General features: G+C 43.7%; 1 long non-coding RNA gene across 2 annotated transcripts; it reads right to left on the bottom strand.

Moving 5' to 3' along the window:
• Window positions 1-27,460: 27,460 nt before the first annotated feature.
• On the bottom strand, window positions 27,461-54,869 carry LOC144761461 (uncharacterized). 2 transcript variants are annotated; one of them, XR_013595730.1, is made up of 4 exons: window positions 54,835-54,869; window positions 28,940-29,034; window positions 28,774-28,843; window positions 27,461-28,366 (listed from the first exon to the last, which is right to left on the bottom strand). It is a non-coding gene; the product is annotated as an uncharacterized LOC144761461 (long non-coding RNA). The 2 variants fall into 2 exon arrangements; XR_013595731.1 differs by lacking the exon at window positions 54,835-54,869 and adding an exon at window positions 54,070-54,135.
• Window positions 54,870-72,089: the final 17,220 nt, after the last annotated feature.

Here is a 72,089-nt window from a genome sequence, read left to right on the forward strand (position 1 = left end):
CGTGGCCAGAGAGCATAAATAAAGGGACCGGGGTCGCTCTGGACTTCCGGCCGATACGACCCACGACTGTTATCTGTGTCTGTGTACTGCACTACAGCGTCCCCAGCGCCCATATAGCTGAGGTCCTGCTGGACCGTCACACTGGCGACAGGGGTCGGATCACCTACTTCCCCTCTGCAAAAGGAAATAAATCGTGCCTGTAAGTGCCCAGCGGTAAAGTAACCAGGCGGTGCATACAGAGCGGCACTGCTGCGAACAGAAGGAGCGTCGTGGGAACAAAGCAGCAAGAGGAGCGGCAGAAGGAAAGAACTCACTAGAGGTGAGCAGTGGGCAGGCAAAGTCGGCAGCCGCCAGCGCCCAAGATCGCCGTCAGCTGTGTGAGGTGTGCCCCCGAAGGAGCCGCCAACAGGCCTCTATCCGCGCGCATGCGCAGAAGCATCCTGCTGCCACCGGCACCTCCCAAGAAGTGGGAGTAAGGGCGCGAAGACACAGTGATCGCCACGATGCCCCCCAAACCTCCAGAAGCAACGCTCGGCACCAGCGCTCCTACTAAAACGGCTGCTAGCTGAGGTCAAACAATCCACAAACATTGGCAAAACCAACTCAACATGCCCACATAAACAGTAGCAGAAAGGCAACAAGTGGGAGAAACAAAGCAAGACCCAACAAGCACTGGCACAATCAAGTTCCCCCAGCACCTGTAACAAGAAACCACAGACAACAAGCATTGGCAAAATCAACACCAGACCTAGCAACAAAAGAACGAAGCCGGCAGGCATGAAGGATCAGCTTGCCACGTACGTAGAGTCTTGATGAAGATGAGGTGCGAAGCGAAACACACAATGGTGGATCAAGCTGCACCTGCAGCCCAACGACCTGTAGCCCCAGCGGTGCCTCCACATCCAGTGCATTCCCAGATCAACGCACTCCCTCCTTTCAGAGAACTTATCGATCCCTCCACCGCGTCACCCAGACGGAACGTGTGTATTGGCCGACTAGACAACTACTTTATAGCCACGAGGGAAACAGACAGAGCGGTAAAAAGGTCTTTGCTTCTACATTTTGCAGGAGACGAAATATATAAGCTGTTTGCCCATCTACCGAACACAGGAGCACCAACGGACTACGACACCGCGTTCAGGGCGTTGAACGCCCATTTTGACCCACAACTCAATCCTGATTATGAACGTTTCAAACTCAGGCAAGCACGCCAGAGGGAAGGAGAATACATGGTTGCATTCCATGCACGCCTCAGAGAGTTGGCGAGCATGTGTACCGAAGATGATCAGGCCAAAGAAGTGAGAGCACAAGCCATCCAAGGGTGCCGCAACAAAACCTTGAGAACACTTATCCTCCGACAGCCTCGCATCTCATTGGATGACATACTAATACTGGGGCACTCGCACAAACTGTCAGACATCAGGGCGACTGTAATGGAAGCAGAACTCAACCAACCAGCAGACCAAACAGTCACAGTCAAAACAGAGCGGGCGGATGCTATTTGCACGACGAACCGTGGTGGGCGAGGAAGGTGGCCCACTAGGAACTCACGACGACAGCAGTGTGGGTACTGCGGGAAAGAAGAGCACCCCCAAGACAACTGCCCAGTGAAAGGAAAGACCTGTAAAAGGTGTGGCATTCCCAATCATTTCGTGAGTGTATGCAGAGGAAGTGGGCGAAGCAGAGGAAACTCAGGACGAAGAATGCCCACAAGGACAGTGAGACACCTTACATTGGAAGAACCCGCAACATCAAGATCGGCAAGCACTGCGACACATTGCAACCAGCGCCTAGAAGACTCATCAACAGAGGAAGAGTGCTACCTTGTGTCTTTCACAAGTGACCTCATGCCAAGGCGCCGGCCGCAGCCCAAATGCGCCATTGAGATTGCCGGATCGCCGGTGACAGCTTCTATTGACACCGGAACTACAATAAATGTTATGTGGTTCCAACACTACAAGAAGGTAAACCCGAGGCCGGCACTCACCCCATCTAAGATAAGGATCCTTACATATGGAAGCCAAAAAACACTTCCTTTACAGGGTAAGATGTCCGTACAGGTCAAGTCGGAGGGCCACGAAATCACGACAACATTCAATGCAGTCGACAGAGAAGCAGATTTATTAGTTGGGAGTCACACAGCAGAGGACCTGAACCTAGTGGCGTTCGCAAATGCAGTTAAGCTACTCCAGACAGAAGATATCCTAGATTTGTTCCCACAGCTGTTCAAATGTTTATGAAGCATGAAACGACCACCTGTGAAATTACACATAAATACAGCGGTGCAACCTGTCGCCCTACGACATCGAAGCAATACGTTTCACCTACTGGTGGAACAGGAACTCCTGAAGCTAGAACAGGGGGTGATAGAGAAAGTAACGGGGCAGACCCCCTGGGTGTCCCCCATGGTCATCGCCGAAAAACCGAAGCAACCAGGTAAAATTAGGATCTGCCTAGACATGAGGGTGCCCATCCAAGCAATACAGTGGGAAAGACATCTAACACCGACAGTAGACGACATTCTAGCAGACCTCCATGGCTCTCAATGGTTTTCAAAACCAGACTTAAATGCTGGATACCACCAGCTGAAATTAGCCGAGGAAAGTAGGAACATCACTACATTTTCAACACACCTGGGACTTGGGTGGTACAAACTACTAATCTTCGGAATATCCTCCGCAGCTGAAATATTCCAGAATGCGGTAAGAGAAGTCCTGTCGGTATTCAAGGTGTTATCAACGTCAGTGCTGACATCCTCATCAACTCAGCTACCCTCGAAGAACATCACCGCCGACTCAGAGCTACCCTCCAATGCCTGGCAGAACATCGAGTGACCCTTCACAAAGAAAAATGCAAGTTCCTTCAGAAGACAAATGATTTCTTTGGTTACTTATTCAGCCAGGAGGGGGTCAAGGTCGACCCCAGAAAATCCCAAGCAATTCAACTCACCTCTGCACCGACCTCTGCGTCAGAAGTAAGCCGCTTCTTGGACATTGCAACATACTGCGGAAGGTTTATTCCGAACCTTGCCACCGTCGCAGAACCACTGCGAACCCTGACTAAAAAGGACACCACATGGCGGTGGGGCCAGGAGGAAGAAAGAGCATTCCACCAAATCAAGTCAGCCCTCCTAGAAAGCACGACCATGGCATACTTCAACACGACTCGGTGCACAGAACTGATAGTTGATGCCAGCCCAGTAGGCTTAGGGCCACTGCTCATGCAAGAAACAGAACCTGGAGTATGGGTCCTACTGGCCTTTGCGAGCAAAGCACTAACCGCAACCGAAACTCGCTACTCACAAATAGAACAAGAGGCCCTAGCCATCAAGTGGGCGTGCAACCACTTTCATCTCTACGTCAGCAGACAGCCCTTCAAGGTGGTAACAGATCATCAGCCACTCCTCCCACTATTCAAGGGGACTGCGCCTCATCCACCGTCACGGATTGAACGATGGGCAATCCTACTCCAACATTACCAGATGGAGCTGGTATACAGGCCAGGGGCAAAGAACCCCGCTGACTTCCTGTCACGTCATCCAGCATGTCCCTCCGAGGTGGATTCGGTCAAGAGGTGAAGACTGAAGAATTCATCAACATGGTCTCCCAATGGTCATGCCCACGAGCGCTGTCCATAGAAGAAATCAAAACACATATGGACGCTGATATGATTCCCCAATGAGTGACCGATGCCTTAAAGAAAGGGTCCTGGGAAAGTTGTCTCAGACACAACCACGGCTTGGGTGAACCCGATAGAACCCGGCTAGGTAAATTCTGGAAGGTCAGGGACGAGCTCAGCGCTGCTGAAAATGGCGTAACACTACGAGGATCACGCATCATCATTCCACAAAGTCTCCAAGAACGGGCAACAATCCTAGCACATGAAGGTCATCAAGGCATAGGGAGAATGAAGTCGAGAATGAGGGAGAATGAAGTCGAGAATGAGAGAGAAGGTATGGTTCCCTGGCTTCGAAGAGAACGTCGAATCCGTTGTACGCAACTGCAGAGCCTGCCAACTCACTGGCAACCCCGAAGTCCTGGCTCCAATAATAACTGAGGGTCCTGCTCCATCACCATGGTCATGGGTGAGCATTGATTTCGGAAGTTTCCCGGATGGGAGAGTGACAGCGGTCCTGATATTTAGGTACACCAAGTGTCCTATCATTGAAGTCCTTCCATCCACTGCATTTACACATCTACAGCCTGTCCTGGAGAAATCATTTGGGCTATTCGGCCTGCCACATATCCTTACAACAGACAATGGCCCGCCGTTCCAGGGCAGTGAGTTCAAAGACTTCCTAACAAGGCTAGGGATCAAACATCAATGCATTACCCCACAGTGGCCGCAAGCCAATGGCGAGGCAGAACGATTCATGCAGACTGTCTATAGGATCTTACGAATTGCCGTGGCTGAACAGACTGACCCGGAGGTTGCGTTACATCATTTCCTGAGGGAATACCGCAGTACGCCCCACTGCACAACACAAATATCCCCATGGTCACTGATGCTGACAGGAGCTCGGCGCGACACGCTTCCCATGACCGACAACTGGGAGCAAGATACATATGACCCAATGAGCACCCAAGTGAGGAGACAGTCGACCAATGACAAGGTGAGTCACCGACGAAGGGCTCGATCCCGGATACTAGTGCCAGGATGCAACATCCTCGTATGAAATCGGTGGGGCGGAGGGAAGTTCCGAACCCCTTATGTGCCAGGGCTATAGACTGTAAAGTCAACCCGGGGAACAGCCATCACTGTGGAGAAAAACAGAGAAGTAATCACATGAAACATCTCCTGGTTCAAGAGAGCCCCGGCGTCGGGCGCGGACAACTTAGCACAAGAGTTGGAGCATTCAGGAAGTGGAGGAGAACCCGTGGCTGAGATAGGAGAGCCCGAATCAGTTGATGACGCATCCCAGAGTCCTATGACGTCAGTGTCATCTAATGGCATCAGCCCAACTACCCCCGTCAGGAGTCAAGAACCTACTGACTCTGCAAGACACCAAGATATGCACCAACACCGGTACAACCTTAGACCTAATCCCAGGCCTAGCCAGAGGCTTGCCAACTTTGCATGTTGACTTGTGATTCCATCATTCCGGTTAATGAACTGACTTGGGATGGGATGTAGCGGTCTAGTTTATATTCCCTCAAGACAGTGAATATGACACCACAGAAGCACACACACACAATGTATCACTCGCTGTCCAGGCGTGGCCAGAGAGCTTGAATAAAGGGGCCTGGGTCGCTCGGGACTTCCGCCCGATATGACCCACAACTGGTGTCTGTGTGTGTGTACTGCGCTACAGCGTCGCCAGCGCACATCTAGCTGAGGTCCTGCTGGACTGTCACAGCTGCCACTACGCATCAGTAGGCCGAGCCAGTAAATGTGTCAGCAGCGCAGAACACTGATCACGTGACCGCTGTGGCGCCCAAAGCACAGAGAGTTGCGCCGAGGGAGAGAGACTTGCTGGAGTAAAGACCGGGTGTATCGGAAGAGGAGCCCAGGAGCGAGGAGCCCGAGAGGAAGACCCAGGAGAAGGAGGCAGACTGCAGATATCAGCCCAGAGACAACATCTACCAGTCCAACCATCCCAAGAGAGAGGAGGATGTCTGGACTCCTTCTGCCACGACCCAGGACAGCCGTGGTCAGAGGCAAGTACCACTTTATGGCTATTTTGCGATTGGGAAGTGGTGGGAGATATAAAGCAGCACCAGAGCATGCATGTTCTGAAGCACCTGTAAAGCACACAGCTACTTGGGTGATTGGGTGGAGGTCTATACTAGAGCCCGCCAGCCCTTCCCTTAACCCTACATTGTTTTTCTTTTGTGTTTTCATTGAGGGAAAAGAGAGCATACTGCCAAGACCCCGCAACAGCCCATTGGGAGCGAGAGAGAAAGAACCTAGCCTTGTTGTACCCTGACCAAGCGAGAGAAAGGAACTTTTACAGAGGAAGACTACTTGCCTTGTCTTCGGCCTCTTCTGTAAACACCTTTTATTTTTTGTTTCCTTTACTCTGAGGAGGATAACTCACCAATAAAGAACACTAGCGTGACAGAGGTCCCTATTTTTTGGGGGAATGAGGGTCCTGTTTCATGGTCACTGAGTGATTAGAGTTTGTTTATTATTTGGGTTAGTAGGATGTGGTTTCACTTTGGTGGGTGAACTAGAGCACATTTTCTTTGTTAATATAACATAACATGTGTATTTGTAAAGCATGTGTTCACCCGGAAGGGTACCATGGCGCTGAATAACAGATCTTTTTAGCTTCTCAACTCAATTGTACTAATGGTTAATTTGGTGCATGTTTCTTTGTTGTTAATCTTTTGGTGGATTATATTACTAAGAATTCAACATTGGCTGCGACTGGGAGCGCTTATCCCAAATGGCTGGTAAATAGCATATGTGTCTGTGATGGCACACATTTCCTTCTTGGGTGGCAACCTTGAGCACTTTTTAAAATAATTGCTGAGAATGTAATTCCAATACCCTGTTGAAAACATATATATAGATGTATTCTGAAAATTGTCAATCACTGCACAAAAAAAGAATTAGCACAAGGAGGATAATACAAGTCCCAAATATCTTATGAATGAGGAACTTAGCCAGGAATCATTTTGATCTACAAAAAGACACAGACATGTTTAGTCCAGTGGTAATCCCAGGTCAAATTATTAAAACAGATGCTTAGCTATAAGGACATTTGAATTTAAAGTCTGCCTTCAAGTCATCATAAACACAACTAGTTGATTGTGAAATATGGGACTCCAACACAAAACTTATAACCCTAAACATTCATTGTATCAAGGACATACAGTATGTGAATGTATATGACCGTCACGTATATCAGCTGTGATTTACAAAATAACACTTGTTTCAGATTTTTCACCAATAACCACATCAATCACGTACCCAAATAAACAGAATTACACCATTATCACCATGCCTTCCATAAGTGTTGAAGTAATGCACGTGTCTACAAAGCAAAAATTGTGATAATTCATAAAAAGCGTGGAATCATCCAAATGGCCCGCAGCAGGACTCATGTAGCACACCATCATCACTACTGCAGCACATATTTCAAGGGACAATTCATACATTGGTGGTGTCCATAACAAATGTACCCACTTGCCACACAGCCGCAGCCCATGCAGATAAGTGCGGAGGGGCCATGTGGTGGAGGATTTCGACAGGCGAAGATGAGGGGAAATTAATTATTTATTTAATTTTCCCTCATGTTCGTCTGTCGAAACCCTTCCCAACCCACCCCCACCACTCGTACCTGCATGGGCAGTGGCGGTCACCACACTCCACACTTACTTGCCAAAATATCAGTGGAATTTAATGTCACAAAGACTCTGATCACTACAAACACAAAAGTGAGGAATATAGAAAGGTCTTTGACATGGCTAACGACACAATTAAGTGAGGTGGTATTGTTTACCTTCATAGGTAATAACAGATACAGTTGTGAATATCCTGCTATGTGTTGTAGAATATGGAACTATATTAGGTCACATATAATCACTTTAACCTGGAGATCCATCCAAACCCACCTCAGAGCGGTGGAAAGGCTCATTGGGAATTGTGTGGACATGAACAACCAATTGGTAAACTTAATTTTCATCTGAATCCCCACTGTTGAAGGTCTATCAAAGTAAACTGGTAATGTTACATCAGTGAGCATATTTATCTGGAGAAATTTAGCCATCAAGCTTGCCCTAAGACATCACTATCTGCATGTTGTGGTACACCTTCACAGGGAATTTAGATAACAAATGAGCAAGTCAAATGAGCAGACTTTACCCCTAATCTAGATAACAATGTGCAAACACTTTTGGTTTTCTAAAATGCATGTCCCCTAACAATGTTATTTCAAATTTGTTTAGAAATAGAGGCCTATTCTCTTGTACAGCATGCAAGAGTCCTGTAAAACGTGGGTGTAATATTCTGAGTCGGACAGTACATAAAGGTTCTCGGTTAATATAATTGCGTCCTCCCTCTATCCATATCCATACTCCATACTAATATTATAAAGAGAGAGCCCAAACCTTTGAGGCGGGTAATCTCAGTAACCACAACACCAATCACAACACCTAATACAGCGTTGGAAAGGGAAGTTGCAGCAGAAGGACATAGGCTATGCAGACGGCCACCATATCTTTTTTTTTTTTTTGCAGTGTTTTATATAGCGCGAACTTGAACCGAACTGAATCAGGTATCAGAGCGCTTTACATGGCACCAGTTACGTTACATGAGGACACACATTCATTTTTGTTAGGCACGGGGAAATTAAGTGATTTGCCCAGAATCACAGGATGTGTGGCGTCGTTACCAAGACTCGAACCCAGATCCCCAGGTCCGAAGTCAAGCGCCTTAGCCGTTAGGTAAAGGTAAAAGAACTGTGCCAACAAAGTAGTCCCTTGTGGGTGTGTCTGCATTGTGCTGTGGGCTGGGGGCGTGACTAACGCTGGGGGCGTGTGGTACAGCCATCACATCGTGGGCTGTGGGGTTGTGCTGGGGGCGTGACAAACACTGGGGGCGTGAGAAACGCTGGGGGCGTGTGCCTGGCCTTCATGCCATGTGAACGCAATTACACCACATCAAGAGGCACGCTGGGGGCGTGAGAAACGCTGGGGGCGTGTGCTACGTTCCGCCATTCATACCATGTGGGTCGTACATTAATCAGAAGATCGTCTGCTGTGGCCGTGTGCTGGGGGCGTGACAAACGTGTTCACCTGGAGGCCTGGTGAGTAACGTTACTGCAGCCTCTCCTGCGCGCTGTTACTGAACTCTCTCAGTAAACTAAATTACACGCGCCTGCTACCATGAACCAGGGCTCTAGCCGGGCTCAGGCGCCGGATCAGCACACTAATTACACGCGCCTGATAACATCAACCAGGGCTGCAGCTGTGCCTCAAGCGGGGGAACACGCGTCTGCTAACATCAAACAGGCCTGCATCTGAGCCTCAAGGGGGGGAACACGCAAATAAGTGTGTCTGCGGGGACAATTACTGCAGCCTCTCCTACTCGCTGTCACTCAACTCTCTCATTAAACGGATTTACCCGCGGCTGATAACTCTCTCATTCAACGACATTACACGCGCCTGCTAACATCAACCAGGGCTGTAGCCGGGATCGGGCGGCGGATCACTACAGCAATTACACACGCCTGCTAACATCAACCAGGGCTGCAGCTGGGCCTTCTTCGTCCCTATTCTAATGAAACAAAAAATTTTGTCTACCGCGAGATTTTAAAATAAATTGCCCTTGCCAAATGCACACATTACACACATTCTATTTCATACCCGGACAACGTCGGGACGGGCTGCTAGTTGATGCATAAACCGTGTTTCTTTTTTTTACGGAGTTTTATATAGCACAAACTTGACCCGAACGTATCTGGAATCAGAGCACTTTACATAACACTAATTGCGTTACATGAGGACAACATCATTTTTGTTAGGCGGGGGCATTAAATGATTTGCCCCAAATCACAGGATGTTCAGCAGCATTGACGAGACTCGAACACGGTTTCCCAGATTCAAGGTCAACCGCCCTAGCCGTTAGGCCAACTCCTCTCCCAGAGGATGCTAGTTATCATTTTAGCATAAACGCGCCAGGACTGATTTGCAATGGTAACTTACACTTTTGAGTGTCTTTACTACATAATGGCACTTCTAAAAATCCGAGCGTAATTCTACTCCAAAAGTGAAATTTACAAGTCTCCACCAGATTGAAGGGCTATACAATTTTGAGTAATTTACACTTTTGGGGAAGTCTAGTACTTTTTGGCTATTTAATTACTCAAAAGTGTATAACCTCTTAGGCCCTTCCATTTAGTGGAAACATGCAAGTTACACTTTAGCAGTATATTTACACCAGGATTTTGTGAATAGTCAAAAAGCATTAATTACCTTTGTGAACTGTTGCATGGTGCATGTGACCTGCATGTGACCTGGACCTATGTGCAACCATGAGTGTCCATTGTTTCACTTTCATAATGTTACACCTCCTAAACATGCATGTACAGAGTGTGCCATTAAAAAAAGCACATCTAACTGGAAATTAACATGCAAAACATACAAATGCCATTCCCTTTCCCCACTGGAAGCTGACAGTAGCACCCATTTTACGTTTGTGCAACCTTCTCACTTACCAAATATGGCTAAAGAGTGCACTGAGAGGGCTACTTTGTGGTGGTGAGTTAAAAATATTTGGAGAAAGAGTCCTTCTCCAAATGCTCTCACCTGTATGGCGGTCAGATCAGCTGGGCAATAAGGTAAAAACGGAACTCAGAGAGAAGATCACAAAAATGATTCTGTGCTGGAAAGTTTCACAAGGAAGGTCTCAGATATTCATAGATGTCAGGATGCACGGTGAGCACTTCTGCCTTTAATCCAAACTGAATATATACATTTTGAGGAGGATAATCTAGCTAACAGGGAGGTATGTTGCCAGTTAATCACACTGCTGAGGAGGATTTTCGTGATTATCTACCCTGACCTACAGGCCCTGCACATAAACAGCAGCAAGGTTGTGATTGCAATCACTTCAATGTAGCCCAAAGTCTACATCATGCCTTGTACATCTTTAGCAAGCTGGCATTGGATTGACACTTATATACATCTAAATTCCAAATGTCTTGGGACTACAGATGATCAATATAAACTATGGTGGCATATCAGGACCAATGTTGTTGTGCCTGTACTGCTCCTTACTGATGACTCTTCTCATTCCTATACCTCTCTTTGTAGACCACTGAGAAACTAGAAATATAAATATGAAGACTCTCATAATGTTAATAATCCCCAATGCAAACATGCACTTTACATGATGGATATTGTGGTGATATTACATACTGACAAACTTCATTGAAAGTGCAACTCATACTAGAGATGAATGTTTCATAGGAAACGGACACTGAGCACAATCTGCTGCTATCAGCATACAACATTTTCATTTCTGGCTAAGCCTACATAAATATTAAAGATGTCGAAATAATTTGCATATGCAACCATATAGGACATACCTAAATGGTGGATGTCAACGTATATAACTGATCAAAGAAACCTATGACCCACACGCTCACTCTGCTGTGACCACACTGACCTTCTGGCCCCTTTGATTGCGTAAGATAATTATCAAACTCTACCTTAAATCTCTCAATTACGAGTCTCATGCCTACCTTATTGTACCAGCAAACATTGTGATATTTCTAATGCATTATTACTTGCCTTTCAAAATGACCTTGGTGACATGCTGGTGTGTTACGAGTCAAAAAAATAAACAAACGACTAGCTGTAGAATGAGTGTCTAGCATGCCAGCTTGTCCTTAATGCATTTTGGCTTCATCCATGCTATCCAAACTGTCTTTGTCTCCATTCATACATGCCCAAGTGGGTGTGCCTCCATCCATGTCATGTCCTTAGTAAATTTCGTATAATGTTGCTTCTTTGCTAACAATACATGACCTACGTGCAATGTGATGCAGAATAAAAACCTCTCATCACATTCCTGAACAAAGGTCTCTTGCCCTCATCCTGTGCCCAAAGAGATGGATGGGATCATCCTATCTGTGGGTGAGAATGACCAAGAACTTTGGACGTTCACATGTAGCCTTGCATAAGCTCAGTTGATTTTTTTTTATTACTTAAACTATTTCATAATTCCTATATTTTGGTTACTTGTATTTTGCACACTTGTTACTCTAGCTGGTTTCACACAAGCTTTACCAACAGAAGAAAAACATCTTTGGGGAATTCTGCAAATTATGTGTTCCATACTGAGAGGCATCTTATTCTTGAATCAGTCTCCTTGATTGTTATGTTATGAAGATTTGTAGAGTGCACTTTCCCCCAGGAGAGTATCCTGGCACCAGTGGGCCAAAATGCCAGCTATTCAGTTTCTTGCACAATTCAAGAAGTGGGGAAGAAACTCTTAAGTGTAGCAGTAGGCCGTTCTACACTTTAGGAGCGATATAAAAGAAGGGTCGACCAATTTATCTTGTTTTCCATAAGTGTGGGATGTGAGAAAGTAGGAGTCTGGATGAGCAGAGGTGTTTGGACGTTTTGTGAAAACAGATGCAATTGTCCAGGTATGCTGGGCCAGTGTTATGCAGTATGGGTGCAGAGTTTGAATTGTGTTAGTTTGCGTATTGGGAGCTAGTACAGTTCCTTCTGGTCTGGTGTGATGTGAGTTTACAGTGGAAGGTTTAAAGTGACTTTAACCACCGAGTTCCCATAGTCTGGCTTGCTAGTGACAAGAGTGTGCTTGACGATATTTCAGGTGCTATTTGGGAGACATTGGAAACATTTCCTCCGTATCTTCAGGGTATTAAAGCATGAGGTGGTGACTTAGGTGGTCATGTGGAATTTGCTGTTGATGACAATCCTGAGGTTCTTGGCATTAGTGATGACAGTGGATGTCCGTCCTTGCCCTGTTGGCCACCAAACTGAGTCCCATGGAGAAGTACTTTTCCTGAAGATCACAATTTTGGTCTTGTTGGTGCTGAGCTTTCAACAGTTGGGGGGCCATTATGATGTCGGGTGGATTGCCTCCGCCAGGCTGGCGGTAGCCACCGCCGACCTGGCGGAGGTAATCCGCCCGGCACCTATGCCCGGATTCCCCCCGCCGTATTAGGATGGGGGAGAGCGCGGCGGACGGAAAGACCATCCGCCGCTTTACCGCCACGGTCGCCTTGCGACCGCGGTGGTAATGGAATAATATGGTGGCGGTGTCCAATGGACACCGCCAGCCATATTACAATGGCCACATATAGGTGCCTTTCCGTGGCGGCATTGGCAGGCGGTGTTTGCTGCGGCAGCCACCTGCGGGGCCCCCAGGTGATGCTGGTTTAGGGGAAGGACACATTTGCACATTTGCATATGCAAAGCGTCAGGCACCGCGCGGTGGCTGACGCTTTGCACATGCAAATGCGTTCACAAGTGTTTTGCATTGTGGCGGGTGGTGCAGAGTGCACCGCCCGCCACAATGCAAAACATGGAGGACGTGCACGGCACAGTGGCGGGCACATCCTAATTCCCCCTACGGGACCCCCACCCTTATGGCGGGCGGTCCCGTTCTCCGTTAGGGTGGCGGGTGGACAAAGTCCGCCCACCATGCTAATGAGCCCCTTGGTCTTTATCCTGTTGGCAATTTTGGTAATGCAGGCTTTGCACTTCATCTGAATGCTGGGTGTCTTGTCTGTGAAGGAGATAATGAGTTGTGTGTCATTGGCATAGGAGAGGAGATTGAAGTAATGAGAGCAGATGATCCTGGCTAAAGGGATGTGTTCATTAAACAGGGTCAGGCTCAGGGAGGATCCCTGCAAACGCTCCACATTTCAATTGTGGGCGACTTAAATGTACGATATCAGGTAGACTTACTGAGTCCTTCAAGTCAGGAAGGAGAAAATCCATTGGAGTGCTTGTCCTTGAATTCCAATGTTATGTAGGCATTGGATGAGAATGCAGTGAGAGACCATGTCAATTGCTGTGGAGAGGTCCAGGAGAGGGAGGGCCGACATGTCTTCTCTGTCCAGAGTCATGCGGATGTCATTTGTGGTAGTGATAAAGGCAGTTTCTGTGCTGTGGTTGGGTCTGCAAACCAGACTGAGTGGTGTAGAGGAATTGGTGGTTGGTGAGATATTCAGTAAGGCCCTGTTCATGATTTAAAAGCATGGCCTGTAGTGGTAGCAGGGAAGATGGGTCGGTAGATAATGTGCATTGAAGGACCTGGAGAGGACTTCTTCAGCAATGGGAGAACAGATGTATACTTCCAAGCATCTGGGAAGGTCAGGGAGAAGGTGGAGGCATTCATAATAGGTGTGAGTGTTGTACTGATGATTTTCAGTCATCTGGAGTAGGTGTGGTAGGGGCATGGGTTTGATGAGGCCTCTTAGTGGATGGACTTCATGGAGGTGGCCGTTTCTTCAGGGGTGATGATGGTCTATTTATTGGTTCTTTTGATAAGATTGGGAGGTGTTTTGGCAACGTCAGTTGGGTCCAGTTGTGCGTGAAAGTTGGTGTAAATGTCAATGACTTTGTTGCTGAAGAATTGAGACAGATTGTTGCAGAGGTCCTGTGAGCGGGTGATCAGGTTGCAGGCAGCCGCTGGTGAGGTGAAATCCTTCACAATTGCCAGGGTGGATTTGAATGTACTCCTGTGTGCATTCTTCTGGTTCATTCTCCATTTGCATTCCACCTGTTTGCAGTGGCGTTCCACCAGTCTGAGCTCATCCATGTGGTGAAGAGTCACAATATTGAATTTTTTATATCGAATTGGCAAAGTATCTAGTTTTAAATATCGAGTGGACATAATATCGAGTCACAAAAATATAGTGGTGCAGAATATCAACATTCAGGTAAGAAATATCGATTTTCAATATATCTAAGTTATTATTATCGACAATCATAATATAGTTGTTAAATATATTATTTTTTTTATAATGTTTTAAGTGTTAGTATATGTGTTAAAGTAACCCTGGGCGTAGTGAGCGTAGTGGGGCTTCGCGAAGCTACGCAAAGTGGGCGAGAAACTACGCCCACCTGCGCACTTCGCATAGCCCCACTACGCACCACCCGCCTCCCTCCCGCCCTCAGTAAATACCCCCTTCAATGTTTAAATAAGTTTAAAACCACTTACCTGGTCCGCGCGCGTCCCGGGTCTCCCTCGTCTCTTTCAGTGCCCGCGTCTTGAACCCTAATGCGCATGCATGGCCGCCCGCGCATGCGCATTTCTAGCGAGAAATGCGCATGCGCGGGCAGCCACGCATGCGCATTAGGGTTCAAGACGCGCACTGAAAAAGACGAGGGAGCCCCGGGACGCGCGCGGACCAGGTAAGTGGTTTTAAACTTATTTAAACATTGAAGGGGGTATTTACTGAGGGCGAGAGGGAGGCGGGTGGCGGGCCAGCTACGCTCGTCCACGGAGCATGCGTAGTGCCGGCTACTACGCCCGCACCGCAAAATGCGTAGCAGACGGCACTACGCATGCTCCGTGGACGGAGCGTAGCTGCCCGCCCACCCCTAGTTAAAAGTATGTATTATTTTTGTAATGTATGTTTGCATTGTTTTAAGGTAATACATTTTATGTTATTTAATTTTGGCGTAAATAATTTCTGTAGTGCATTGTGCGTTTATAGGGGCATAGGGTGGAATGTAATTTAATTATAGTAAATTAAATATGGATTTTTAGTAATTATTAATTGTTTTTAATTTATTTAGGGTTTTAGTTCTGTAGCGGGTTGTGGGTTTATAAAGGAATAGGGTGGGAAGTGATTTAGTTATAATTAAGTAGTTATTTAATTTTATTTATTGGCATTGATAAATAATGTATTGTTAATTCATTATTAATTGGTAATTCATCTTTATTAATTGGAAATTACTTTTGATTAATTGATTAATTTATAATTATATTAATTGTATTCATTTATTATTTGGAGCGGTAGTGGTTTCATAGGGGAATAGGGTGGGAAGTAATGTAATTGTAATTAGGTCATTATTTATTTTTATTTATTGGTATTGATAATTAATGTATTGTTAATTAATTATTAATTTGTAATTACTTTTTATTAATTGGTAATTAATTTGTATTAATTGATTATTTGATAATTATATTAAATGTATTAATTTATTATTCGGAGTGGGTTGTGGGTTTGTAGGGAATAGGGTGGGAAGTAATTTAATTGTAATTAAGTAATTATTGAAAAGATTTTTTGTATTGATAATTAATTTACTGTTAATTAATTATTAATTGGTAAAAAAGCTTATTACTTATTGATTTTTGGTATTGAAAATTAATGTGTTAATTAATTATTAATAGGTAATTAATTTTTAATAATTATTATTTGTTGGTATTTATACTTAATTATTATTAAAGAATTTGTAATTGGTAATTAGTTTTTGATACATTTGTATTGGTATTGATAATTAATTTATATATATTTTATCATTAAATCATTAGTTTTCCTACTGTTGCACTCACTGGAGGAGGAATAGAATTTTTACACCTACGTTATCCAGCACTTTCCCTACTGTTGCACTCACTGGAGGAGGAATATTAATTTTTACCCCCACGCTATCCAACACTTTCCCTACTGTTGCACTCACTGGAGTGGGAATAGTAATTTTTACCCCTACACTATTCAACACTTTCCCTACTGTTGCACTCACTGGAGTGGGAATAGTAATTTTTACCCCTACACTATCCAACACTTTCTCTACTGTTGCACTCACTGGAGTGGGAACAGAACTTTTTACACCTACGCTATCCAACACTTTCCCTACTGTCGCACTCTCTGGAGTGGGAATAGTAATTTTCACTCCTATGCTATACAACACTTTCCCTACTGTTGCACTCACTGGAGAGTGAATAGCAACTTTTACCCTCTCGCTATCCGCACTCACTGGAGTGGGAATAGTCATTTTTACCTACCTGCTATCCAACGCATTCCCTACTGTTGCACTCACTGGAGAGTGAATAGTAATTTTTACCCTCTCGCTATCCAACGCTTTCCCCACTGTTGCACTCACTGGCGTGGGAATAGTAAACATTACCCTCCCGCTATCCAACACTAAAAATATTGAATATTTTTTAATATTATTAAGTTGATATATATATATATATATATATATATATATATATATATATATATATATATATATATATATATATATATATATATATATATATATATATATTAAAAATAAAAAATCATCATGTTAATTTTTTTATTTACATTAATTATTTATTAATTTTAAGGTTATTTAAGTATTTTTAAGTTTGTTTTACTTAATTATATTAATTATTTAATTATTTTGCATTACTTTTAAGACATTTAAAATATTCGATATTTTAACAAACTATAATATTTACAACGATATTTTGGATTCAATATTTTTTGTACTTACCTGTTTGTAGCTAGGAAGTCGATATTCTGTCATTCTACATTTTTTCATCAATATTTGTTTGGCAGGTCGAAATTTTGCTCCTCGATATTCTGTCAGTGATCCCATCCATGTACCAATTGGCCTGGGTCTAAATGTTGTTTATTGCTTTGTTTGAAGGGGGCCCTGGAGTCTGAAGACGTTGTGATGCAGATGATGAAATTCTTGATGCCTTTAGGGAGGCTGTTGCTGTGTTCGGGTAAGTGGCTGTTGGAGGCAGTGTTCCAGTCCTGCTCAGTGATGCTGTTCCAGTTTTGGGGATCTGGTCTGGTGGTGGTGTGTTTGCATTAAACCAGAACGGGAATGCCGAACTTAAAGAGGGTATGATCTGTCCAGGTGACCTGTGTGGGCATGGTGACTCATATGTTGTCAAAGCTATTAAAAGAGGGTCCAGGTGGAGTCTGGTGATGTGGGTTGGTCCCCTTACTCAATCAATCAATCAATCAATCAATCAATCAAGTAAGCAGTATTTGCAGAGCGGGTTCACAGACTCTGCATGGGATGGGACTACTGGAACAGCCAGGTCTTGAGGCCACTACTGAATTTGGCGAGAGAGATAGAGGTTCGAAGGTGGATAGGGAGGTCCTTCGAGGTCTTGGCAGCGAGCTGGGAGAAGGAGTGTCCTCTGGCTTGAGTACGATGGATGGGGGGACAGTGGCAATGGCCAGGGAGGCAGTCTGCAGGTTTCTGGTGGGCTGATGGAACTTCAGGTGCTTGTTCAAGTATTCTGGTCCCGGGTTGTTGAGGGCCTTGTAGGCATGCTTGAGCAGCTTGAAGTGGCATCTCTTCTTGACAAGGAGCCAGTGTAGGCTACGGAGGTGGGGGAGGGGTAATGTGGGATAGTCTGGGCAGGTCCATGATGATTCCTGCTGCTGTGTTCTGAACTGTAGGGGGATTGTGGTGAGCATTCCCCTAGTCAAGGTGATGAGGACTTGTGTGACAATTCTTCTGGTGTCAGTTGGGAACCACCTGAAGACTTTACGGAGCATTCTGGTGGTCTTAAAGCAGGTGGTGGCAACTAAGTTGACCTGTCATCTCATGGAGAGCTTGCTGTTGAGGATGATATTGAGATTGTGGGCCTGGATGGTGGGTGATGGTTCAAGCGTGGATAGTGGCAAGGAGTCATCACATGGTAAGGGGGTATTCAGAAGAGGAGAACTTCTGTTTCTTCAGCTTTGAGTTTGGGGCAGCTGTCTCTCATCCAGTCAGCGGCGTTGGTCATGGCGTTCTGTCAGGATCCTTCGGAGAGGTGCTGCCGACCACCCTTTGATTGCTAGTGTTGTCACTCAGAGTGACCAGAGAACGAGAGAAACCAAGAAACAATGATTGGAGACTGAGTTGGCAGCGTTGGAATCTTAAGATGTCTGCCCGCCCAGCTCTCCAGTTTAGCGCACTAGTGTTTCCGCTTGCCAATTCTCTGGAATGTGAAGCATGAGCTGCTTGAGGAATGCGCACTTCACCTGAAGAGATTTGAGGAGAAGGATTCCCTCAACCCTTGTCGTTACGAAAGATTAGTCAGGGTAGTGTTGTCATTAGCCTTCGTCTTAGTTTCTTGGCAGCGTCACAGTAATTCTTTAACATTTGAAAGGTTAGTGTCTCTATTCTGAGCACTCTTCCGATTCTGAATAGTGTCTCAGTTCCGAGAGTGCATTGAAGATGAGTGAGTTCGGTGCTCTCCTTGTGGAACTGAGTGGATTCGGAGAGAAGACACTACCTCGTAGGATAGTGCCTTTTCTGAGATCCTGGGGAAATAACAAGCATTGATAACTACAGATGGAGAATAGATACTCACCAGGAAAATTATGTTCAAGAATAAACCTAACAGCAGAAAGAAGTTAATCAGTACCCCTTCAGAAAAAAACCTGAGTAAAAGAGATAAGAATTAAACTTTACCTGTCTGTGCTGGAAGAGTCTGCAGTCTGCCTGGTCACGCACTTATCTTACTGAAAATAAAATGCATATAATGGACATCGAATAGTTGAATTGTTGGAGTAGAAAAAATAATAAGAACGTTATAATATGTATATACTTTGATATAAAAGTAAGAAAAGAAGTTTGAATAAAATATCAGAAGCTGAGTCATAGCCAAGGGCAGATAGGGAATGTAGAAGTGTTTTAAGAAGTTTATTTATACAACAGGGAAACAGAGTAGGATGTTAATAATCGCTATGTGTATCTCTTTCACTTCCAATACCTCATAAGGAAAGGCTTACTTACAACAGTAAGAGAGGAAAATAACTTAGAAGAAGGAACCATTGTCCAAGTCTGGCTCTTCTCTCTCTCTCCCCATCCCCTTTCCCCCTTCAGGAAGCTTCTGACTCCAAATACAATATTGGGCTCAGTGGCATTGCGGAAGGGGAATTGGGAAAGGTCTTTATCCTGCTCTTGTGCAAGTAGATCTGCAGTGGGTTGGTTCTCATCATTCCGACACGTTCTGGGTGTTCGATCCAATGGTGTCTGTGTCTTTGGTGAGGAAGAGTATGAGCTGGGTGGCGTTGGCATAGGAGATGTTGAGAGCTGTGAGCGATGGGTGCCAGCGGAGTCATGTAGACGTTGAATAGTGTGGGGCTGAGTGAGGAGTCCTGGGTACACCGCAGATGATGCTTTTAAGGTCAGACATGTACGGCGGGAGACAGATTCTTTGAGTGCATCCGATGAGAAAAGAGAATATTAGATTGAGCGCATTGCTGTAGATGCCGATGTGGTGAAGTCTCAGGATGAGGAGGCTGTGGGAGACTGTGTCCAAGGCCACTGACAGGTTGCGGAGGATCGGGACTGCTAGCTCACTGCAGTGAAGGTGACTGTCATCACCGTGGCGATAATAAATGCACTTTCTGTGTTGTGGTTTGAGCAGAAACCAGATTGGGAGGGGTCGAGAAGGTAGTTGGATTCCAGGTAGTCTGAGAGTTGGAGGTTGACAGCTTTCTCCAGTTCTGTGGCTGGGAAGGATAGGAGTGAGATGAAGCAGTAGTTCTTGAGGGTGGATGGGTCAGCTGTGGGTTTCTGCAGAATGGTTAGACTTTGGCGCGATTCCAGGTTTCCGGGATGGTGGTGTGTCTGAATGCTGAGTTAATGGTGCTGGTGAGCACGGGTCTGCTTTTTTTTTTATCTGAGGTCGAAGTCATGGTGGGGACACGGGTCAGGGGGGCTCCAGAATCAATGGAGGACATGAAGGATGTTGTGGTTTCCGTGTGGACAGGCGGGAATATGGTGGGAAGAGGGGGAAGGTCCGGCTGAAGTGCATGGGGTTCAAAGTTCTTGTAGATGTTGGCAATCTTGGTGTGAAAGAGGTCGGCAAGTGCATTGCAGAGGGACTGGGAATGCTGGATGGAGTTTTCATTGGCGTCTGGGGATGAGAATTCATTGACGATGTGGAATAGTTCTCTGGTGCAGTTGGTGAACTGGAGGCTGATGCTCATGCTTCCAAGGTATACAATGAGTGTTTTTGAGTTCGGGTCTGCGTGGTCTTCAAAGTGAAAGTTCAGGTCTCTGTGTAGGATGTAATTGCAAGCATCTAACCCAAGTGTTCCTTGTTGGAGGATGAGATGTCCATGGAAGTGGAACTGCTGATAGCGTTCTTGTGGTTGATGTCGTTTTCACATCAAGGCTTGTGAAATCTGTCTTGACAGGCCATCTTGTAGCCACGGGGAGGGCTGCGGCAATGTCAGCTGCTAAAGCAGGGTTCGGACAGGTTTTTGTGAGTAAAAGTAGGTCCAGGACATTTTTGTGCAGCAAGTCCCACATATCTGTCATGTGAGTGAGCAGGTGTTGAGGAGCATGCATTCAAGTGTGTAGTGTTGTGTGGTTGGTTGCATGACTGTGCAAGTGGGAGACAAATAAATACCTGAAACTTTGGAAACTTAACTGCATATGTGCCAAACTATGTTGCTCAAGTTCGACAAAACCCAGAAATGTGATTAAAGAATGAATAAATATGCTACTACTTGCACCAAAAAACATAAAAAATAATTTATGGTTAATTTACATGTTCATTGTAGCCAACCTGCAATTGCTGCTAGAAATTAAAACATGAGTTAACACACAGTTGTACTACCTTCTGAAAGGAAAATCCGTTAAAACTGCATTTTAGTGTATGTGCACCCTGTAGGATAACATCAAACAAATCATCAGAATTTGATTTCCAATAATGATGTATCCATATTTGAATTTTTAAAGATATTGGGCCACAAGTATCAAAAATCAACTTTGCATTCACTAAATAGCAGATTTTAGATAATTGGAATTTAAGAAATGTAAAATGCTATGTAAGGAACTAGTGATTATCTAATAGCGATTCCTACAGATCGTAATCGCAATGAAGTAATAATACTCCATTAGTCCCAATGGGCCTAAGGTCCATAGTGGGAATGGCTACCTAATTTACGATTACCTAATTGGTAATTGCATGTTAAGTAATGCAAAACCAAGAGTGCCTGGGGCCCTAAAGTCCTCCTCAAGCACCCCCAAGAAACATTTGCACATGTAAAGCGCACACATGCCCTAGTGGCTTGTGTGTGGTACATGGCACTTAGAAAAAAGATTTTTTTGCGCATTTTCAAAAAATTGCATATGGTTACTATTGACTGGAGTTGTTGGTAATAGTATTTTACAAATGCACAATTTCCATTTAGAAAGTGTTTAGTACGTGTGCTTAGAGAATCGCAAATTGAGATTCCCTATTTGTAGTCGCAATTGTAGGTAATCACAAAAAATAACTTACCTAAACTGCACTGCCAAAGCCTTTCATACATCTTGTAAGGCTATTTAGTATTCGCAAACGTGAAATTTAGAGATTTGCATTGTTTGCGAATGCAAAATAGGTTGATACATGTGGCTCATTGTACCATTAGTTCAGCTGCATTGTTTAGTGTCAGGCCATCCACATTCATGTCTGACTTCCTTTCATTCCCACTTAATATCCCATGAAGCTGCGGGAGCCAGCATTTGCTAATTTAAATGTAGCTGACACAATATTTTTAGAAACGGAGAGGGAATGAGTCTGAGGGATTCTAGATCATTTCTGTGAGGGAATAATTCTTGCAGCAGATTATTCTTTTGAGATAGGAGGTAATTATCTGGCTCTGAACAAAGGCTAGTTTATGGGGGGTATAGAGATCAAGATTTTCTTGAATCCTAGGTGCAAGAACTGGAGTAGGGTTTGCCAGGGGCACAGAGAAGGAGGGAAATGAGCAGGCATAAACAAAGATGTTGTCATGGTGTGTTTCTCTGGTGAAAAGGAGCATTGATTAGATGTTACAGACCACGCTCCCAACCACCGAACCAACGCCCCCCACCACCACCCTCTGCATTTGGACCCCGGTCTGAACCGAAGGCACCACCCGCACGATGAACACCATCCACTCCGGATCCCCAACCGACCCCTGCCCCAACCACATCCTCAACAAGGCCGACTCCATCATCGCTCCCCAACTCCGGGACATCATCAACATCTCCTTCACCACCGCCACCTTCCCGGAGACCTGGAAGCATGCCGAGCTCAGCGCCCTCCTGAAGAAACCGACAGCGGACCCCACCGACCTCAAGAACTTCCGCCCCATCTCGCTCCTCCCTTTTCCTGCCAAAGTCATTGAGAAGACCGTCAACAAACAGCTCGCCGCCTTCCTTGAGACAAACGGATCCCTCAACCCCTCACAGTCTATTTTCCGAGCCAACCACAGCACCGAGACCGCCCTCATCGCAGCCACCGACGACATCAGATCCCTGCTCGACAATTGGGAAACAGCTGCCCTCATCCTCCTGGACCTCTCTGCAGCGTTCGACACAGTCTGCCACCGTACACTAATACAGCGCCTTAGCAACACCGGAATCCAAGAGAAGGCACTGGATTGGATCATCTCGTTCCTCGCCGGAAGAACCCAGAGAGTCCGCCTCCCCCCGTTCTGATCCGCGGCCACCGAAGTCATATGCGGCGTACCGCAAGGATCCTCGCTCAGCCCCACCCTCTTCAACGTCTACATGAGCCCCCTCGCAGCCATCGCACGCCAACACAACCTTAACATAATTTCCTATGCCGACGACACCCAGCTGACCCTCTCCCTCACCAACGGCCCCGCCACTGCCAGAGCCAGCCTACACGAAGGAATGAAAGACGTTGCCGAGTGGATGAAGAACCGCCACCTGAAACTGAACTCAGACAAGACGTAAGTCCTCATCCTGGGATCATCCCCCTCAGCCTGGGATGACTCCTGGTGGCCCCCTGCCCTGGGCACCACCCCGAAGCCAACGGACCACACACGAAACCTGGGCTTCATCCTGGACTCCTCCCTCTCGATGACCAAACAAGTCAATGCCGTCTCGTCATCCTGTTTCAACACCCTGCGCATGCTCTGAAAGATCTTCCGATGGATCCCCACTGAAACCAGGAAGACAGTCACCCAGGCCCTTGTCACCAGCCGACTGGACTACGGGAACACCCTCTACGCTGGAACCACACCCAAACTGCAGAAAAGACTCCAGCGCATACAGAACGCCTCCATACGACTCGTCCTGGACATCCCCCGCCACAACCACATCTCCGCCCACCTGAGAGACCTGCACTGGCTCCCCATTAGCAAGAGAATCACGTTCAGGCTCCTCACCCACGCACACAAGGCTCTCCACGACCTGAGCCCAAAGTACCTCAACGACCGCCTGACCTTCTACACGCCCACCCGCCAGCTGCGATCGACCAGCCTCGCCCTCGCCACCGTACCACGCATTCGCAGAGCCACCGCCGGAGGAAGATCCTTCTCCTACCTGGCGGCCAAGACATGGAACTCCCTCCCCATCCACCTACAGCTGACCCAGGACCATCTCTCCTTCAGGAAGCAACTCAAGACCTGGCTTTTCGAGCAGTAACGGACCGCTCCCCCCCAGCGCCTTGAGACCCTAGCGGGTGAGTAGTGCGCTTTATAAATCTGATTGATTTATTACTTGTTTTAAATACAGGAACTGGGTCACATTGCTACAGACTTTGGGAAGATAAAAGTTTGAGAATGTTTGTTTGTTTCACTTAGGGGTCATCAGTAATTATTGACTGGGGTTACTCTATAAATAGCCCTGCTTGGCACACTTCCAGCAGAAACCCAACAAAGCAAACAAGACAAAAGAAGATCCTAGCAGGTTTGAAGATTGCCCTAACAACCCAATAGAGAACAACAAGGTGTTTGAATTCAACACTTTCTTCAATATCTTGCATTAGAAAGCTGCTTTGAGGACCTGTGGCACTAGCCATTTCCATACCATTAATGATACGAATATCCAGGTCCAGCCAGTGAAGCCATATTCTGTCTGCCTATATTTTCTACAGTGGCAATATAGTGAAGAGGATCCTAGAATAGTGTAAGTTGTACCCAGCCAAAAACAAACAGAAAGCCAAGTACAAATAATTATAAAAGAGATTAGGAGACAGGTCTGCCTATCAGAAAAGAACAGTCCAAAATGTATAGTGGGTGCCTTCAATGATCTTTGCTTAGGGATAAAAAAAATCTCTCCTCAGTCCGATAAGTTCACCAAACAAAATGCATGGTTGGCTTGATCATGACTGTACAGTAGCTAATTGTGACTTGAGGACTGCATTAGGAAACAAACCCAGAGACCATGTATTAGTTTCTGCCCTGAGGAAGCATTATAAGGTTGTTAAAGTTAAACACTGGCAGGCAGTCTTACCCGAGTCATTATTATATGCTGCCAATATAAAAGACAGTACACATTTAAGAAAGGTAACTGCGAAGACCCGAGTTGCTATAGACCAATTTCATTGGTCGACACAACTGTTAAAATCTTGAGACGTGTAATTAACAACAGAATCCAGGAACGGGTTCAAGTAAAATCTATCCTATACTCCCCTCAGCACAGATTTAGAAGTAGGATAGGAACAATCGAGCAATGTGCCAATTTGAATCTAACAATAGACAAATACACTGTTGTAAAGCGTGTGCCTTTATACTTGGCCTTTATGGACTTAAGCACCGCTTTCAACTGTGTGAACCGGACCACATTATGGAACAGGCTGCTACTTTGGGGGATGGATGTCTCCCTTGTCCATTTTCTTGCCTATCTACATAGGGATATGAAGGCTAGAGTTAGATTAAATGAAAATGGAGATGGTTCAGGAATATTAGGATCAGCAAGGGAGTCCAATAAGGGTGTGTCCTTGCCCCACTTTTATTTATATTATATATTATTGACTTGCACACGACTTTAGCGTCGATAGATAGTCATGTTCCATCTGTAAGTCATGTTCCATCTGTAAAAGGGAATCTCCTACCTTCATTCTTATATGCGAATGATACAAGCTAATGGCCAAGACCCCTAAAGCACTGTGCATTTTAGTATCTGCTTTCACCGATTTTATGACCAACCTAGATCTCTCAACTAATTTTACAAAATCGCATATCATAGCTTGCGGTCTGCAATGTACTCAATTGTCTTTTATGCAAGTTGGTGAAAACTCCTTAACTAGTTTCAAGGCCTTTCCATACTTGGGTATTAAGTTTTCTGCCTCTGGAACTTCGTCACCCAATATTGCACATCATAGAACAAAATTTTCAAAAGTAATTGGCTGATTGCTTTCACTCCCCCAATCTTGCGGTGGGGGTCAATTTAAAGCCATTTTACAAATGTTTAAATCACAATCTATCCCCATTGCTACCTGTGGCTCTGAAATTTTGGGGATTGCAAACTGTGAAATGTTACGAATTGAAGAAAATAAGCTTTGTAGGAGACTCTTGGGAGTACCAATATCCTCCCCCATATTATTTGCCACAAATAATTAAATTTTTCATGTATAATTGACTATGTCAGAGTGACGGCTATAATATTTTGGTTATCCATTTGGAGTAATGAGAATGCTGCACTCACAAGGGATAAAATAACTGATTGTCTTTCCTGTGCCTCCGAATTCCGTGGCTGGCATACATTAAATCTGAATTGGGAAAAATTGGTATGTCAAGGGCTTTTAAAAATACACACTTGTGACCAGATTTTTATAAGAGGGAAATAGCCTTAGCTTTTTATGAGCTAGAGAAGAAAAAACACCTTAAAACTCTAGAAGGGAAACCTATGATCACTACTTATCTCTCACTCTGTGTGTCGGCGGCATCTTCGGTGTATTTGGAGCAGCCTTCTAGGAGATGGGAACGATCTCTGCGATCCGCAACTGTGAAATATTTATTGTGTTTCCTGGTTGGGCATCAAACTAATCTTGCTGTAATTCCCTGCCCATGTGATAATAAGACAGGTCAAACTATGTTAAATGTTTTACTGTCCAGTGCATTTTATGAATTTTATACAAGACTATTTTCGATTCCGCTTTTTAAAAAGAAATAATGAGACATCAGTCAGTGCAGATCTATATTCTCAGCCGTCATTCAACTGGCTGATAGTGATGCATTTCTACATATAGGCTCATTCTTAAAACATGCCGTAGGAGCACAAGGCACTTTACCATTTTAGTATTGTGCTGATATTTTTTACTTTGTTTTTTGTTATCTAATGCTGAGCTCCAAAACTTTTTTGTTACCAAATTGATTGAGAAATTAACTTTTCAGATATGGAGGATTATCTTAAAACTGTTATGATGGTATTTGGTACTTTAATTATTTATTGCTATTTGTAAATACCCTCATTCTACTATCTTATTATGTTTTAATATAACATGTAAAGTATATTGTTTTATGTATGTTACTTTTATGAATGGAAAAAACCTTCCGAATAAAGTATTTAGCTAACTAACTAACTACAAGTCGAGAGTTCTACATCATGCTCCAGTGGAATTTTTCTCCTGTGCCTGGAGAGTGCAAAATGTTCTGGAGACAGTGTATTTGCTGCTGCTAATTGAAAAACAACGGGACTCAATATAAACCGGCCATATTTAGGTGGGCAGGTTTGGCATTATCAAGAGCACCTTGAACCCATAGAATGATGTCTGATGAAACCATCCATATTTTTAAAGACTTAAAAAATAGATCATAACTGGTGGGCCAGGTCAATGTGCCACACCTAAATGATAAAAATGGAACCTCAGCAATGTAATTCCACTCTAGATTTGTGTCACACGTTTTGAGGACACAGTATGACTACTCAACATATTCAACCTGAAGGAGGCTTTTGTGGCTACAGCTTCCTGCCTTGCCCTTTTGAAGATTTGTAATCTCCTGGTGAGTTGGTAGGACCAAAAGAAAACTTTTGGCTTTGATAAACCTGCAATCATGGACAAATCATCAACTTTTACCAGTCCAAACTTCATTTTAAGTTGACTGTGTTTAGAACCCGTTCTACAAAATAAGCAATAACAGGCACTTCTCCAGAACCAATTACTTAGAATATGAAAATATGTCATTAATACAACAGACTAATGGTTTTTAGTATTATTCAAAAATGTAAAAAATATATTCAATAAATCGTTTTTCTTTTTTCCAGATATATTTTTTCTTTATATAAATATATAGAAAGAGCACCACCAACAACATTGTAAAAAACACTGACATAGAGAATATAAGGTATAACATCAAGTACATGAAACAACTAACAACACATCTGTAAACTTAACACAATACAAAAACAAGTAGACAGGTGAACATTAAACAATCATAACAAGAAAAGAAAAAAGGAAACACTCACAGTAAGGCAAACAACAATTATTCATTATATTTGATATTACTCAAATGTTCATTGATGCATGTTTCAACAAGAGTGAGCTGACGCACGTTTCGGAACTAACTAGGGGATGGACATATCCTTCATCAGGGCGCTGGTTGTACGGATTTGTTCAGTGGCAGGGGGCAATCTGTGAGAAATTCACTCTCTCTGGAAGTAATAAACAAGGTGTTCAATATCAAAAGTACAACCAAAGGTTTGATGGAAATCAGCTCCAATACTAATTGAGACAAGAATGTGGTGGCGGTTCTACTGGCTGTGAGGAGTCCAAAACTGTAGAGAAGTCCCCTGACCACAATGGAGCGCTGCATGGCTATCCCTTGACATAGGCCTCGCTCAACATTTTTACCTCCTGAAATAAGAAATATTTCTACAGCTTTTCTCTCAGCTAGTCTGCATTCAGTGAGGGTTCGCCTGCTTGCCTTGCGATGAGCTCCCAGGCAAACTTTTTTTTTTACAGCATATGGACATACCAACATACAATGCAAAGGAAAGCATCAACATAAGAGAAATAAAAACAGAAAACAATACGAGGTACAATTCAGTGATTTACAAAATACCACCAGGGCACATCCTTATAAGTCACTGTTATCCAATGGGCATCCAGCCAAGTCAATCCAATGTCTCAATTTTTCCTTTGATCCAAGATACAAATGCACAATGTTCATTGATATTCAGTTTTCTTTATTTTATGTTTTTCTTGTCACATCCGTCACAGCCGACGCGCGTTTCGCCCTCCGCGGGCTTTCTCAAGGCTGAAATTATTACACAAGACATAGCACCATATCAGAATTCAATATTGTGGGCCACCCATCTATTCTTCATTGGACACATTTTAAAAAATATATATATTTTTACTTGTAAAACATCTGATCCACATCAAGGGATCGTGCCACCACCACCAACAAGGTGAATGTGCATCTCATACTGATTTTATTTTTTGCTCATATTTTCTAATCAGTTTACTATTAGTTCCTGTGCTACAAGCACAACCAATTAGTGCGACCACCTTCACCATGATAGACAATGTTCCCATATATTCACTGTGTGTTGATTAAAGACCAGTTCTTCCATCGCATCCAAACTCATTATCGACAAACTGCCAATTTATGCAAGCTGGTAGAGCTAATAGTCATAATAAGCACTCTATAGTTACACTTACCAAGTACGTTTTAGATGAGCAGCATGTGTGTGATAAATCAATAATTAATGAAGATCTCTGATCATTGTTCCTATAAAAATATATGAAAGTCGTATTACCATTGCAGTCAATATATAACTGGCAATTCATTTGATTTATTTAAAAAATTAACTGATCCCAGGCTTACCTTCGAGCCTCTAAATTGCGGAATCCTTGTCTAGTACAACCACGTTTAGTGTTTCAAAATTTGAATGCGCTGTTCGGAGCCTTGATAAGTTCCATCTATAGTATCAATAAAATTTTACCATAAGTTTTACTAACCATGTAAAAAGCTCTATTTATTAGTTATTCCAGTCCAAATATATACTTATTGCACAATTATATCAGCTAATATCGCTAATCCGCTCGTATCACAATGCCATTTTTTTAATAAAAATTTATATTGAACTACTCTTTGTCTGGTTCACATCCATGGTTAAAACAGGATATAGTTAGATATATCTAAAACATTCCTAAATATGAAAAAGACTAGATCCTACTATTCTATGCTGGGCTCAAAGTCAAAGTGTCTCTTCTTGTAGTGCAAGTAATACATGTTCTGATGTGTCATTCACAATAACGGCATCAGTGCGTTTTCCCAACTACGTGATGTGACACATCATTTCAACGGCGGATTTCGTTTATATAAATATAAGGTCACATACACTTCCCATACCAGAAGCTCCCCACTTTATGTACTAGCGCAGGTATCTATATCCCAATTGCTTTTACACTCGAACCTGCAAAAATCAGGTTATTCCGCTTATCGCCATTGACGCGTGCCCCCGACTCGGAGAAAATCGCCTCCTTCTGCGTTTCCTTTCCCCGGCCCTCTCTGTTACCCCTCCCCTTTGTTTACGTAAAAGGCGACGACAGACCAATTTCAAAGGTCTCATATTCAATATTAAGAAAACGTCGCGGCCATTTTAAGGAGCCTTGGTTTTATGTAGGGCCAGTTCTAATTTAATGTATTTATAACTACAATATAATCAATTTCTTCAACGATGTGAACCAGTTTAAAACATTATTAAAAAATACATGTTTTAGGTGATCGCACTTGGTTGTCGCTCTATTTATAAAACAACAAATCTTAATTAATTGGTGTTTCAATTTGTACATCGCAATTCCATATTATTAATTATTTTTGCTGATTTATTCATTACTTGAAGTCCATTTTAAAATCATGTTATCTTTCAGTAAAGACAACTATTTCCACTCACTTTTCATACAGTTTCAAAGGTGTCACATTATTCAACGAACATATGCAACCCCAGATCAAGAATCTCTATATTTGCCCCAGTGCATACCTTGAATGTTATTAAGCAGTTTAATGCAACCTCATCTTTTGTTACAAGAATTCATACATCTCTTTGTCGATATTAGCCCCCTTCTCGACAGCTCTCAGAGATATAATCCATTTACTTTCTAGCTGGCGCAATTTGCGCTCACGATTTCCTCCCCTGTTTCCTGCCATTGCCACATCAATTCCATGGAATCTAATCCTATGTAAATCGTTCTGTTGATGTGTTGCGTTGAAATGAACTGCAAAAGGATATTGCATATTGTTATTGCGTATGGCACGAATGTGCTCCTGTATCCTTTGTTTCAAAGGCCTTATAGAACTTCCAATGTATATCCAATCACATATAAATTGAATACAATACACTGTGTGTGTCGTGTTGCAATTAATAAATTGGTGTATGGTGTATTGTTTCTGACTGTTATATTTGAAATTGGTTGTTCTGTTCATTGCAAAGCAACATATGCAGCAACTACCACATCTGAAAAACCCTTTCGGTGTTATAGGCATCCAGTTTTGTGTTCTCTTTGGGGGAAGGTAACTTGGACATAGTTCTTGTCTCAGAGTTTTACCTCTACTAAAAGTAATGATTGGTTTCATTCCCACTTTCACATGCAGGCTGGTATCCTCAAGTAACAAATGCCAGTGTTTATTCAATATTTTGTACAGATCTGTGCTCACTGTACTGTATGGTGTAATGAATCTTATGTTCTTCTTCTTTTGAGGAAGTTTGTGTTGTTTATATTTCAGTAACGAGTCTCTGTTGATTTTGTCTATTCTACTCCTTGCACTGGATATCATTTCTTTATATAGCCCCTATATAGGAATCTTTTTTCCACTGATTTCAATTCTGTATCCACTCTATCTATATCACTACTGTTCCTTTTAGTTCTTAACATTTCCCCAAAGGGGATTGCCTTGATTTGTGATATAGGATGGGCACTTTGCGCGTGTAGCACTGAATTACACGCAGTTTCCTTTCTATAGGGAACAGTGTGCAATTTGTCTTTTTTGACCACAATAGTAATGTCCAAAAAGTTGATTTTCGACACACTTTGTTCTTTTGTAAACTTGAGATTGAAGGGGTTTTCATTTAGATGTTCAAAAAACATGTCCAACTCATCCCTACTACCTGACTAAAACATAAGTAGGTCGTCTATATCTACCCAGATATAGAATGTTCTCCGTCAGAGTCGCTGGGCATTTTCTCCATATGTGAATCAATTCAAAGTAGCCCATATAGAGGTTGGCCAATGAGGGCGAAAATTTTGCCCCCATGGCCACACCCCTTATTTGGCGATACCACTCCCCATTGTGTAGGAATATGTTATTCTCAAGTATCACTTGTATCATTGCAATCAGCATATTAGAATGCGCATAGGGTCTCGATGGGTCTACTGTCCACAAAGTGCCGTACCGCTTCTAGTCCTTTGTCACAGGATATGCTCGTGTATAACGAGCATACGTCTAATGTTACTAGGAAGTGTCCCTGCACCCAATCCACATCTCCAATCTTATTCAGGACATCCCCTGTGTCCCGTATATATGTGGGTAGATTAGTAACAAGCGGCTGTAAAAAAAGATCGATGTATTCTGATATTTTTTCAGTTGGGGATCCAATGCCAGCTATAATGGGCCTTCCTGGAGGAAAATCATTCTTCTTATGTACCTTGGGTAGGCAATATATACAGGGATATGTTGGTGAGTCATTAAAAAGGTATTTCATCTCTGTATCTGAAATTAGACACTGTTCTTTCCAACTCTTAAAATGATCAATAATTCTCACCTTCGTTTCTTTAATTGGATTGCTTCTCAACTTGGTATACGTACTAGTATCCCCTAGTTGTCTATCAATCTCACCTGTATAGTCACTGCGATTCATGAGTACTATATTCCCTTCCTTGTCAGCCTCTCGGATGACAAGGGAGTCTTTGTTTTTCAAATTCCTTACCGCCTTACGTTCTTCCATTTAACACACAATCAAAAAATTTAAATGAATGTGTGGAAATGGGTGACAATATTGATGTTGGTGGTGGTGGCACGATCCCTTGATGTGGATCAGATGTTTTACAAGTAAAAATATATATATTTTTTTAAATGTGTGCAATGAAGAATAGATGGGTGGCCCATAATATTGAATTCTGATATGGTGCTATGTCTTGTGTAATAATTACAGCCTTGAGAAAGCCCGCGGAGGGCGAAACACGCGTCGGCTGTGACGGATGTGACAAGAAAAACATAAAATAAAGAAAACTGAATATCAATGAACATTGTGCATTTGTATCTTGGATCAAAGGAAAAATTGAGACATTGGATTGACTTGGCTGGATGCCCATTGGACAACAGTGACTTATAAGGATGTGCCCTGGTGGTATTTTGTAAATTGTATATGATACTCTGCCGCACCGTGAGTGGGTAAGGTATCGTAGAGTGGTGCCAAAAGGTGGATGAGCACTACATCGGGTTTGCACTCCAACAAAGTGACATAAATTGACATTGTTCATAACTATAACAAGGGAGATATCTTGCTCTGAGATGTGCTGATCGTGCTATAGCGAATCCGCCATTTGTTTATTGTCATACAATTCAGTGATCAGAAGATGTCACATGTGCATCTAAAGTGTCCTGCACTCGCTACGTTGTTGAAAATTTTGGGTGATGCAGAAGCACATCAAGCATAGTGTATCACACAGTATCACACAGAATCATTATCAGGCTGAGTCAGCAAATACTCTCTCAAAGGAGCCCAAATGTCCCTGGGTCTAGATCTTGTCGGCAGCTCCTCAGCGTAGAGGTCCAACTGCTCACGGCAGTAAACCAGATCCTTAACCCAGTCATCAACTTTCAGAGCAAGTTTACTCCCCCAAGTGAACAGAATTTGCCTCTTGGGTTGCAAAAGGGTCACTCGTACAAACCTACCCATGACGGCCCTCAGGTAAGGGACATACCCAAGAAGGTACTCCAGGGGTGTGCACTGCAGCACCTGACCTGTGATACATAGTATGTATACATGTGGTAACATTGTCCCATTATTTGGACACAGGGGCACATTGCCATTCAAGATGGAGAAAATCAGCACTAACTCGGCCACATCGTCAACAATGATCAAAGTACCGAAGACCCATTCTATGTAGCTTAACAGGAGTATGATACATTTGACGAATGAATTTAAAATGGATAATTCACACATTACCATTCAGAGTAAGGTGACCCGTAAGCATTACAATCTGTTGCCACTCTTTTCAGTTAATCAGGGGAGACACTATGGTATTCCAACGGTGCAAGCTTTTATCTGGCCCACGGACCGTTTTATCCTGCACCGCCTGTATAGCTTAGTAATTCATTTTTTCTTGGTTGGGTCTACCAGCAATAACTGAAGCGAGTGAAGTGTGTCCGGTTCAGTAGGGAAATCAGTAGAAGGATCTCTTACCGCGCGCTTCAGTCGATAGCAGGTGTACTGGAAGAGCGGAGTGGGATTTTGAATGTTATTTAGTTCATCACCCACAATATAACTACCCCCCCGGGTAAAGATCGCTCATGTGCGTGATGCCAACCTCCTGTAAAGCGGTTATGAGCCTCCTTTCCTGAGTAACCGATAAAGCCGCGTGTCCAGCAAGAGGTAGCGCAGAAGCATATAAAGGTAGTTTGTGTGCACGCTTGTCAATCGCCTGCCAGGCCGCAATAGTGGTGTCAATTGTGTTGATCTCCATCCTGGACGTCTGCCTATGAGTATGTGTGAGGACACTCATCAGAGATACAGGTTGAGCATCTCCGTCCTCCACAGCCATGTGTGGAATGTGATCATGGGACCTGAACCAATAATAAGCATATTGGGCCTGTGCGCAAAGATAATAGACATAAAAATCAGGAGCAGCGAATCTACCCCTTTCATAGGCAAGCGTTAATGTGAGCCATCTAATTCTAGGTTGCTTATTCCCCTATACTAATCGCAATAGTTGAGTTTGCACTGTTTTAAAAAAATGTTTGGTCAGTTTGATCGGAATATTACAAAACAGGTATAAAAACCTTGGTAGTATACCCATTTTAATTACTGCAATTCTATACACCAAGGACAATGGAAGACGGGAGCACCTATCCACTTGTTGCACCAGGTGTTGTATGCTTGGCCATAATTCTCTTTGATCACAATATCAGGATCGCGGTGCACCCCTACGCCCAGGTATTTAACTGGATTCTCAGACCATATCAATGGGTATTCTAACTGGGGTGGAGATATAATCAGCGTTAGCGGAATAATAACCGATTTTTCCCAGTTAATCTGGAGCCCAGAGAATAGCCCAAATTTAATATATTCACGGATAATCGGAGACAAATGAAGCTGGAGATAACGGATAAACAGGACCATATTGTCCACGTACATGGAGATCCCAACCGGACGGTGATTAAAATTAAGAGCAGTGGCCCTGTGACATTGCCGGATTTTACAAGCCAAAGGTTCCAAAACAAGGGCAAAAAGGGAGGGGGGGCAAAGGACAGCCCTGTCTGATTCCGCGTTCTATATTAAAGGGTTCTGATGTTAGTCCACCCATGTGCACCCTCGCCGAGGCATCAGTATATAAAACCTGTATCCAGTGTGTCAATATAACAGGAAATCCCATTTTGTGCAATACGCGGAACACATATGCTTTAGCTGCATCCAACATGACCGCAGAAGCAGATAAGTCAGGGTTGAGGACATGGAACATAGAAAAAATTGTGCGCAAATTATGGGAGGTGGAACGTTCTGGTGTTGTAAATGTATCTAGGACCCTATTTAAATATTCCTGATTCATGCCCTTATGTGGTTATAGCAAAACATATCTTTATAAAGGCATAAGAATCATATTCATATTTAGTCATAGCCAATGCAGTCCAAATACAGCAAGGTTACTCCCATAGACTCCTAGAAAGCACAACGCGTTCTTTAAACAAACTAATCCTCCAGCAGCCCGGGAAATCCCCCTGCTTTTGTTTTGATTTGAACAAGAACTCCTGGAGTCCAGAAAGAATTGTAAGTTCTTAGTGACGTCTTATGTCCAACCTTACGTCAAACTCGGCACCTTCCAGGTATAAATATACCAACGTTGCCTTAAGCAAAGACACAGTGCTTTGGAGCAGAGCGGCTATCTACTTGCCCGAAGCCCAGCTGATGCGAGAGCCGAAGGAAGCCAACCCTCCCATTTGACGCACTGCGAGAGACGCTGTCTTTTCTCCTGCCGAGAAATCCAGCTCCAGTGTTTCCAGTCACCCCTGCGGGTTTCTGGGAGATCGAGTCCTGAGAACGAGATACAAGACCTCCTTCATTCTATAACCAAGGTACGGAGCTGATTAGATCCTCAGAGAACTCTTGATTCAGATTCTTGGCAAAAACTAACTTAACTTAAACTGCAGCTCACTTACTCCTTCCCACGTACTAGGCTTAGGTTAGGTACACCGGGGTAGGCTTATCTTAGAAGAACCACTTCTCTTGCACGAGAAAGAGGACTGCTCAGGAAATAACTTTTATTGAAAACGCCCGTCTCTCTATTTCTCTGCACTCTGGTGAAACTAAGCATGCACAATTGACTGAGTGAAATAGCTGTCTATTGTTTTCACACGACTCTGGAGATATACTCCTTATTCTGGAGGGAGCAAAGTTGTCATGTTAATGTGGTTGTCAGAAGCTAATCCCTTCTTGTCTATTCAGGGAAGTTAACTCCTTCCTGTTTACTCGAGAAAGTTTCTAGTGACCTCTGAGCTAGATGGCATTCATAATTAAGTCTAACATATTCAGTAGAGACCTAGTCGACCTCAGTCCTACGTCTAAACTATCGTTTATGTTATTCCAATGCGCAGAGCCTATTGGGAATATAGGAACTACACTACATGGCGCCCAACGTTTGGTAAGGCGATAATCTAACGCAAGATACTAGAGTAACTCAGTCGTGCTTTTCACACAGACCCCTTTTTCCCGTAAATACTCCAATAGACGTCTGGAGTGGGTAAAAGGTTAATATCCGCCGGAACTTAGTAGGATGAGAATCCTATGTATTAGTTTTTGGTTTAGTCAACGTTGAAGGATACAGTGTTCCAAAATATTGTTTACCTAATCTTGGTTTCCTTGAAACTTGCTCTGCAAACAAAACTTTCTGTCAAAAAAATGGGGGAAAGTGAGGATGAAAGAGAGAGAGCTAGAATAGCAGCTCAACTTTTAGCGGATGACACAAGTCCCCAAAATGAAGACCCGAATGCTATATTCATTCCGGTAAACGTAAGAAAAACTATAACTCTTAAGCTTATAGAAAATTGACTATCACCAAGAGGTGGTACAGTCATATTTTTGGTAGCGGCCCATGAATATCGGCAGACAGAGGTATTCTATTCATGGATACATTTTCCAGCAGCACACGCTGTGACACAAGATTTCCACTATTACAAAATAGAGGAATCTCCAGAGGAATACGCTCCTTTTGAGGACGTTGAAATTCCACTAACATGCCAAGAGCACCTGCTCTGGTTTAATGGCGCCCTAAAACATCAACATCACATTACCAGGCTCGGTCCACTAGGTGACCAGGAGCCACATGGCTGGTTCTAGCCAGCTACACACCACATCCCGACATTGGAAAAATGTCAAGCAAAGAACTTTTAGTTAAACTAAAAGAATTAACAAAGGCATATAGAGAATTAGTTCAATTGGCAATTGACGGTACAACCTGCCGCCAGAAATTGAAAGAAACAGATATAGCAGAACAACCTTTTGAACTTGCCAGAATCATAGAAAAATCCTATGGAGAATTAGGTAGAGTTAGTTTGGGTGGGAAACCACTAAAACCACAACTAACTGAAAATCCTGAAAAGACATTTATCAAAAATAATATCAACACTCCAAAAAAGAGGAGGGAGGGTAATAAACAAACCTCTCCCAAAGAAAAACAATTACAGTCCAGAGGAAGGTCTCCTCACCGGAGAGATAGATCTCCAGAACGAGAAAGCAAGTCTCCCCACAGGGAGCATTCTGAAAAAAGATACAACCTTAGAGATAGGTATGAATTGAGAAAACCTGACAGACATCAAGATAATGATACTCGTCCCTCTCGATCTTTTCAGACTTCCTCACAGAAATCGGAAAGAAGAGGACGGTCAGAACACAAGGAAGAGCACGTCAAGCCCAAAGACAAGGAACCTGCTCATCAAAGTAAAAAAGTTACAATTTCCAAAAAAGAAGGTAGCTAGTATTAAAATAAAACATGCCGAGGATTTTGAGGACACAACTGAAAAACGGAGAGTGGTCCCAGACAATGCTAGACAGCGCAGCAGAAGTGACCATAGCTCGCAAGCTCCTGATGAATCTTCTGGAGACAGTGGACACAAATTAATACATTCAAGTGGAAACTGCAGACACCAGAGTTAGCGTGCCCCATAAATTATACGAAATAACATTACGTATAGAGGGGGACAAGACTAGGAAAATAAAGAGTCTCTTTTGGGATAACCTTTCGAAAGGCTATGATATCCTTCTAGCAGAGAAAGACTGGCCACCAGAGTTTGTCAGGGAGGCCCACATGGTGAAGAAATGATTATGCCTGCCTTCTCAAATCAAATTCCAATTCATAAAAAATACACATATGCTAGAAAATGGGCAGTAGCCCAAGCTCCTGCATTATATACAAATCATGTAGGATGGAATGAGGATTCTCCTCACCACAAAAGTCAGTTAAAAAATGTACCTACTGCACAAAGGCAGTATCTTGTTAAGCAAGAAGCTAAAAAACAAGTCAGGGAGATCTTAGATCAACTTGAATATCAAGGGGTGATTGAAACATGCACCTCACAAATGAACAATCCTTTGTTTCCTGTCTCCAAGCCAGACGATTCAGATCGTCTAGTTTTGGACTACAGACACCTAAACTCATGCTGCAAAACTTTTGCAGTACAAAACTCACACAGTCCAGCACTAATGAATAACATTGTGCGCAAAAAATATAAAACAACATTAGATATCTCAAATGGCTTCTTTTGTCAAAACATTGCACCAGAAAGCAGGTATTTGACCGCTTTCTCAACAATGGGGGCGCAAAAACAATTTTGCCGTCTCCCACAGGGATTCAAAAATAGCCCAGGATTATTCTCAGCCAGGGTAACAGAGTTACTACAAATGTATGATGATGAGGCATTATCCTATGTCAATGACATCTATCTTACAGACGACGACCTGGAGACACACTTTAAAAGAGTGAACACCATCATACTTGGGTTCCCATCTGAAGGGTATATATTCAACTTTAAAAAGTCACAAATTGCCCATCTAACTGTCCTGTTTTTAGGATATGAATTATCAAGTGACGGCAAAAGCCTAGCAGACAATTTCTTAGAGAAATGTGCAGTACTCCAAGATGCTGAAGAACTTACAATCAATTCTAGGTTTCCTGAATTTCAGAAGAACATACATTCTAAATTATGCAGAGAGGGTTAAACCTCTCTATGAAATAATAAAACCTGATTTCAAACCAATTAATTGGACTCAGAAACACACAGAAATTTTACGAACATTACAAACAGACATGTTAACTAAAACAAAATTGCAAACACGCGCAAATGAACGCAACCTTGTAATCAGAGTCATCCCAGGAAGATGCGGATTCACATACCTGACCTCTAATGAGGGAGAAACGGTACCAATAGCTTATAAATCACACTTGTACACACAAGCTGAAATGAAATTCAGTCCTACTGAAAAAATTCTGACTGCGGTTCAAACTGCTGTAGCAAAAGAAAGAGCCCTCGCACAAGGTAAACGTATAATAATCGTTACACCGGTACCTGCCCTAGAAGCGGTAACAAGAGCAAGCATTCTGAATGCTAAAGCTTTACATCCGAGATGGATACAATGGGTTAATTCTCTTGCTGCATCAGACGTAGTATACGAATTCGATCCTAACTTAAAAACACAGGAATTCCTCCAATACGAATATGAATGTACTCTGCCGACCGAAATCCTGCCTCTCGAACATTTCGGCTGTACAATATATACAGACAGTTCAGCACAACCCGCAGTTGGGGGTAAACAAGCATATAGTGCTCCGTGCGCGATCGTTAAAGGTCGGTGGCACGTAGGAAAATTTAGACCCTTGGTCACTAAAACTCAAACACTCGGAGACTGTACAGCTCAGCGAGCTGAACTACAGGCTTTCAAGATGGCGCTTGAAAATACCGATCACGAATTCCCCACACTGATAGTGTGCGATTTGTATTATTGCATCCAGTCTTACAATGAATACTTGCAGAACTGGGTTCAAAACGGTTTCAAAGATGCAAAGGGTGGCACAATCAAGCATAAAATGCTTTGGGAACAAGTAGTTCTTTTACAGAAAGAACTACAAAAGACTCACGTGATACATACACCGAGTCGTCATCGTGATGGCGTTCACGTTGCAGGGAATTCATTAGCTGATGAGGCCGTGAAAGCAGCTGTGCAAACGGCTTCCGTAGCTGCCATCACCCGGTCAAAAACAAAAATAGACAGCGAAATAATGCAGGCTGTCAATGGTTCAGTAAAAGACAGTGGTAAGACACTCCCGAAAAGCTTTCCAGTAAAGTACTCATACAAAACTGATGCGAATAATGTTCCTTTTGCTGTAATCCCTGGAGTGGGGGATAGAGCAATTCCAAACATGGAACACAGGTTAGGACTAATTTTAGCGGCACATGAATGGCTAGCTTCTGCACATGCAGGTGTTTCCGCACAGTATCGTTATTAAAACAGAGATATTGGAGGCCACGCATGAGAAAACAAACTAGAAATTATGTTCCAGAATGTGAAATATGCCAAAGAATAAAAGTATCAACAGTGAAACGACCTGCACAGACGCCCCATCTAATCTCAGATAAACCATTAGCGTGTGTTTACCTGGACCACTGTGGTCCCTTACAAAGGGATGGCAACTATAAATATATCATGGTAGCAGTGGATTCCTGTACGAGATTAATTTGGATGTGGCCCCAGTGCTCGGCTGACGCCAGAACTGTTATAAAAGATTTGCGAGTCTTTATCGGCACATACGCAATTGGCATGCTACATTCTGACCAGGGTCCTGCGTTTAGCTCTTGAGCTTACAAGGAGGCCAAGGCCGGCATTGCATTGCGGTACTCTAGTCCATTCCATCCCGAGGGAAATGCGGTAGTGGAGAGATAAAACTGGGACATAAAGCAATATATAACAGCGAGGGTATCAGGTTCGGGTGATGGGTGGATCAAACATCTAACAAGTGTCCAACGTAGTCTTAATAATCTGCCAAGAAATTCTCTAAGAGGTATCACTCCATACGAACTTTTGTTTGGTACCAGAATGATTATTCATGACCTTGATCATCACACTTCAGTGGTGAAAGAAAAATCCTTTGATATCAAAGATCGTTTGGCTGTTTTACAGGACTTAAATGAAACAAGAAGTAAGTAACACAAAGCTAAAGCCAACGGCCACTGAAGAAAAACCACCTGTCCCAGCAAGATCTGTCTGGATTCCAAAGATTGGGGATCTAGTCAGAGAGAAGATCGCGGTGTAGAAGGAATTTGGGCCTTCTTACAGAAAAGCAGTACCTGTCTTAGCTGTCAGCGGAACAAGATCAGTAGTACTACCGCGACTCATCTTTGGTAAAAAGGAGAACAGAGTTTTATCAATCAACCTGGTAAAACCACAATCATGTGGCCAATAATAAGTAGTAGGCCCAGTGGACACCCAAGAAGTAGCAGAAGACCAAACCTTGCTACAATCCAAGAGGTTCAAACTGAGAGACTAATCACTTTTGATAAACCTGCAGTGAACAAAAAAGGACTATGCAACAAAGCCATGGAACTTGTGCCTCTTGAAACACAAATTGCAACAGTTCCTCAAGAAACACTAGTCTACAATGATGTAGCCTCTGAACATACATATCCGAAGATTAAGGAAAATCCGGAAGCAATTCCAACAATTGACAGAACTGCATCTGGCTACTTCATCAATTTCGATGACATTTCGGATGATCCAAGTGAACAAGAAGAAATGCCAGCAACAAAAACTTTGAAAGAAAAATTGACTGAACTATTTCATCAACTCAAAGAAACATATCTGATTTCACCATGGATTGAATTATGGATTGTGTTAGGTGTACTTTTTCTCCTACTTTGGCTCATCATGATTTTATGTTTGGGTAGATTTATTGATGGAAAATATAGTACCACGGACACAGCAAGTCAGAACGTCAACTTGGCCCTAAAGCGTCGCAGATCTTCTCACATTGAAAAAAGAGAACTGTCATCAGTGAACATCACAGCCAATCCTATACCTGGGGGTGTGGCATGGGACAAAACGGATTACGAAATCTATGGCCCGATAGAGCTCTTGAAATATCCACACCAGTTCAAGGTTTCTTTAAGTGACTTTGTGACACCAAGTACTTTCTCTGATGATTAGGACTTTGAAAATCTTAATAATATGATGTCAGATTTAGAAATGTCAGCAAAATTCACAGAACATGACTATTTGCAGGGTTCATCAAACTATGAAGAAATGTACTGTTTTAACCACTATGGTCATCACTATTTGCATAAATCTGCTAATACTAGAATATGTTTTACTTATAACCAATGGGAACATTGTCCCACACCGCCAAAAGGCAGTTCAAAAACATTTTATGAAAAATTCCAATAATTCTCAGGGTTTAATAACACTGATCCAGAAACGTTTTATTTCAAAATGTTAAATAAAACAGGAATGAAAAACATGTTGACAAATACTAAATTGATTTATTCTGAACAATTTTATGAAAAAATGTTTACATTTGGTTTTGAATTTTGGAAAAATAATATTGAGACAAAAAACAGCTGGGGTACAAAAGACTGGCAGGTACAAGGTACAGAATCAATATTTAGAGCCTGCATGATCCCAGAATAGATAATATTCCTGAATGACACCATTCAGCAAACAACCTGTCTTGGCCTGGACTCCAATCTTTGGGACCACTCTCCTTTTAACATTTGTATGTTTCAATAAATTGTAAGAATTCTTCATATATATTTGTATTGTGGTATTGTTTTTCCTTGACCCCTTTTTGGCTTCTTTTAATCATTCTCATTCAGGGGAATACTTCTAGTTCACTGGCCAAGATAAAAGACTTAAACAAACCATCTATTCCAAAGCCCATACCTGATAGTAATAGCATTACAGATGTAGAGATAGACAAATCCCATATTTTACACCAAAACAGAACAAATCCTGATTGGATAAAATGGTTGATCTGGCCCACAGACACTAATAACTGTCAAGATAGATTCCTGAACAAAACACAGGGGTTCAAACAGACAAGGCCAGACCCAAGATATTCCCAGGGACAACATCCAGGGATAGTTACAACATACAGTGTAGGAAAGCTATGCCTCGAATGGCTACAGAGATCCACACTGCAGGAAATTAAGCAACACTTAACTTTACTTAAAGAAGGTGCTGACTTGCAAGATTTCATATTGGGACCTCGCAAACAGCGTCAAAAACGTTTCATATACGCCGGTATATACGCAGCTTACGAGGCTTGGAAAGTAATGCAAATTGAAACTGCTGAAAAAATACGAGAAATTGATCGTATTCATTTGGAAAAATCACTGTCTGTAGTGGACAATGGGTTAAAGACTCTGTCCTCCAGAATTTATTCACTGGACAGCATTGTATCATCTGCTATTGATATAATAGAGCAGGACTTGCTAATGTTACAACATGGCCAGTCCCAATTACGTTCTATTGTACAGCTAGGCTGCACGTTACAAAATTTGCATTCAGGTCACGTGCAATGGTGTCTAATCAACAAAACGTCATTATTTTCTATCTTTAACCTCACAGATAAACAAATCAGTTTGGCACAAAAAGGAGCAGATTATACGATGTTGAGCATTGAAAAACTTGAGAGATTACCATTGACAATGTCAAAGAGACCTGTCATTGAATGGATAATACATGGTACAATCACAATTCCGATAACGACTTTTCAGTTTCAGTATTACCAGAAGTATATACCAGCAGGCCTGTATGAAAGGTTTGGTAAAGGATACATCAAGTCAACCTGGAAATTACCTTATACACATAAATGTTATAGTGAAGGGAAAAAAAGAGGTATTTCTTAGTTGTAATAACTGTAAAAATTCACTAAGCGGTACACTTCTGTGTCAAGGTATTAACTTGCATGGAGCCTGCGAAGGTTCATCAAATAACCTTTCATGTCACCTGCATGGCACTCATGCAACACAGATAGAGCCTTTTTTCAGACAGCTTTCCAACGGCAGCTACGTTGTAATAAATGACCGCAGCTGTTGTGGCATGGTGCCAGGATTAGCCTATCTCGGGAGCGTTACTTCCAGGGTCATTTGCTGTATGCAAGTATTGTATCCAAACAGCAAACCAGACATGGAGGCAGCAATATGGCCTTCTCTGAATATCTCTTCTATTCGAATTGATACTTTAAGCAGAATGAAGTCTATTCTTTTACAGACAACTGTGCCTTTAACCTCGTCCAAAGTTGCTAGGACAGCGGCAGAGATACATACACTATTATCGACAAATTGCCCCGTACATTTCGTAGAAATGTTAGGTCAAATGTTAAACATGTCTGATACCAGTGGCATCGCACATGTATTTAAGACAATTTTTTGGGACTATTAGCACCCTTTGAGCAGTCCTGAAGATATTCCCGAATTTTGTGCACTCTGTGTACGGCGGCCTGCCTCTTCTTTTGGGACTCGTAGCAGGAATTTTATTTTTGTTCCTTCTGCTCCGATATGGCAAGTCAAGTCACAGACAAAACCCAGGCAACAATGGAAGAAACGATCCTAGCGATGAGATACCGAGAAAGGATTACTAAGGTCCTTGGTTTGGCGAAGCTAAGAGATCTGAATACTACCTGGTTTCTTTCATTCAGACCAATCTGGCAAGATTGCATCTTACCTGTGCTTCGATGCCTGCTATGCGGAGAAGAATGCGTGTTGGACGCCTGTCTTACACTACCATCAGCAGTACCTATGGATATCGATACTTTGCTTGGTTCGGTAACGGCTCATGCAATGTGTTGTCCCCAGCGGCTACCTATTCTGATGACGGCATTCGTTGAGACTCCACCATTACGATTAGGTGGCGGTGAAGTACGAGATGAAAGCGGCACACAGGTACAACCTTCTGTGAGCATTGCTGATCCAGACATCGATGATGGCAATGATTCTCACATATGCACAATTTCAGCTTTTTAGAACTTGGTCGAACTTTCACCTACTGTTGTAGACCAATTTTTCGCAAGCCTGTCTGATTTGATGTTCTCTTCTAACAATGAGAATAACTTTTAAAACAACGAGCACACAGCGTTCCCTGAACTCTGAATTCGGCCTACAGTTTTGATAAACAAAACTACTGAAAACAATTGGAAATTTTTTTTTTCCCTGAAAGCGAAAATATTTTTCCATTCCCAAAATATTTACCTTTTTTCTGGCACATGGTACTCTGCTTAACCTTTTCAGTGCTGCGCGAATTTCGCTGCAATGCTGAAGGGTTTAAAATCGTATTGGCGCATGACGGAAATGTTCCGTCATCAGCACCGGAGCACCGACGCTGATGACGGAACCGTTCCGTCATGAGCATGGAAGGGGTTAAAGTAGAACTATTCTTAGAGAACAAGATTTCTATTTTGAAACTCTAGAGACAATATTTTGATTCAGCCTCTAGCACATGTACAGTATTGTATAAATATGTGATGAAATGGTCTCGACCTTCTTTTCTGGATTAAGAGCCATTTCATAAATGTAATTCTCGCAATTCATTCAGCCAATATTTATGTATGCATTATCAGAATTATACCACTGCTTGAAAACCGTACAGTACAAATACTCATTTTCGTGTATATACCATACTAGCAGCCCGTCCCGACGTTGTCCTGGTTCAAAAAGTAAATTGTGTACTCTTGTTGGCGAAAGGTCCCTCTAGTTAATGTTACTTGTGTTTCCTTGTTTGTCCTTGCCCCCCCCGTGAGAATGTTGTTGCTTCTGCCAAGACGATATTTTATATAGCACTTGGTGATGTGGGCGAGTGAAATATTTGTTTAAGCCCAGAACTCAAGTTTTCTCCTTAGCGCCGCAATAAGTTAGGAGTGTTACAGTGGTAACACAGATAGCGGCGAGTGAATCCGTAGCTTTGTTCTTAGGTTTAGAACGCAAGTACTGTGGTGAACGCTGACTCGCTTAAGGGCCATGCGAAAGCCTGTTTTTTTTATGTATGATATCTCCGTGCGATAAATATTGCAGCTTCAGAACGGCAGAACGCTTACTCGCCTAAGCCGTGAAACGCCGTGTAAGCCGCACCTCTTTTGCTTGAGGTCATCCCCCTATGAGAAACAGGAGCGTGACCAATGGTGAAATCGTTTGTAAAATATTCCTCGCAAGGCTTGCATGTGTTATGAGAGTTATGTGGCGTGATTGGTTGGCTGTGAATGCAAGCCGCGCCCCGTCCCTGATGTCAGCGTACAACGGTAACGCCCAGGTCCATGAATCTGCCTACCCGAAGATGTGTGTGTGAGTGAATATTTTGTGTTTGCAATATGCTGCACTGTGATTATTGCGTGATTGAAATACGCTGCATTGTGAGCACGAACGGTTGAAATACTCTGCACTGTGAGCGCAAATGGTGTGTTTGGTTTTGCACCGTGACATCTCCTCGCATCTCAATGTTCTCCTCGCCATCTAACGCCCACAACTTGCCTCTCTGAATGTTAACGCCCACATCTAACGCCGACATCTCACGGCCACATCTCCTCACTGTTTGGTTTTGCACGGTGAACTACAATGTTAACGCCCACATGTAACGCCCACAACATGCCTCTCTGAATGTTAACGCCCACATCTAACGCCCACAACATGCCTCTCTGAATGTTAACGCCCACATCTAACGCCCAGAAGGGACTACTTTACCACTGATGGCGCCCCCCCCTTTTTAGTGTATATGGTGTCCATTTATATAGCCTATGTTCATCACCTGGACCTCCCCTTTCCAACACTGTATTGGGTGTTGTGATTGGTGGTGTACTTTTCGAGTTTACCTGGCTCGAAGGACACAGTTCTCTCTTTATAATAGTAGTATAGATACCATTTCAAATGCAATGTATGTATTTTGGGGTGGGTTGGAAAACACATGCATCATTATATGTTTAGTATTGCTTAGTATTTTAGTAATGATTGACATAATACGTGGAGTGGGTGTTGTAAACGTATCTAGGACCCTATTTAAATATTCCCGATTCATGCCCTTATGTGGTTATAACAAAACATATCCTTATAAAGGCAAAAGAATCATATCCATATTTAGTCATAGCCAATGCAGTCCAAATACGGCAAGGCTACTCCCATAGACTCCTAGAAAGCACAACGCGTTCTTTAAACAAACCAAGCCTCCAGCAGCCCGGGAAATCCCCCTGCTTTTGTTTTGATTTGAACAAGAACTCCTGGAGTCCAGAAAGAACTGTAAGTTCTTAGTGACGTCTTATGTCCAACCTTACGTCAAACTCGGCACCTTCCAGGTATAAATATACCAACGTTGCCTTATGCAAAGACACGGTGGTTTGGAACAGAGCGGCTATCTACTTGCCCGAAGCCCAGCTGATGCGAGAGCCGAAGGAAGCCGACCCTCCCATTTGACGCACTGAGAGAGACGCTGTCTTTTCTCCTGCCGAGAAATCCAGCTCCAGTGTTTCCAGTCACCCTTGCGGGTTTCTGGGAGATCGAGTACTGAGAACGAGATGCAAGACCTCCTTCATTCTATAATCAAGGTACGGAGCTGATTAGATCCTGAGAGAATTCTTGATTCAGATTCTTGGCAAAAACTAACTTAACTTAAACTGCAGTTCACTTACTCCTTCCCACGTACTAGGCTTAGGTTAGGTACACCGGGGTAGGCGTATCTTAGAAGCACCCGTTGAGGACGTTTAGTCAATGATTTTATGTATGTATATATTTTATCCATTTTAAGTATCATATGGCTCGGAAACCATATAAATGCTTTTACAGTATTATTATAATACTCCTTTTACTGTACGCACTTTACTTTATGACAAGTATTGCAATTGTGGCAATTCACTTCTCTTGCACGAGAAAGAGGACTTCTCAATAAATAACAACTTTTATTGAAAACACCCGTCTCTCTATTTCTCTGCACTCTGGTGAAACTAAGCATGCACGATTGACTGAGTGAAATAGCTGTCTATTGTTTTCACACGACTCTGGAGATATACTCCTTATTCTGGAGGGAGCAAAGTTGTCATGTTAATGCGGTTGTCACAAGCTAATCCCTTCTTGTCTATTCAGGGAAGTTAACTCCTTCCTGTTTACTCGAGAAAGTTTCTAGTGACCTCTGAGCTAGCTTGCATTCATAATTAAATCTAACATATTCAGTAGAGACCTAGTCGACCTCAGTTCTACGTCTAAACCATCGTTTATGTTATTCCAATGTGCAGAGCCTATTGGGAATATAGGAACTACACTACACTGGAATAAACCCAGATTGGTCCGGGAGCACTAGAAGAGGCATTAGGAGTTGGAATTTTGTAACCAGAATCTTCGCCAGGATTTTTACATCCAGGTTTATCAACAAAAGGGTTTGATAAGAGTCACAACGTGTAGGCGATTTATCTTTTTAAAGGAGGGTGATGATCAAGGCCTGGTGTAAGGTAGGAGGAAGTATCCCAACCTCATGGGCCTCTATGTACATCTCCAATAAGTGAGGTACAAGGAATTCTGCGTAGGGCTTTTTGTACTCCACCGTCAGTTCTCAGGGCCTTATTATTAGGGAGAGAAAGAATAGCCTCCCTGACGTCAGTTTCATCTATGGACTGGCTCAAATATTCACTGTGAGCATCCGAAAGTCACGCACAGGCCGTATCTGCTAGGTATTCATCCATAGCTTCATCGTCCATCCCGCCTCACGTAGTATATATAGATGAGTAAAACTGGTGAAATTGACCCACTATAGCGTGTGGAGTGTAGTGTGCAGTCCTGTGAGTGTCAAGAATGTGGTCAATTAAGGGATTGTCAGTTCTAGAACGCAACTTTTCAGCTAAATTTCTACCCAGCCTCCCACCCTCCCCATAAGCTCGGGCCAAACACCGTCTAGTAATATACCTCGCCTTAGTGTCAGCTAGATCGTTGTATTCCCTAGTAAATCATGAATGTGCGCCAGCGTATCTGAAGATGGCGAGTGCAGATATTCGCTCTCGAGCACCTCCAGAGCCCGTTCTGTTTTGGACAGCTGATACCTAATGTCCTTTAGGATCCCTGCCATGGTACCTATGCATACTCCCCGTATTGTCACCCTAAATGCTACCCACAATGTGGCTTGACTGTCCACTGACCCCACATTTAAGTCAAAGTATTGTACAATATCTGTTCTAATGGCTTTGTTATATACCGAATTAGGTAATGCCTCAGCCCTAAAACGCCACGTGAAAGGGCGATGGGGATTTATGGGAATGCAGATGGTAAGGACAACGGGGTTGTGATCAGATAATGTACGTAGAATCGTATGAACCTTTTCTACTCACCCATAAGCCTCTTCGTTCAGTAACCAGTAGTCTAGACGAGACCAACTATTAAACGCAGGGGTGACATGTGTACCCTCCAGTGTCCCCTCATTGCACAAATGTCAAACGTCAATCAAACCCATTTCAGCCATAGCATCCCTGATACACTGGGCAACCTTAACCGTGCGTGCGCCTGATGGGTTGGATTTGTCCACTTGTGGATTAAGATGGGGATTTAGGTCGCCTCAACACAGGACCGCAGAATCAGGCCATGCACGTAAAACATTGAACATTTGTAAAAAAGGTGCTGGTTCATCCACCACAGGATCATACATGTTCACTAATGTCACTAATGCCATTCCCAACTTGCCTTGTACCATGGCCCACCGACCCCCAGTATCCGTACAGGTATGTATAGGCTGAAATGATACTCCCTTTTTAATGAGGATAAGTACACCTCTGGAATAGGTAGAGTACGCGGAGGCCATTCCGAAAGACGCCCATCTATGTGCTATCCTGACTTCTGCTTGTTTGTTCAGGTGTGTCTCCTGTAAAAAAGCAATCAGCACAGCTTGTCTATCCATATGTGCTAACACTTGTCGGACCTTTTTTGGGGTGTTCAAACCACGGATATTCCAGGTTATGCATTTATACATTGTCCCCATTATCTATACAGGAAGGCTAAGCGCTTCCCCCAATGTTGGATTACAGATAGTACGCACAAATAGCAACAGACACCATATTTACGACTTGAAGTCTGATCACAGTACCTAGAACTCAGAAGAAAAAAGAACCCTTACCCCCACCCACTTTAGCAACCCCAATTTGCCAAAGACAATTTCCACCGTTATAAATGGTCCCTACAGAAAAAAAGGTGATGTAACATATCAAGTGGAGTATACCCATTGGGGGACGTAGCCACAAGATCCGCTCCCAGATCGAGTAGGGAGGGTGCCACCGATGAGATGTAATGGTCTCCTACTCATTAGCCATCTTGCCAAGCCTGCGGGTGAGGGCATGACGGAAGACACCAGACATGAGGTGCCGCGTCTACAACAGGAGGCACATCAGGCGTAGTCTATCAGAAATAAAGAGCACAACTAGCTCCATGATGGACAAAGATAATAACCCACTCTCACCTAGCAGTGAAGCACGAAAATACATGGGCTCAATATGAAACAGCAAATCTGGGGTTCTCCCCCCGAGTGTGCAGTGTGGCACCATTACATTCCACACACATCTCAAAAGCAGACATGCAATGCAACTCTGTTATTCAACATAGTACACTAATATACAGACATTTGCAGCTTGGAACAATAAATAGAGCTCATGGCCCCTAACTACTCATTCGTCAATGTCTGATGTAGGAGCCAGAGAGTTCCGCCAGCAGCGGAGGGATCTGGCGTATTGCATTGCCTGTTTCGGGCTCATGAAAATATTGGTGTTGTCAGTCGCGCCTATTCTCAGCCACGCCAGATAAAGCATGGCATGTGGAATCTGTTCCTTCATGGGCAGTTTCCTAACTCCCTGAAACTCCTTCCGTGCCGCCTGTACTGTAGCTGTGAAATCTGGGTAAACACATTTCCCTGGTAGGTGATTGTGCTGTTCTGGCGGCGGGTGATATGCAACACGGTGTCTCGGTCTCTGAAATTCAGTAATCTGGTGATAATTGGTAATGGGGGGGGGGTACCAGGTGGTGGATGTGCCGCCAGGGATCTGTGTGCGGCCTCTATTGCAAACATTGCCAAAAGGTTGTCAGCACCACAGATATTCTGCAAGAGAGTCTCCACATAGTCTTCCAGGCGCCCAACATTGGTCGACTCCGGCAGGCCAAAAATGCGCACGTTGTTGCGCCGAGAGCGCGCTTCGATGTCCTCATTCTTCGCCTGGATGACAGCCAAGTGTTTTGTGATGTCAGTAATTTTTGCAGCAACTTGCTGAAGGCCATCTTCGGCATCCGATATACGCTGCTCTGCCTCTCCGATCCGCGCATTTGTCCAATTTTGCAGAGAAATGGTCCATCCTGCCGTTAAGGGCATCAATCTTGCCATCAATGGCCTGCAGGCTGGCCTGTATTGCAGACAATGTCTTTTCCAGTGCTGTGGGAGCCTGAGCTGTCGAACCCAGCTCCGAGTCTGAGGCCGCAGTCTGCGAAGCCTTACCACCCTTGCACAACTTGAAAGTTAGCCGAGGCTGATTTCTCTCAGGCTTGCCCATGGTGCTCTCAGTAGAAGGAACTCTGCCCAGATGTGATGCCTCGCCACCCGTGACGGGTGGAGAGGGGGGAATTGTACGTCGTGCACACAGGACAGAAACCCCGATCTGTAAGGTAGATGCCGGAGTATCTTGTGTGCCAATTCTGCGCAACGATGTCACTCTGCATAGAGCAAGAACGCTCCTGCTATCCGGGGGCAAGCAACTGTGTCCCTGCACCCCCTATTCACAGCACCCTGAAACAGGAGGAATGTGGCGTCTTGTGCTCACCTTCGCTGAGGTGCAGTTCAATGCAGTGTCAGTATCCACCACAGCAATCACAAGGTCCTATGCTGTCCTTATCAAACCCCCAGTCGCAGCCGCAACAGGGCCCAGGTAATAATCATGAAGGGCTGAAAGATGCAGGTACGATCGTCCCCAACACGTGATCCTCACAGACCCGGTGGAATCCAGCCTCACTAGACACGCATCTCCGCCCCGCTTATCATACCCCTCTCACAGGCAGCATTATGGCACAATATTGAATGGGGAGCCTCGTTGTCCAGTCGCACTGCAATATAGCACTCAATGTGCCGCGTGCAACCTGGCAGCAGCAGTCTCCAACAGGCGCAGGGAGCCCCGCACTAATCGAATTCCAGCCTCCGAGCTCACTACATGGCCTATCTCCAAGGCCAACACCGGCCACTTGAATAGTGCAAAGCGCCGCCTGCGTCTCAGAGGCCGCCCACACTCTCCTTTCACCGGATTCCACCAGCCCTCTCATGCAGCCAGGAACGCCCTTAATACACAGCCGCTGTAATTCATGCAGCTCTCTCAACTCGTCCTATCTCCACCGCTGACACAACGGCAGCGGGCAAGTGTTCACAGGATTCCTCATGGCCTTCACATCGCGGCTGCCATTATGATCCCAGCCGGAGTGTGCCGCAGGCTCTTGCTGCCCCCGAAAGTAGCTTCACTGCCAGTAGACACACCGCCAAAGCGCCCAGTAGACACACCGCCAAAGCGCCCTCAGTGTCAGCAAGTACTTCTGTGCAGGTTAGAGCGATAGATGGCTCGGTAGGAGCAGGATTGTGTGAGGATTAATTCAGCGGCCGGCAGAGCAACACTACTGTGTGGCCATCTTGCTGAACCCCAGGCCACCCCCCGGAGCTCCCAGTCAAACTTACGGAAGACAGACCTCTGGAACTTTCCAGCAGGATGAGCCAGTAACCCAGGGTGGCTCGCAGTTGAAGGTGGGCGTCCTGACTCTCACAGTTGGTCCAAGTCACCTATTCTGCATTCAGACTTTTGCTCCCGGGGTCCCTCGATGGTCTTCATCAGTCCAAATTCAGTGATGGCTCACCGGCTAGGATTTTCCCCAGCTCCCAATCAAACTCTGGAAGTCAGACCTCCGGAGCTTGTCAGCTGGAAGAACCTGGAGGGAAGGCCGGCTTGTGGTTGAGGGTCACCGGCTTGGCTGGCCAGGTTGAGTCAGTCCACTTATGGAGCTTTTTTCCAGAGTAGCTCCAAACTTCTTCAAACTTCCTGAAGATCTTTTGAGTGTCCCAAAGTGTCCAAAACGTACTCTAAGAGTCTGGAAGGTCCAGGATGGTCCTTGAAAGTTTGGGACTTGAATTCCCACAATCCACTTGGACAAAACCCTTATAAATCCACAGGTAGTACTCCTGCCTGGCAGTTCTTGGTGGTGATGGTCTAGGGGAGCTCTGTTAACCTGTAGTTTGCCCTTTAGTCCTTTTGAAGCAGGTTTGATCCACAGGGCTGTAGTTCTAGATTGTGCAGCAGGCGCAGTCAGTCAGAGTGCAGGGCCTGGTTGGTGCACATCAAACTTCCAGCATGGACCCTTCTTCTTCCCTTAGTTTCAAGCAGCATCCCCTCTCAGACACTTATTTAGTGCTCTCTGGGATCACACCAAAGGGTAATTGTTAGAAATGGGATGTTTGGTTGGCTAGGGCCTGCGCCTAAGCTAGGCAGAAACCACCACTTTAGTCAGGGCAAGGGAGTTACTGGCTAAAGATAACGCCTGCTCACACCCTTGGTAGCTTGGCACGAGCAGTCAGGCTTATCCCAGAGGCAATGTGTAAAGCATTTGTGCAACACACCCACACAGCAGTGACACACCAGGCACACCATACAAGGTTATATACGAAATAGCCTTTGTATTACTCATCAACACATTAGATCATAATCACAAATATACACTGTGCCAACTGGAACTAGGTAGTACTTTAAAGGGGATTATATACATGAGAGGGCCAATGGGGCCACTGTCAGAACCATTAAAATCACAAATAGTGAACATAAAACAACCAAGAACTACTGGTAAAGGTGTGCTTAACACCACATGTTAGGCATAACATCCAGGCCATGAGAATCACAGTAAAAAGTGGTCATAGTATCCCTACCCCAAGCACATCATGGCATTTGCACCAGTGCGTAGTAACCCCAGAGTGTCCACGGGTCTATCTATAACCAATCAACCTAAAATGACATGAACCAACAAAACCAGTGTATAACAGAGTGCCCTAAAGGTATGCCTAATGAATAAGGATACCCATCAGTCACTATCCGATACTGCCCTAGTCATCATCTGGGCTTCTTTGTAACCATCCCATAGTGAGTCATAAAATATGTATAGGAGGACTGGATGGACACGTCCAACATATAACTATGAAACACAGGGTCACTTAACAGGTGTAAAGTGAAGGTATCAAGTGATGGGTAAAGGAAGGAAACAAATTGCAGTGCATGAAAGAAAGTGAAGTAGTGGTGAGTTAAAATTGGGTAAATGAGAGAAACCTGAGTTTAATATTATCACTCAGTTGCCCAAGACTAACAACAGTGCAAAAGAATAGCAGTTGTAACAAATATCTGCCAATATGGTTTATATGGTCAACATGTTTCAGCAGAAAAATGGGACACTATTATCCCCTGCCTTCGTCAGGACCTCAATCAATACATTGCTACTGCAAAACAGTGAATGTATAAGAACACGATAAAATCAATGAACCATTTCACCTGAAATCCTAGGTGTCCGGTTCCTCCTCCTGTGTGGCGAAATCTCAACCACTGCAGAGAAATCATGTTGGTTACATGTCAAAGAAAGCGAAAAAAATGAAAAAAAGCCATTATCTTTGAATACAATTGCCATGGGTGCCTATAGCATCACAGTTAACCTCAGGCACACAGTATATAACTGTTCCTCCTTACCTAGTTATCAGGAGGTCATAGCCTCACCTCATCTGGCTGTGGCTCAGGGGGAAGAAGCACCGCTCTGCTAAAAACAAAAAGAAGGTATAGACATGACCCATGTCACATGACCTACTATTTATGGTATGTCTGTGCATATCTAAACCATATATACCATCTTTATCGTCATTGATGTTCAACCAAAATGTAATCTAGTTAATACATCATGGCCACCATAGAGTAAGCTGACCGATGCAGATTCCATAAACTCTTTAGACTTCGTCTTTTCATATATCCATTGTTCGTATCCCACAGTATTTGCTCTATAAACTGACCAGAGCGTTGCAATTTTAACATCTGCAAAAACATCTCTCAGTCAGATCGACTCATTTTGTTTTGTGGAACACACACTATACAACCCGATAATGATTCTTCTCCCATTAACAAACATCTTTTGCACAAAAAGACCAAAAGAATGCCTGTATGACTTATATCAAGCCCATTTGTTTGGCCAAAGCTTCTTAATTCAATCATGCCAGCTCGGTCCTTGGTAGTTCTGTCAAGAGAAGGCCTGCCAGACCTATATGAAGCCTTTCGTTTGACAGCAATTTCTTACTTCAATACTGCCGTGAGTTAGTACACGAACCGCAAGGTCTCACGTGGTTGGTACTAATAAACCATGTGGAGTGTTAGCAACTTATTCCCATTCAGTAGGTCACTGTAAAGAACAAGCGCATGAAATGCCCACTTCTACTCTAATAACGCACACACACACGACCAGCTCACCTCTCCGTCAGTACTACTGACGGTCAACCAAGCCGTCTTGGGTAGGTGGCTGGTAGTGTGCAGTCACCTACTTTATTCGTCATTCGCTAACGTGAAGCGAAGGGGCAGTCACGTGATCAGGGCTGTTTCCTAAGAGAGGCTCATGGGACATGAAGTTTTAAACACCAAAGCACATATCAATCGGAACTATCTCTTTACAAAAGCCCACATCGTTTCGGATAATTTGTTTTGAAAGTATGTATTCATATTAAAAGTGGTATTACAAGCATCAATCTTGATATTCACTAATTTGGGCAAGGTCGATGTTGAGAGATGCCCGTGAGATTCAATATCAGTGTAACTTTATTGAAGGTGTTATTCTGTGTACATTATGTCTATATTGGCGAGTTTTTCTACTTATCAAAAGGATTCGTACGTAAAGACTGCAAAAACATTATTCCAATATCAAATAATATTTTAAGGTCACAGTTTGTCAACAAAAAGGTGTTCCCTAGTCGTCCAACTGATATTTAGTAGGTCTCAAAAAGCCTTATTTATTCGTCATTCCCTAACATGACGCGAGAGAGCAGTCCCGTGATCGTAGCTGTTTTCTCATAGAGGCTCATGGGACATGAAGTTTTAAACACAAAAGGAAACGTCGACCGGAACTGTCTCTATACAGAAACCCACATTATTACAAATAATTTATTTTGAAAATATATATTCATATTGAATGAGTTATTCCAAGCATTAATCCTAATATTCACTGATTTGGGCACGGTCGATATTTAGAAATTCCCATGAGAGTCAATGTCAATGTAACTTTATTGATGGTGTTATTCAGTGAGCATTATATCTGTATTGGCGAATTCTCTGCTTATCAAAAAGCATCGCACACAAAGACTGCAAAGAAAATATTCCAATATCAGATATTATTCATGTTCACAGTTTGTCAATAAAGAGGTGTTCCCCAGTCGTTTGTCCGATGTTTAGTAGATATCACAAAACTAATGTGACTAATCCTGTAATACTTTCCTGCGTCAATATAGCTTTATCAACAGTCTAGACCAGTCGTTCCAAAACTTTTGACTCCTGTGAACCCCCATTGAGTCACCACTGGAAGCCAGGGACCCCAAGCAATTTGTATGAGTTAAATTTCAAATGATAAAACAGTAATTCAAAAAAATACACACGTGTGCACACAAAACAAATACTCAAAGTACTAAGGATTTTGGGGCCAGATGTACGACCATTTCATTTAGCGCCTCGCAATTGGCGACACATTGCGAGTGGCAAATTGCGAGTCGGTAAATGAAATGTACAACAGTGTGTTTAACACTGTTTGGGATTCCCAATGGGGTCGCAAATTGCGAGGTTCATTAATATTAATGAGCCTCTTGCAATTTGGGAGCCCATTGGGAATGCCAGCCCTCCCAGGGATGGTGGCCTGCTGGGCTCCGCAGGCCACCATGTCTGGGACTGCTTTTAAATAAAGCAGTTAAAAAAAAATGCAGCCCGTTACCATGCATTTAAAAAAAAAAGAAAATGAATTGTTTTGGTTTCATTTTCTAAGGGCAGGCAGAGGTCCCTGGGACCACTGCCTGCAGTAGGCACATTAACCCTTTGTGCTACATTAGTTAAATCAATACTGCCACTGAACAAAACTCTCCTCATGCTCCAGCAGGTACATTAACCACTGGCATTATCTTGACACTTTTATTGTTGCTGGAAAGCTGCTAATTATACAATAAACTTTTCTGTGCTTTTAAAACTGTTGCCTACGGACCACCTGGGAATGTGTCATGGACCCCAGTTTGGGAAACACTGGTCTAGACTATGTAAACATTATCCAGATGGTAGCGTGCTAATCTTTGATTGTAGGTATCATCCGCACAGAGTTATGACAATAATTTGGTACTGATATAGACAAAGATTGTCATTGGGCAAATGGCTCTATCCAGAGGAACAGCACATATGCCTCAGATTTTAACTTTTCAGAAAACAAGGAAAGCAACTAATTAAAATGTTACTTGGTTTCATCATGATTCTACAAGGATCTTGTGGACTTAGTGCTTGGTGGTTGAGAGAAGAAGAATGTGACACTCAATCTGCCCTATTCAGGATTGATTAATTTCAACTCTTAATATAAAGGCTTCCATAGATTTAGATCTCAGATTGAAGAAACAATTTTTTTTTTATCGCGCTTCTTCAAAGCGACATCCACAGGATTTCATCATTCAGTCCCTCTTTGTCAGTCCCTTGTCTGTAAACCCATTTCTGTTCTTTGATCAGTAGATATTTATAAATGTCTGTCACATGGTCTGGGATAAACTTCTGTTCTGGAACTGTCCACTCCAATTCAGTTGGACCATGTTTGGCTTCCAGAAAATGGCTTGTCAATATTGTCACTTGTTTCTTACAGCGTACTGGGCTCTTTTGTACAGAAATACGCAGTTTAATTTTACGCGTCGTCATCCCAACGTATCTGAACTGCCATGGGCAAGTGATCATATATGTTAACTTATCAGTATTACAGTTAGTGAACTTCTTTTGTTGCCACGGACGACTTGTGCCTATGTCTATGGTGACTGATTTGCGTGTCTGAGGGCATGCTGCACATGTCCCACATGGATGGTGCCCTTGTATGGCTGGTAGATTCCACATTGTGTTAATAGCCCGCTGCGCTTTTCTTTTGAGTCGTGTGTGAACCAATTGGTCTTTCAAGTTAGGACCACGTTTAAAAGCAAAAAGGGGGACTGTATGGACTCTTGTCCTGTATTTAAAATTGACCAATGTTTTCTAATGACTTTTTGTATGTCATTTGACATTGTGCTGTAGGTGTTAACAAAGGTCAATCTTTGAGTATTTTCTTTAGGTATGGCCGGTTCCAATAGTGCTTCTCTATTGTTATTAGCCGCCCGTTTCAGGGATTGCGCGCCAGTCTTTTGGGGTACTTCCTTAATTTTAACTCTTCTACTAAGGTGGACCAATGTTCTTTAAATTACTCTTTCATAGAGCAATTCCTTTGAATTCTCAGGAACTGTCCATACGGAAGGTTGTTCCTTTGTGACCTAGGATGACAGCTGTCATAGCACAGCAATTAATTTCGTGCCATAGGTTTTCTGTACAGTTCCGCTTCAAGACCCGATGAGGTGGCAGATATTAGTAAGTCCAGGAAGGCCAGTTGGTTTTTATCATGTTCAACTGTGAATATCAAAAAAACATTCCTGCTATTGAGCCATTGTAGAAATAGATGGAGATTTTCAATATTTCCTCGCCATATGATGAAGATATCGTCAATATAGCTTTTCCAAACTCGTATTGAGTCGCGGTAAGGGTTCATAGGTGTTAAAATATGCTCCTGCTCAAAGCTGTGGACATAAAGATTCGCTAGACTTGGAGCGAAAATGCTCCCCATACTGGTGCCCGACGTCTGCAAATAAATCGTATCCTCAAAACGAAAAACGTTTTCTTTCATGGCAAGACTGGCGCATGCCATAATGAACTGGACTGGGGTTATGGAGTCCAAGTTTCTCTCTTTAAGCAGAGTGGTAATCACCTCCAGGGTGTCGTCCTGGGGAATGGAGGTGTATAACGACTCTACGTCGAATTACACCATATAGTCAGTTGTGATGTCGAATTCAATGTCAGGTAATAGACGTAACACGTCTTGAGTGTCCTGCAGGAAGGTAGGCATCTCCTTAACCATCGGACGCAAGAAATAGTCTACAAAAGTAGACAGAGGTTCTAAAATAGAACCTATTCCTGAAATAATAGGACGTCCCGGCGGTGGTCTTTGTACCTTGTGCACCTTTGACATGACAAAGGAGTATGGCATGATAGGGTGTTCGGTACGCAAGAAACTCACCTCTTGTGGTGTAATCCAACCTTCTGCCATTTCTTCTTCTACCATATTCATAATCGTTGTTCCAATTCTATATGTCGGGTCTTCGATAAGAGGACAGTACGCTCTTCTATCTTGCAATTGTCTTAACCACTCTGCCTGGTAGGTGGTGGTATCTTGTAGGACAATCGCCCCACCTTTATCGGCTGGTTTGATTGTTAAGTCTTAATCAGACATAAGACTGCGAATGGCCTGTTGTTCAATTTTGGGTAGATTCACAAGTGTGGTGATGTCTTTCTTAACAGCTTGCTCAAATGCTATGAATTTTGCAGGCATTCTTTACGTTGGAGAGTTGAAGGTGGATTTTCTCTTAAGGCCAGTGTTGGTATCCATTGTCTCCCTCTCATCTCTAGTATGTTTAGCAAAGAAAAAATGCAATCTGATTTTGCGAAAAAAAAATTGCCATCTCAATATGAGTTTGGAAGGGATCGCCCATAAGTGTGGCTACAAATCCTAATCCTCTGTTTAGGATGGCATCCTCACTCTCTGTCAATGGTCTTGAGCTCAAGTTCATCACGAGGCTGTCCCGGCACTGGTCACTGGTTGGTCTTGGGCTTTCTTCTTGCCTCTCCTCAGATCCATTTATGGTGGTAAAGGGCTCCAGTGAACTTGTGCTTGTTGTCCCAGTCTCCTGCTTCTGGATCGGCCCCGGCTAATTGTTGAGGGGTGAAAGGGCCCATTTGCTGTGGAAAGCCCGGGCCTCCATAGTTCCATGGGTTAGGTTGCCACCATTGAGGGAATTGATTGTGATTGCTACCGCTCCATTTCTGTTGGTTACCTCTACCTCGACCCCTTGTAGGTGTACTGTTTTTAGTAGAAGAATCTGAGTCACTAGAAATATCATCAGAGCTGGAAATCCCATATGTCGACCCACCTCTACGTCCGTTTCTATTGAACTCCTGTGGAACATATGAGTCACTGGTATATGGATAGGTTTTCTCTAGAGAGAATCTCGCCAGATCTTTTTTAAATGTTTCTAATATGGTAAATAAAATGGAGTCTTTAAATTCATTGTTGTTTTTATTTGTCTCCTCTTGGCTTTTTTTGAACAAGGTACTGGTTATTGTAGTCTTTATTGTGATTCTAACTATTGAATTTCCACAAGGATCGTATCGGCCACCCTTTTGGCAGTTTTTATTATAAGGATAAGCCAATCTCTTGTGCACCTCCAGGCTATAAGAGAGCAATCCTTGAGAAATTCCTTATCGTTCAGAAAAAACCTAGGAGCATTAGTCACTATCAGCCCTGTAGGGGCACAATTACCCCGTAGGTATGAGGCCATAATGGCCCCGTGTATAGCTGTACGTGAATGGGATTTTTTGAGGCCAAGAACTTTTGACCACTCATCTTCATTGCTACAAATTACTAGAGGTATGGTGTGTAATATACTCAGGTTGTCTAAAAGTATAGATTATACCTCATTTTCGTCAAAGGCCAAACCACAATTTTCAGCCATTATTCCAATACAGTTATATTTTGATAATGAGAGACTGGTAAAGAGGGTATATTTGTAAGACAATACGCACAGTACGAGAGTGAGAGCTCAACCTTATTATTTTGAGACCTAGCTATTTTAAGCAGGTTATCGAAATTTGGGACCCGCAGACTTGGCTGCACAAGAACATGAAAATAAACCGTTAAAGAAGGGTCCTAGGGCATATTTATCGACCTAGCATGGACACAGCCCCCAACAATGAACGTAATAACCACAGAGAGTCCACGGGTCTATCTATAATCAATCAAACTAAAAAGACATGAACCAACAAAACCAGTGTATAACAGAGTGCCCTACAGGTATGCCTAATGAATAAGGATACCCATCAGTCACTGTCCGATACTGCCCTAGTCATCATCTGGGCTTCCTTGTAACCATCCCATAGTGAGTCATAAAAGATGTATAGGAGGACTGGATGGACACGTCCAACATCTAACTATGAAACACAGGGTCACTTAGCAGGTGTAAAGTGAAGGTATCAAGTGATGGGTAAAGGATGGAAACAAATTGCAGTGTGTGACAGAAAGTGAAGTAGTGGTAAGTTAAAATTGGGTAAATGAGAGAAACCTGAGTTTATTATTATTGCTCTGTTGCCCAAGACTAAAAACAGTGCAAAAGAATGGCAGTTGTAACACATATCTGCCAATATGGTTTATATGGTCAACATGTTTCAGTAGAAAAATGGGACACTATTATCCCCTGCCTTCGTCAGGACCTCAATCAATACATTACTACTGCAAAAAAGTGAATGTATAAGAACACAATAAAATCAATTAACCATTTCACCTGAAATCCTAGGTGTCCGGTTCCTCCTCCTGTGTGGCAAATTCTCAACCACTGCAGAGAAATCATGCTGGTTAAAAGTCAAAGAAAGGGAAAAAAATTAAAAGAAATACATTATCTTTTAATACAGTTGTCATGGGGTGCCTATAGCATCACAGTTAACCGTAGGCATAAATTATATAACTGTTCCTCCTTACCTAGTTATTAGGAGGTCATAGCCTCACCTCATATGGCTGCGGATCAGGGGGAAGAAGCACCGCTCTGTTAAAAACAAAAAGAAGGCATAGACATGACCCATGTCACATGACCAACTCTTCATGGTATGTCTGTGCATGTCTGAACCATATATACCATCTTTATCGTCATTGATGTTAAACCAAAACGTAATCAAGTCAATACATCATGGCCACCATAGAGTAAGCTGACCCATGCAGATTCCATAAATTCTTTAGACTTCGTCTTTTCATATATCCATTGTTTGTATCTCACAGTATTTGCTCTATAAACTGACCAGAGCGTTGCAATTTTAATATCTGCAAAAACATCTCTCAGTCAGACTTGTTTTATTTTGTGGAACACACACTAAACAACCTGATAATGATTCTTCTCCCATTAACAAACATCTTTTGCACAAAAAGACCAAAAGAATGCCTGTATGACGTATATCAAGATCATTTGTTTGGCCAAACCTTCTTAATTCAATCATGTCATCATTCGTTGACCGCTCTGTCCACCATAGTTCTGTCAAGAGAAGGCCTGCCAGACCTATATGAAGCCTTTCATTTGGCAGCAATTTCTTACTTCAATGCTGCAGTGCGTTAGTCCACGAACCGCTAGGTCTTACGTGGTTGGTACCAACAAACCATGAGGAGTGTTAGCAACCTATTCCCATTCAGTAGCCCACAGTAAAGAACAAGCGCATGAAATGCCCACTTCTAGTCTAATAACGCACACACACAGGACCAGCTCACCTCTCCATCGGTACTACTGACGGTCAACCAAGCCGTCTCAGGGAGGTGGCTGGTAGTGTGCAGTCACTTTCTTTATTCATTATTCGCTAACGTGAAGCGAATGGGGGTCACGTGATCGTGGCGGTTTCCTAATAGAGGTTCATGGGACATGAAGTATTAAACACCAAAGTACATATCAATGTGAACTATCCCTACAAAAGCCCCCATCATTTTGGATAATTTATTTTGAAAGTATGTGTTCACATTAAAAGAGGTATTACAAGCATTAATCTTGATATTCACTAATTTGGGCAAGGTCAATGCTGAGAGATAATGGTAAAGGTGTTATTCCGTGTACATTATGTCTATATTGGCAAGTTTTTCTACTTATCAAAAAGATTCGTACGTAAAGACTGCAAAAACATTATTCCAAAATCAGATAATATTTTAAGGTCACAGTTTGTCAATAAAAAGGTGTTTCTCAGTCGCTTATCTGATATTTCGTAGGCCTCACAAAGCCTTCTTTATTTGTTATTCGCTAACATGAAGCGAGAGAGCAGTCACGTGATCGTAGCGGTTTTCTCATAGAGGCTCAAGGGATATGAAGGTTTAAACACAAAAGGACACATCGACCGGAACTGTCTCTATACAGAAACCCACATCATTTCAAATAATTTATTTTGAAAATATGTAGTCATATTGAATGAGGTATTCCAAGCATTAATCCTAATATTCACTGAATAACACTATCAATAAAGTTACATTGACATTGAATTGCTAAATATCGACCATGCCCAAATCAGTGAATATGCAAAATATGTTTGTTAATGGGAGAAGAATCATTATCGGGTTGTTTATTGTGTGTTCCACAAAACAAAACGAGTCTATCTGACTGAGAGATGTTTTTGCAGATGTTAAAATTGCAACGCTCTGGTCAGTTTATAAAGCAAATACTGTGGGATACGGACAGTGGATATATGAAGAGACGATGTCTAAAGAATTTATGGAATCTGCATCAGTCAGCTTACTCTATGGTGGCCACGATGTAGTGACTAGATTACGTTTTGGTTGAACATCAATGACGATATAGATGGTATATATGGTTCAGACAAGCACAGACGGTCCACGAAGAGTTGGTCAAGTGACATGGGTCATGTCTATGTCTTCTTTTTGTTTTTAACAGAGCGGTGCTTCTTCGCCCTGAGCCGCAGCCAGATGAGGTGAGGCTATGACCTCCTGATTACTAGGTAAGGAGCAACAGTTATATACTGTATGCCTGAGGTTAACTGTGATGCTATAGGCACCCCAAGGCAACTGTATTAAAAGATAATGTCTTTCCTTTCATTTTTTTCCTTTTCTTTGACTTTTAACCAACATGATTTCTCTGCAGTGGTTGAGAATTTGCTACATAGGAGGAGGAACCGGACACCTAGGTTTTCAGGTGAAATGGTTCATTGATTTTATCGTGTTCTTATACATTCACTTTTTTTCAGTAGCAATGTATTGATTGAGGTCCTGATGAAGGCAGGGGATAATAGGGTCCCATTTTTTCTGCTGAAACATGTTGACCATATAAACCATATTGGCAGATATTTGTTCCAACTGCCATTATTTTGCAATGTTTTTAGTCTTGGGCAACTGAGTGATAATAACAAACTCAGGATTCTCTCATTTACCCAATTTTAACTCACCACTACTTCACTTTATTTCACGCACTGCAATTTGTTTCCATCCTTTACCCATCACTTGATACATTCACTTTACACCTGCTAAGTGACCCTGTGTTTCATAGTTAGATGTTGGACGTGTCCATCCAGTCCTCCTATACATCTTTTATGAATCAGTATGGGATGGTTACAAGGAAACCCAGATGATGACTAGAGCGGTATCGGACAGTGACTGATGAATTTATACATCATTGACGGCATGGATGGCATTGGATTGTGGTGATTTTTGTGTGTTTTTCGACTTTGTGGGGTGTTGTTGGGGCCTGGCCATGTGGGTGGTGGCCATTTTGAGGCATGGTCCAGGCAGGGCCTGGCCATGTGGATTGGGGCCCAGGGGCCATTTTGAAGCCAGGCATTGTGCTTTGAGCCACATGCCTATTTACAACAAGGGGTGGTGATGGACAGAGTCTCTGAATTAAGCAGAGTACTCTCACCCAGTCAAGAGATCAGGGCTAGATCCAACACCGTTTTTTAGCTCATTGCACCATCCCAGTTTCAGAACCTGGCTGTATGCAAATTAGTCTGTCCCCGGCCCAGTGCATCATGGGAACAGGGCAGACCAGACTACAAAAGCCAATTCTTACACCGGGAAGGAAACAAGCTTCCGGGGACCGGTTTCTGCCATTTCAGGCGTCTTCGGCCCGGCTTGATTGAATCCTGATGGTACAATGAGCAAGGGACGGGCATCTGAGTAGACCCTTCCACGCTTAGGGTGGACAAAATTATTTACAACAAGGGGTGGTGATGGACAGAGTCTCTGAATTAAGCAGAGTACTCTCACCCAGTCAAGAGATCAGGGCTAGATCCAACACCGTTTTTTAGCTCATTGCACATCCCAGTTTCAGAACCTGGCTGTATGCAAATTAGTCTGTCCCTGGCCCAGTGCATCATGGGAACAGGGCAGACCAGACTACAAAAGCCAATTCTTACACTGGGAAGGAAACAAGCTTCCGGGGACCGGTTTCTGCCATTTCAGGCGTCTTCGGCCCGGCTTGATTGAATCCTGATGGTACAATGAGCAAGGGACTCACATCTGAGTATACCCTTCCACGCTTAGGGTGGACAAAATTATTTACAACAAGGGGTGGTGATGGACAGAGTCTCTGAATTAAGCAGAGTACTCTCACCCAGTCAAGAGATCAGGGCTAGATCCAACACCGTTTTTTAGCTCATTGCACCATCCCAGTTTCAGAACCTGGCTGTATGCAAATTAGTCTGTTCCTGGCCCAGTGCATCATGGGAACAGGGCAGACCAGACTACAAAAGCCAATTCTTACACTGGGAAGGAAACAAGCTTCCGGGGACCGGTATCTGCCATTTCAGGTGTCTTCGGCCCGGCTTGATTGAATCCTGATGGTACAATGAGCAAGGGACTCACATCTGAGTATACCCTTCCACGCTTAGGGTGGACACAATTATTTACAACAAGGGGTGGTGATGGACAGAGTCTCTGAATTAAGCAGAGTACTCTCACCCAGTCAAGAGATCAGGGCTAGATCCAACACCGTTTTTTAGCTCATTGCACCATCCCAGTTTCAGAACCTGGCTGTATGCAAATTAGTCTGTCCCTGGCCCAGTGCATCATGGGAACAGGGCAGACCAGACTACAAAAGCCAATTCTTACACTGGGAAGGAAACAAGCTTCCGGGGACCGGTTTCTGCCATTTCAGGCGTCTTCGGCCCGGCTTGATTGAATCCTGATGGTACAATGAGCAAGGGACTCACATCTGAGTATACCCTTCCACGCTTAGGGTGGACAAAATTATTTACAACAAGGGGTGGTGATGGACAGAGTCTCTGAATTAAGCAGAGTACTCTCACCCAGTCAAGAGATCAGGGCTAGATCCAACACCGTTTTTTAGCTCATTGCACCATCCCAGTAGCCACATGCCTGCACCCAGCCTGCCCTGCTTTCACCCATTATGCCCAGGGGTAGTGAGTGGTGCATGGACCAATGCTTTGTGTGGGGCCTCTTGAATTTAAACATCATTGAGGGCATGGATGGCATTGGATTGTGTTGATTTTTGTGTATTTTTCGACTTTTTGGGGTGTTGTTGGGGCCTGGCCATGTGGGTGGGGGCCAATTTGAGGCCTGGTCCAGGCAGGGCCTGGCCATGTGGCTGGGGGACAAGGGGCAATTTTTCAGCCAGGCAGTGTGCTTTGAGCCATAGGCCTGCACCCAGCCTGCCCTGCTTTCACCCATTATGCTTTAAACTTCATTGAGGGCATGGATGGCATTGGATTGTATTGATTTTTGTGTGTTTTTCGACTTATTGGGGTGTTGTTGGGGCCTGGCCATGTTGGTGGGGGCCAATTTGAGGCCTGGTCCAGGCAGGGCCTGGCCATGTGGCTGGGGGACAAGGGGCATTTTTAAAGTCAGGCAGTGTGCTTTGAGCCATAGGCCTGCACCCAGCCTGCCCTGCTTTCACCCATTATGCCCAGGGGTAGTTAGTGGTGCATGGACCAATGCTTTGTGTGGGGCCTCTTGAATTTAAACATCATTGAGGGCATGGATGGCTTTGGATTGTGTTGATTTTTGTGTGTTTCTCGACTTTTTGGGGTGTTGTTGGGGCATGGCCATGTGGGTGGGGGCCAATTTGAGGCCTGGTCCAGGCAGGGCCTGGCCATGTGGCTGGGGGACAAGGGGCCATTTTGAAGCCAGGCAGTGTGCTTTGAGCCATAGGCCTGCACCCAGCCTGCCCTGCTTTCACCCAATATGCCCAGGGGTAGTGAGTGGTGCATTGACCGATGCTTTGTATGGGGCCTCTTGAATTTAAACATCATTGAGGGCATGGATGGCATTGGATTGTGTTGATTTTTGTGTGTTTTATGACTTTTTGTGGTGTTGTTGGGGCCTGGCCATGTGGGTGGGGGCAAATTTGAGGCCTGGTCCATGGATGGCATTGGATTGTGTTGATTTTTGTGTGTTTTTTTTACTTTTTGGGGTTTTCAACTGATGTTCCTCTGGCTCCCATTGCTTTTAGATGCACAAGAGAACCACCAGTGCCAGGAAGAAGTCCTGCAGCGGTGTGTACAGCACAACGTCACGTGATGTCATGTGTGGCCACAGACAAGACATCTCTGCAACTCATGCAACCGTGGCCTGCTGTTCTGACATCTGAAGAAGATGGGTCCAAAGAAAGGTGGCCGTAGCGCCTCAGCGAAAAAAGTTGCCAGTGCCACTGCCAGTAAGAAGGAGCAGAAGAAGCAAGTGGCACCACCTACCAAGGAGACTGGTGTGCCCACCGAAACTACGCCTGCAGCAGCAGCGGTGTCCGCCGGGGACCAAGCACCGCCGCTTCATTGGGCTCAGTGCCACCACGCCAAGTTAGGTCCAAGACCATGAGTGCTGCTGAGGCAGCCACTTTACTTTCTCAATCACCATCGACCAGTGATGTTGGCTCATCACAAGAAAGTACCATCCAATCAAAGCCGGGTGTAACTTAGCTGACGAGTGTTCAATAACCACAGCCGCAATGACAACCACAGGTGCAACTAGTACAAGAGCAAGTACATGGGCAAGGAGACGCGCAAGTAGAGGCGCAAGTAGAGCCACAAGGAGAGGCGCAAGGAGAGGCGCAAGTAGAGGCGCAAGGAGAGGCGCAAGGAGAGGCACATGGAGAGGTGCATGGAGAGGTGCAACTAGAGGTTCATGGAGCGGCATAAATGCCTACAACGCTTCTAGAAGTAGGGGCACATCAGGAAATTGATATTCAAGTGGAGGTATCATCCGAGGAAGCCACTCCTGATGATGATCCATTGTCTTTCAGATCCCCAGCAAGAAAAAGGTCAAGGAGGGCTGCTACTACTACTACTACAAGTTCTTCTTCAAGCCCCCTTCATTCTGATGACCTTGATTGGAACCCAGCAATGCAGTCTGACAGTGAGGCACGCCATGAGCCGACAAAGGTAGCCAAGCCTAAAAGGAAGGTTCCCGCAAGGCTTCGACTTATGGGTGATGACGACGAACAAGAAGTGGTGTCTTCTGCTGCTGAATAACAGTCTGGCGATAACCCAGTCATCACAGATGTCACTCCAGCCCCAGGGGGCATGCAGAAAACAGACATATTCACCCTATCCCGAATGGCTGCTGAGCGGGATGTGGGCAGCATGGCACTGGTACCACCACAAACGCAGTTAACTACAACACCAACACGACCTACAGCTTCCATATTTTTTAGTCAGAAGGGCCAGCAGGGACCTCCATCCAGCGCGACCTCAATTGCGTCAAGTAGTGGTGCTGTAAGTGAACAACAGAAACGAATTCAGCCACGCCCATTCTCCACTTCATTTGGCATTGAAAGTCAAAGTAGGACCTCCACCACCAGCAGACATCTCCAGTCCCCATTTTGGGACTTCTTTACTGTTAGCGAAAAGGCGGAAAACATGCTTGTTTGTTCGATTTGTAAAGTATGAGTTAGTCGGGGTAAGCTTGGTGCCAACTATGGTACCAGAGGCCAGAGAGGTCATCTAAAAAAATACCACACTATCGAGTGGGATGCGTACCTAAGGAACATCCGGGAAGCCAAAAGTAAAACTGATCCAAATGTATCCATTCACATTGCATCTGATGATGGTCGGATGCGCCATTTGAACGCAACCACCCAACGGTACGTCTGTATAACCCAAAGCTGGCTAAAATGCTAGCGCTGGACCTTCTCCCTTTTTCTTTCGTGGAAGTGGTGGATTTTCTAGAATTTGTGGCAACAGTCTGCCCTAAATGGAAGGTTCCTAGCCGGTCCTATTTTGCCAGAGTTGCTGTTCCAGCACTACATCAAGATGTGCTGGAGGTGATTGGGGCTGCTTTGCAGAAGAGTGCTGTTCACACTATCCACTTGACAACAGACATGTGGACCAGTTGCCAAGCCCTTGATTACATGTGCATCACTGCACACTGGGTCTCTTTTGCAGGGGTTAGAGATAAGACAAATGCAGGTGTTGACCCGGACACAGTTTTCCAAGCTACTCGGAAACATGCAACATTAGCCATGTTTGCCATGGAGAAAACTCATACTGCACCTAAAGTTTTGGACGGGTTTGATAGGAAGGTCTTTGAATGGCTGTATCCAAGAAATTGCATAGTTGGTTATGTTTCCACGGATAATGGCAGTAATATAGTTAAGGCCATGCAGCAAGGTGGCTATTTCAGAGTGCCGTGTTTGGCGCACAGTATTAACATCGTTGTGCAAGATTTCTTGAAAAAAGAAAACACAGTCAGCAAGTTACTGACCACCTGCAGAAGAATCTGCACACATTTCAGCCATTCTTTTAAGGCCCGGAAGGAGCTGAGGAGCATTCAACATGAACGTAGACTGCCAGTCAAAGGACTCATCCAAGTGGTGACCAACTGGAACTCAACCTTTTACATGCTTGAGCGTCTGTCTGAGCAGTGGGGGGTAATAAATGATTATGTCTATAAACTGGGTTCTACTATGAAAGACATGAGGCTAGAGTTGGAGGAATGGAAGCTAGTTGCAAGCCTGACAGACATGCTTCGTCCTTTTGAGGTCTTCACACGTGAAGTCAGAAGGAAGGACTGTTCTTTGGGCAAAGCTATCCCATTGTTGGTCATGCTAGAGCACCAACTGAAGGCAGTGTCTTCAACGTTCCGAGATGATGCTGAAAAGCAAGATGCATATCAGTTGGCAGAGAGGTTATTAAGCCGCCTAGTTGACAATGAAACGCTTAAAACCATACATACAGAACAACATTACATTTGTGCCACTATTCTGGATCCACGGTACAAAAAGGCAGTGGCCAGCAAAGCATTCATTCCTTTTGATGAAGCAGATATTTCAAAGAACAAACATTGGCTAGCTGTGTCAGCCACTCGGTTCTAAAAAGAGTGCAGAAAATTCAAGGAGCCGGCAGAAGTACAACTGAATCAGCAGGCTATCCGGCGTCAAGTTCCACTTCTGAATCTGTGGCCGAAGGGAGTCACTTTCCCTCACAGCCGTTAACGACACCAGCAGCAACCGTATGTATCATCATCCTCGCCTGCACCAGGCCCAGCCATAATATTGTCGGAAGCAGATTGGCTAACTCATAAAGTGTTTGCTCATTCCAGTGCTGCACAGGCCACAGATGCTACGCAAAGTGGAGAAACCGTGGAGAACCTTGAGTCGATGGTGCAGGCCTATCTGGATGACCCAACAGAGGTCTTTGTTAATCAGAACCCATTGCTGTATTGGTATGGGAAAAGGCCTCTATCACCAACCTGGCTCTAAATTATTTGTCTTGCCCACTCGCAAGCATGTCTTCTGAACGTGTTTTCAGTGCTGCTGGTGCCATTGTAACTTCAAAAAGGACCTGCCTCTCGCCCAAAAATGTGGAGAGGTTAACACTGATCAAGATGAATCAGCACTTCATACCACCAGATTACAAAATACGTGAATGCACGCAGGAAGAAGAGGACATCGACTTAGATGACGGAAGTTCTTCTCTGTTAGCTGACCTACTCCCGTCTCAATTCATAGAGTTTGAGGACGAGCTCTACTTCCCTGACACCGAGGCCTGAAACTGACTTCCTTTTTTTTTCGTCCTTATTCACTTTTATTCCTGTGTGTCTTTCTTTGTTTTGCTACTTTTACCACAACAAAACTCTCACAACAAGTCCATCAGCAGCACTGTCTTCATCTTATTTTCCTTATTGATTTGAAGGTGCCGCAGTCTGCATTCCTGAGGTTCACAAGTTCACAACTCAATCATGCTCCTCCATCCTCCTCCTCCAGACTCTACCTATCCATTTCCCTCAAGGCAGATGGATTACCAAGAATAAAGAAACTTTGTTTTCATAGACGAGTCCCCTCAAGTGGGACTGAAATTACTGACTGACTACATGCTTGCTGATTTCTGAAAGAGTTACTTCCGAAATTGACAGGAGAGGCTGCCCGTTGGGCCCTCATTTTCCGAAGAAGATGCACACAAAAAGTAGAACAGGTAATGAATAATTGAGAAGATGGCATGCAGTGGACAGCAATGGCTGTCTGGCTCTGATGAAACCAATTGCTGTTTGTTTTTTGTGCATGAAATAAATCATGTCTTGCCTTAGTTATTATTTAATCTTTTACACAGTAATTGTAACTCATGTCAACTACTCTGTTTTTTTTTACCTTGTTTAATTCAAATTGTACTTCAAATTCAGGGGCCACTATGTTGCATTTTACAATATGCAAAATGTCCTTGGAGAGGACTCACTTGACAATATACCATGATGATTGATTAAATAATATATCTCTTTTCTTTACCGTCACTCGCTGGGACGAATGGATCATCAGCGTCGGTTTACGGAAGAACTATGGCCAATTCGTGAGTGGCAAACAGGTAAACCAGTCTACAACAACTACTACAGCAGAACTATATGTCTGTCTATTCATGGTATGTAGTGGTCGAGGGCGAGGCAGTGTACTGTTGTTGTTATGACAGGCAGAGTCCACTACAGACAGCAGTTCATGTAAAATTGGGGCTATGTGGCTTGCTGCATACAATTAGATATGCTTTGTTTGTCTGACAAAGAGCCTTGCTATTCTACATCAGGTTGCTTCACTCAGTGGTGCCTGCCTTGACCGTCTGCATGGTACTGCCTCAAGCTTGGGCCAAACATCCGTTATGTTTGCGAAATTTGCTGTTTTTCGGTTTTTCGCGTATCTCGCGAAATTACCGAAAAATCGCAAATTCTTGGGCGGAACGGATTTTAGGCCCATGCTTGCGGCAGGGCCATGCAGACGGTCAAGGCAGGCACCATTGAGTGAAGCATCCTGATGTAGCATACCTAGGCTCTTTGACACAGACAGACAAAGCATATCTAGGTTTTAGGGTTCAATGCGATTTACTAGGGTTTTTGGGTTTAAGTTGGTAGAGTTCCCGCTGAGTCTAGGGCTCAGGGTCCGATGCAGGCTCCTTCATAATGATGATGGCAAGATTTTAGGGGGGTTTGGCGTTCTTTGGTCCAGAATTGGCAGAATTTTGGCCTTTTTTGGTGTTTTGCGGGCGCGTGTGTTTGGGTGAAAACTAAGTGAAAACTAGTCGTAGACCTTTTTCTTCTTCTTCTTCAAAGAGCGCAGTGGTTCGATTTTGTTCTGCCTTGCTGAGATTCTTGGGAATCGCTGGAACAAGTGTCCAGGTAAGTTTCAAGAGGATCGAAGTAGTGGAAGTGCTGAAAACAGCAATTTTTGTGAACAGCGCAATTTTCCATGTTTTGAATATACCAGTATTGCATATTTTTGGGGGGCTGTTTGGGGGAGTTCGAGATTTGTGGGGGTGAGTCGGGGGATCTTGGAGTACTGCTGGGAAGGTCTAATTTTGATTGCAAGTGGTTTGAAGAAAATCCATGTTGGAAAAGGGGGGTTTGGGCCTAGTTGCAGACAGCGTTTTGTCACAATTTAAACTGAGGCCTAGCAGTATTGCGTGTTTTTGGG

The sequence above is a fragment of the Lissotriton helveticus genome, chromosome 6 (assembly GCF_964261635.1).
Source record: "Lissotriton helveticus chromosome 6, aLisHel1.1, whole genome shotgun sequence".
NCBI lineage: Eukaryota > Metazoa > Chordata > Amphibia > Caudata > Salamandridae > Lissotriton > Lissotriton helveticus.